At 46.0% G+C, this 69676-nt stretch overlaps 4 protein-coding genes across 5 annotated transcripts in view; 2 read left to right on the forward strand and 2 right to left on the reverse strand.

Moving 5' to 3' along the window:
• The window catches only part of GTSF1 (gametocyte specific factor 1), a 15270-nt gene extending 13676 nt beyond the window's left edge, over nt 1–1594 (reverse strand). Inside the window, exon 1 of the mRNA XM_002923434.4 lies at nt 1508–1594. The gene's annotated coding sequence lies outside the window, so the exon portion shown is untranslated. The remainder of the gene's footprint in view (nt 1–1507) is intronic.
• Nucleotides 1595–9238: 7644 nt separating this feature from the next.
• LOC105239410 (gametocyte-specific factor 1-like) lies at nt 9239–12316 on the reverse strand. Its single transcript, XM_034646254.1, has 5 exons — nt 11926–12316; nt 11548–11668; nt 10219–10285; nt 9575–9645; nt 9239–9280 (listed from the first exon to the last, which is right to left on the reverse strand). Exons 1-5 carry the CDS (start codon nt 12064–12066, stop codon nt 9267–9269), a joined length of 414 nt encoding a protein of 137 aa, XP_034502145.1. The 5' UTR covers nt 12067–12316; the 3' UTR covers nt 9239–9266.
• Nucleotides 12317–16789: 4473 nt separating this feature from the next.
• Nucleotides 16790–55293, forward strand: NCKAP1L (NCK associated protein 1 like). 2 transcript variants are annotated; one of them, XM_002923445.4, is made up of 31 exons: nt 16790–16966; nt 18021–18131; nt 19061–19153; nt 25010–25066; nt 25551–25693; nt 26630–26720; nt 26809–26946; nt 27753–27801; nt 27900–28056; nt 31142–31198; nt 31467–31563; nt 32100–32209; nt 32372–32504; nt 32910–32991; nt 33174–33232; nt 33668–33813; nt 34911–35043; nt 35333–35452; nt 37529–37674; nt 37973–38104; nt 39196–39414; nt 41161–41291; nt 44005–44102; nt 44211–44304; nt 44460–44542; nt 44847–44927; nt 47650–47743; nt 48615–48731; nt 49116–49225; nt 51217–51306; nt 54783–55293. In XM_002923445.4, exons 1-31 carry the CDS (start codon nt 16865–16867, stop codon nt 54912–54914), a joined length of 3405 nt encoding a protein of 1134 aa, XP_002923491.1. In that variant the 5' UTR covers nt 16790–16864; the 3' UTR covers nt 54915–55293. The 2 variants fall into 2 exon arrangements, with proteins under 2 accessions (XP_002923491.1, XP_034502138.1); XM_034646247.1 differs by lacking the exons at nt 48615–48731; nt 49116–49225; nt 51217–51306; nt 54783–55293 and adding an exon at nt 48348–48608.
• A 2060-nt stretch (nt 55294–57353) lies between these two features.
• PDE1B (phosphodiesterase 1B) overlaps nt 57354–69676 on the forward strand; it is a 32120-nt gene continuing 19797 nt past the window's right edge. The window contains exons 1-2 of the mRNA XM_019804012.2: nt 57354–61986; nt 62082–62204. Coding sequence (XP_019659571.2) covers nt 61262–61986; nt 62082–62204 — 848 coding nt within the window. The 5' untranslated portion in view covers nt 57354–61261. The remainder of the gene's footprint in view (nt 61987–62081; nt 62205–69676) is intronic.

Here is a 69676-nt window from a genome sequence, read left to right on the forward strand (position 1 = left end):
TTTATTTATTTATTTGAGAGAGAGTGTGAGCATGAGAGCATGAGCGGGGGGGAGGAGGCAGTGGCAGACGGAGAAGCAGGCCCCCGCTGAGCAGGGAGCCTGACGAGGGGCCCCATCCCAGGACCCTGGGGTCATAACCTGAGCCGAAGGCAGTCACCAACCGCCTGAGCCTCCCAGGCGCCCCTAGCTTCCCATTTCTATGACTTTTTGAAACATGTTCAGGAAGTGTCACACTTACTCCAGGGATGCTTCTCCTCCCCTCTCCTCCACCAATCCCCTACACTAAAATGGATAGACTTGGTTAAGTCTCTCCAGTTAGTACTCACTCCCTCTATGCACTGAGGGCAAACTTCTGATTGTTAGGACTTAAGAACTGTCCATTTTATGGATAACACAGTAATAAAAGAACAAGCCTGTAAAAGAAATGTGGAAGATTAAAAGACAAGAAATGATTCTGTAGTTTGAATCCTCTTCCACCGAAGATCTCCCCTTTATTTAGCACTGTGATTAAATAAACGAATCATCGTGGGAGAAAACTAAATTTATATAAAACCATTCTCATAGGAAACTTCTGAAAATTAGCTAGATTTACAGCTGTTGCCTCTAGAGCAAGCTCTCCTTTGGGCATTCATACAGTTCCACACCCCCTTCCCCCATTCTATGACATAAGCAGCCTTGGAATCTACGGTAGGAAAGAGAAGCCATCAGCTGGAACTCTAGTTTGGTAATTTGCTACGCAGCCCATTTGTTAATGACATTTACTAGGGAAACTGTTGTAAAAAAATATTTTTCATAACTGGATTAAGAAATTCTGACCTTTCTTTTGACAAGTTTTACTTAAACATAGTTACTTTACACTTTTTCATAAAAAATAAGAGGTTTGGAAGGGAGAACCAAGTATTATGTTCCTTGATTTTAAGGTGTTTTGGAGGAACAATGAGCGCCAGACTCAGCAACCTACAGAATGCCACCCTAAACTCTGGGGGCAAAAAGACTAATTACAGTAGATTCAGGGCACTGGAATCCATAGCTTCACCATTCAGCCGCGGCCACTGAAGCATCTTCCGTACCAAACTGTTAACGGGCGATTCTTGACCTCTTCCCTAGTACTAGACCGCGGAGAAACGGACAAATTACGCGAAGCAGTCAAGTTTGGGGGCTGGATGTAGTCGGAAGCAACCGGCTAAACTCTTAACAGAGCTGGGGTCTCAGTAAAACAATCGTCTTTCTTCCTTTAAACAAAACAGAGTAGATGTAAGCAGGGGGGCTAAGCAGGAGACGGTGGGGCAGGTGGTTAACTTAAAACAATACAGACGAAGGAGGCAGGAGGCGTCGAGGGGACAAGCGGTGGCGGACCACCCGCAGCCAAAGCAGCAAGCGGAGAACCCACGAGGCCCCAGGCGGCGGGCTGCCCGGAAGAGGGAAGAAGCCGGACGGTGCCGGCAGCCCAGGCCACGCAAGGTGAGTTGTTGCGGAGGCCCCACGCCACACGGGGACCCTTTCCTACCTCGGTCGAGACACCTTCTCCCCACAGCCGCTTTCTCCCCGCATCCGCGCCCCGGCAACGCTCACTTCCGCCCCTGACGTTAGGGGTGGGGCCCCACTTCCGGTGACGCTGGTCTCGGCGCTGCGGGCGCGTGGGTCCCCTGGGCCGTCGTCTCAGGCCTCCGTGGCGGCCGTCGCTGCGCCTTGGCCACTTCTCTTTAGGCTCCCGGTCCTGGGGCCATTCTTGTCTTTCAGCCCATTCTTGTGGCGTCTCCAGCACGATAGCGGCCTTGCGCGGGTGGAACTCGCACGGCCTTCCGTGCGCTATGTGGCGGCCATCTTAGGAAGGAGAATGAGCGTTTAAGCCGCGGGCACTGGACGGGGAAATGGCTCTTCTTGGGCTGGCTGTGGGCTGGGAGGAAGCCTGGTTTGTGGCAGTTGTCTAGCTAGAAGTGTCATTTGGATTTTGAGGGGACGGAAAAGGAAAATCGTAAAGGAGATAAGTCTGTAGAAGAGCCAAACCAAAACACCAAGGAAGGAAATCTAGTTTTCGTTTAGCAGGCATTGTAGAATCTTAGAATTCAGACGTCAATAGTAGTATCTAAGAATGCTTGGTAGGAAGGATGCCCTAGTTGGATTAAAGGGAGTCTTAGACTTGAGGTGAGAGCTCAATGCTCAGTGAAAAGAGTTGGAGAGGTAAAGAGGGCCAGAAAGTTATAACTTGATAATGGAAACCCAAATATAGATTGTGAGCCTTATTCTGGAAACTGTGACACACACACACNCACACACACACACACACACACACACACACACACACACACACACACACACACACACACACACACACACACNACACACACACAGAGGTTCTTGTCCCTGAGGTGCTTAGGAAAATAGGCCTAAAGTGTATGAAAGGTAAAATGGCACTGTAACAGATGCCAAAAATATGGTCACGACTGGAAATTTACATTAGGAAGAAATCAGTGGGGCCCAGTGTGACCTGGGGAGGATTTATGGAAAAAAGGGACTGCGTCCTTTGAAAGCTAGACAGAAAAAAAGGAAGGTGTTGATATTGCAGGTAGGTCTGGTGATACTGTTTTTCAAAACCAAGAAGTAAAAATATGATATAACAAAAAAGTTTATACTGTCCAAGGTGTAGGAGGTAGTATGGGAGATCAGTCTGAATGCTCAGTTATCGGGACTTTTGGAACATTTCAGTGGTTTATAAAGCCTAAATGTGACTTAGGAGAGCTTATCCTGATAGCAACAACTGAATGTTACTTCAGTGAAAAGGATCATTGAGATGGGACTTTTTATTTTTATGAGACTACTTAATAAACATAGATTGTTACCTTTTTTTATTAAAGATTTTATTTATTTATTTGAGTGTGCATTTGAGGGCATGGGTGGGGGGTTGGTGAGGAGGGGAAGGGATGGAGGAAGAGGGAGAAGCAGACTGTCTGCTGGGCAGAGAGCCAGCCTTGTCCCAGGGCTCTGCCCAGTTTCAGGATCCTGGGATCATGACCTGAGCCAAAGACAGACACTTAACAGACTGAGCCACCCAGGTGTCCCTCCCCAGTTGGTGGCGGTGGCGGTGGCGGTTTAAAGATTATCAGCCCTTGGGCTGAAGAGAGTGTGCATTGTAGTCTTTGTCTCATACTGAGACCCTAAAATGAAAAGTGTTGTTAGACGCCCTGCCCAAGCCATTCTTGTAGGCTAGTGGATTTTAATCTTGTCTGTACATTAGAATCATCCGGGGAGTTTTTAAGACATACTATGCCAAGTTCCCTTTCCAGACCAATTAATCAGAAAGAGCTGGGCACAGTTATTTTTAAAAAGTTACCCAGATGATTCTAATATGCAGTCAGGGCTGAGAACCACTGACCTAGGCACTGTTTTGAATTTAGGAAATCTGTTCTTTCACGTGAGTGGCCTGGATAATTCCTGTGAAGGAGGAGCAAGCTGTTAAAGTGCTTCTTGAAAGATAATAGCTAAGAATGAAAGCTTCACTGCAAGCTTAGCACAAAGCATTTTAGAGAAAGCTGCTGTTTTGGTAAATCAGTTTCAGATTGTTAGGAATATCTTAAAGTAACCTTTCTGAAATCCGAAACCTCTGAATTTATCACAGCATTCATGCAGATTGGTATGGCCAATGTGATTTGAAGTGAAATGTGATTTTTCAGGCTTTAAATTGCAGTAAGCTGGTGAAATTGTTGACACGGTTACTGTGACCCATAAGTACTTTTCAGATACTGACATTTCTGAGGAAGAGCTAGGGCTTGAGAGGATGGAGGGGGCGGGTACTAAACCAGAATCCAAAGTCAGGCTTCACTGCATTCAGTAATGCTTTGTCAGGGTGACAGAATCCTCACCTGAGAAAGCTATTCCATTTAGCATGAGTGAACAAGCCCACCAACTTTTATTTTTTAAAGATTTTATTTATTTGACAGAGAGCATGAGCAGAGGGTCGGGCAGAAGGAGGGGCTGAGGGAGAGGGACAAGCAGACTCTCCGATGAGCAGGGAGTCTGATGCAGGCCTCGGTCCCAGGGTCCTGGGATCATGACCTGAGCCCAAGGCAGATGCTTAACTGACTGAACCACCCAGGTGCCCCAAGCCCACCAACTTTAAAATAAATAAACAAACAAAAACCCCAAACTGTCTTTCAGTGGAGATTTTAAAAATAAAAATGCGCCACACATCTGTTCTTTCTATTCTTAAATGCTTTGTTCATTCATCTCCAACCCGGAAAGTTCCGGCTTTATCTAAGATCCCTGCTGAGCTTTCTTTCAGCCTGGCTTTTCAGCCAGGTTGAATGTATTTGAAAAGGGAAAAAACAATGAAAGACCAAGGCATTTATAAAGAGTCAATCTAGGAGCTAGCCAGGATTAATAACCGAGACTGAATCTGATCCTTGCTGGTTCTGAGGATATGCTAGCATTTGTCCCTAAATTCTAGATTATATTTTTGAATTAATAATTGTAAGTTAAAAACAGAGACTCTGGACTAATGAGGAAAAAGACCAGTGCCCTAGTGATTAAAAAAAAAATCTTAAAAAAATGATTTATTTATTTGAGAGAGAGAGAGGGAGTGTGGGGAGGGGCAGAGGGAGTGAATCTTCAAGCAGACTTGAGTGCGGAGAACAACATGGGGCTTCATCTCATGACCCATGAGATCATGACCTGAGCCAAAACCAAGAGTCTGATGTTTAACCAACAGAGCCCCCAGGAGTCCCCTGCTACCTGCCCCCCAAGATCGTTGTTAGAAAATGAGTTTTCCCAGCTTTTAGGATTGAAGGAATTCCAGTAGTCCTTGAGATTCCTTAGGGATTTTCAGTGTTTTAGATAGCCAATAAAACTTAAACTTAGCTCACCAGAAGACTAAAATATTAAATTTCTTTATTTCTGACTTGAATGTTATCAACAAAGTTCTGATTCTCTCATCTAATCATAAATTCTGATTGGTAGTTAAGTGCATAGTTAAAAATAGGAAAATTATTCAATAAACACAGTTGGAAAATATTTCAAAATGAAAGATCTAGGGGGATCATAATGGATAGTGTTACTAATGAGGATAGATTGGGAAGTATTGTTTTAGAAGAGGGTGAGAAATTGATGCTGGTTACAATTTTTCAGGCAAAGTAGCAGGGAGAGGTGCTGCTACCAGGGAGCCAAAGAAAATAAATTTATGTTTAAAAAAGAGTCCCTAACGGGAGTTTGGAATGAATAGCCAACATTTACCTCTGGAAACACAGGATAATACAGGATGAATGAAGAAACTTAATAGTGATTTTTAAAAATTTATACTTTAAATTATTTGTGTCTCAATATGTAAATTGTTACATACCTGTGTCATCCATATTGCCTGTAACAGTTACCAGTGGGCTTGAGAAATCTGTTCTCTGTGTTTTTCCTTGACTTCTATCTAGTTCCCTTTTCCAGGAGTCAGAAACAAATAGCCCCTCACTCTCTTTCTGGTGCTGGTTTTCAAGTCATTTTTAGTATCACGTTGGCAAGGCTTTATGAACAAATAGGTGAGGAAATGGAACTTCTTCAAAGAAGGTTGTTGAAAAGATGTGAGAATGGCAGAATGATACTAAAGAAATTTCACCTACTAAAAATTATGCAAAGGACTAGTCATGCCCAGAACAGTTCTAAGATTATAAAACTGCCATTCTTCTGTTATTTAAAAAAATGTCAAGGGGTGCCTGGGTGTCTCAGTTGGTTAGGCTTCTGACTCTTGATCTCAGTTCAGGTCTTGATCTCAGGGTCATAAATTCAAGCCCTGCTTTGGGCTCCACCCTGGGTGTGGAGCCTACTTAAAAAAGAGAAAACAACAACAACAAAACAAAAACAAAGAAAAAATGCCAAATGTTTAAACCCAAGAGTCTTTTTTTTTTTCTGTAAAGTTTTCTAATCTCTGTCTAGAATTAAGTTCTTATGTTTTCTTGTAACCTCCTTCCATTCTCCCTCCCTCCTAGCACTTAAACTGTGTTTAGGCCGAGGGTTCTGAAAGGGTGGTCCCAGACCACAGCAAGACTATCACTTGGGAACTTGAGAAAATGCCAATTCCTAGGCCTTACTATAGTTCTACTGATTCAGAAACTCAGGGGTGAGATGTCCTATCATCTGTTTTAGCAAGTCCTTCAAGTGATTTTATTTTATTTTAATTTTTAAAAAAGATTTTATTTATTTGTCAGAGAGAGAGAGAGAGAGAGAGAGCACACAAGCAGAGGGCATAGCCCGCAGAGAGAGAAGCAGGCTCTTCCCTGAGCAAGGAGCCTGATTCGACTTGATCCCAGGATCCTGGGCTCATGACCTGAACGGAAGGCAGGTGCTTAACTGACTAAACCACCCAGGCGTCCCAGCCTTTGTGTGATTATAATACCCACTAAAGGTTGAGAACCATTGCCTTATACTGTAGTTGTCAACATTGCTCCTTTATAATGGACCATGGCCACTATAATTTTTAATGAGACTAAAATATTGGAGGTTTTTTCTTTCCTCATTTTATACCACGGCTGCTTCACAAAAAGACCATGTAGTATGGACCAACAATAGGATAAAGCTGGGGAACCAATGAGTTACGTTTTGGTATGTTATCTATGGTATGAGTAATGGACCCTAGCAATTTTTTCCCCATAGCTCATACTGTGCATGTAAAAGTGGAAATCTTAAACTGGATCATAGGGAAGAAACTTTATAGCTAGAAAGTCTTATTACTATTACAGAAATATAATTTAAATTGCTTTAATAGGACTTTTTGGTGAAGATGAGTGAATTTGGTTACCAAGGTTTTTGAAAGTTTGATTTATTCAGTATAAATATTTAGGCCAGGGTACTGAGTGTCTTTTTACCCCATGTCTATATAGATTCTTCACATTTAGCAACTTTAATTTTTTTTTTGTGGGCATAGGACTATTACATAGTCAAACTCATGCCTCTCCTAAAGCATCCTATAGTTTATTAAAGTAAATCAGAATGAAGGGATGTTAAATAGAGACATAAACCACCTGTTATGGGAGTATGGGAGGAATAGTTAAGACTTTGGAGAATCTAGGAAGGCTTTGAGACAATAACTTTGAAACTCTGCTTTTTTTTTTTTAAACTAAGTATTTTCTGTAGGTTTTTTTTTTTGTTTGTTTTTTTTTTTGTTTTTTTTGGGAAGCTTTGACCAAATGTTATGTCAAAGGCCAAAAAAAAAAGTGATATTTTAGTTTCTATTGTGTCTTCTTCTAAGGGGGCTCAAAACTTTTTTTTTTTTTAATTTGAGAGAGAGAGAGAGGAGGAGGAGGAGAGGGAGAGTTTTAAGCACTGAGTGTGGAGCCTGACTCGGGACTTGATCTCACCACCTTGAGACCGCAACCTGAGTCGAAACTAAGAGTTGGACGTTTAACTGGCTGTGCCACCCAGGTACCCCTCAAAACATCTTTAAGTGAGATATGAGTAGATCTGGAATCCATATTTTGAATGACAACTGCCTAATTTTTGATGTTTTATCCCTTAAGACTAGGAAGGCCAACCTGGTTTTTTGGTTATCTTGGGATAATTATTATTCCCCCTTTCATGCTCAAGAGTACCCTGGTTTGAAGGAAAAATTAGGTAGTCACCCCAGTTAAGGCTACATGGCTTTTTAGGGGCGCCTGGGTGGCACAGCGGTTAAGCGTCTGCCTTCGGCTCAGGGCGTGATCCCGGCGTTATGGGATCGAAGCCCCACGTCAGGCTCTTCCGCTATGAGCCTGCTTCTTCCTCTCCCACTCCCCCTGCTTGTGTTCCCTCTCTCACTGGCTGTCTCTATCTCTGTCGAATAAATAAATNTCAAATAAATAAATAAAAAATCTTAAAAAAAAAAAGACTACATGGCTTTTTAGGGGAAGATTCCATATACTGAAAATATGAGAGAGGAAGACATCTTTATCTTTCTTGGCCATTTTTCCTAGGAAACTTTTCAATTTTCATGTAGTTTGGTATTAATATACCAAAGTGTATTTAAAAAATTCAAAATACGTGTAATGCCTTAGTCAAGAGATAAAAATCTTGTTTATATTATGTAAATCTAAGGGAGCAAGTCAGTAGCCCTCCTTTGCACAAAGTATACTAGAATGCGTTAGATACTGAAAGTATCTAGTTATTCTCCCTTCTGTTTTCTGCTTTAATTGAAGGAAAAAAAAAAGATCATTTGAAAAGGACCTAGGAAATACTTAGGTAGGGATAAGACTTCTAAAGGCAGAAAATATCCATTTGATTATAACTCCAACTTTTAATTATAAGTCTAAATATACCTGAACCAATCAGTAAACTAGCAAAAAACCAAGGTCATTATTTTAAAATTAGCTAGCTGAAAAAAAGATTACAGCTTAAGAGGCACAAATTTTGGCCTGTTATAAATGAGGTCTTAGTTCAGTTTAAGTACCAAGTATGTGGATATCTACTACGTGCATAGCACCAGGCTCGTGGTATATGGTATAGCAAATATACAGTAGCATGTGATTCCGACTTCTCTCAGGAAGCTTTGTGGTATGATTGAGGTTGGATGCCTGGAAGGTTTAAATGTGGTGAAGATTAAAATTTAGATTAAAAAAAAAACTAGAAAGCGATTTCCATGGTTGAAGGGCAAGGGATGACATTTTAAAATGAACAGAGTAAAAAGATTAAGGTGTATTTAAGGTGGGAGTAAATTGACTTCTACAGAGTTAAGGAGGGAAGATTTGGAGGCATGCTCCAAACTCAGCTTGTCATAAAAACTATAGCTTTTGTTCTGTTCTGTTTTTTAAAGTAGGCTCCACACCCAACGTGGGGCTTGAACTGATGACCCTGAGATCAAGAGTCACAGGCTCTACTGACTGTGCCAGCCAGGCGCCCCCAAAACTGTGTCTTTTAAGTGTGGAAGATTTGTACAAAACTGATTGAAGAAGGTTGATCTGATGGCCATATAGTATGTGACTTGGAGTAGGAGAAAAACAATTGGAGGATAAAGAACCTGATTAAGGAATAACATAGCTCACATGATAGCTGTATTCCCTCTACTAATAGGGGAAATAGGCAAATAAGCCCTTTAGCCTTCTGGTTGACAGATGAGGATATGAAAACAAGGAAGAATAAAAAAATCTAATGAAGCTTGTCATAGGAAAAATATTCTTTATTTAAATAAATAAAAACATGTTAAGATGCCAACAATGACTGGAGGTGTTACCTAAAACATGACAGTTAAGATTTCCCAGAAGTTTAAAAAAAGACAATAAATTTTCTGTCTGCTGGTTCTTTAATCCACAGCTTCTCCATCAGTTTTTCTGACCTATGGGTAGAAAAAGAACATTAAAGTAATGTCATTTTGAAAGTGTTTTTGTGGAAGACCTAAGCTTGATGTGTGTTAGTTGCATTTCAGGTAGAGTTCTAGATAGCTTTTTCTCCACAGTCTACTTAAAGCCACTGGGACTTTCCCTGCTTCTGTTGTGGGGGAAGAAGAACTTAGAGTAGAAAATAAATTTATTTTTTTAAAGAATAAAAGATTTAGAATACATTAGTGGTATTAGTTAAAACTATGTTAATATCGTAGAACTGTGATATTAGTTTTAAAAAGTTACTTTACCTTTCCCCCAGGACTTAGAGTTGTTAGGGTGTTTGTCATCTGTAGTCTCTTTTTTTATGTCTCTTGAGTCACTGTAGGAGATAACCAAAAAAGGAAAGCTAGTTGGAGACCAGAACTTGAGTTTTAGTCTAGACAACCAGTTCTAGGAGATTTAAATTACTTTATCAAAAATGGCTGGTATTATTAAAGGTCAGAGTAGGAATTATTGATTTTGTGCAAGTTTCTGTTCCTTTGTACTTCCTGTCCCCCTGTGTGTGTGATGGGTAACTCCATTGGTGGCTTCTCTAACCCTTAGATGTGCCCCTCAACCTTGTTATGTTGGGGATCCTTGTTAGGTTATTTCATGTGGATTGTACAAATTACTTTCCCTTCAAAATTTTAGGAATTGTTATTTTTATTCCTTGAAAATCTTACATAGAATTGAGAACCTTGTGTAATCAAGTCCTTAATGGATTAAAGTCCTAAGTGGAGACTAAGGGAGGGAATGGAAGTACTCAGAGCCCATGAATACAGATCTTTCAAAATTCATAATTGAAGTGTAGGCATTTTCCATGCCTATGACCTAGTGGCCATCTCACTTTGAGTCAAACTTAAAGGTATTTTACTCTCTATTCCAATAACTTCTATAAGATGATTTATCTTACCTTTCACAGACCAGCATTTTTGGAGCAAATGTCTTAAGAACAAATGAAGGAGAATGATGTGTGTTATCTAGAAAGAAGGAGAGAGATTGGAGACGTGATACAAGTACTAGGCATTTTTATATTGTTGCAGAGAAAGCCTTTGGCGGCAGAGATCTGAATCTCCCTTCCATAGTTGTTGCTGGAAATTGGCTGCTTTGCCAGGGACCGCATTACCAACTTGACGGTAGGTGTGGTCATATGACCAGTTTGTGCCAATGGACTATGACTGGAAGTATTTTCTTACGGGCCAAGACGCGTAAGGGGGACCTGTACCTCCATTCTCTTTTTGTGGCAGTTTGGGAAGCCAAGTGTGGAAGGTGACAGTCACAAGATGAAAAGAACCTGTGTTCTCAAGGCACAATTCCCACTGAATACTTGCACTGGGCTTGTATACAGGGAAACACCTGTTGTGTTAAACCATGTTATCAACACAATCGGAACTTTGTTAAAGGAACTTGCATTACTGTACTGCACATGTACGTCTTTATTTAATATTAATCTACCTTATGAGATAGGTATTATTCCTTTTATGGGTGAGGAAGAGGTGTTTGAGAGGTAACTTTCCTTAAGGACAGAACATATAGTTGAACCTAGATCTGACAGAAGAGCTAGGAAACTCTCTATTATAACGTGCTGTATTTTAGAGAAAGGATGAGATAGGATAAATCCAAACCTTTCAGACTATTTTAGAGAAAGGATGAGATAGGATAAATCCAAACCTTTCAGACTACAAGTTTCAATTTATACCAATACTTTTTTCCTGTGGAAAGTGACCAGATATTTGTAAGATAAGATTCTTTAAACTGTTATAAGTGATTTTAGGTTTTACTTAGACTCCTTTTTGTTAGGTTGCCCCTTCAGAGACAGATGAAATTCTCAGATTTATTTGATTGTTTTTGAAGGATTTTTGTGGGAGGAGCGTTAAGACTTTTAATTTATCCAGGGCTACAGTACTTAATTAGCTACGAAGGACTTAGGGTCCAAGCTTTCATTATGACTGTATTCTCACCCTCGCTCACCTATGTTCCAGACATCAGGGTCAAGAATCTGATTGACAGTATTAGAAAGTTTTTCATTTGATTCCAAACTTGGAGAAATAACCTTTGGGAGATTGAATGGCTCTGAAATAAAGCAGACCAGAGGTTATAGAGGCAGAGTGGAAACTTCCTTTGGTTTTTCATTCCTCTCATTTGGCTAAGACTTCCATAATTATGAAATATGGAGGGCAAGGGGAAATAGCACTTGATGCCACTTATCTGCCCCCCAAATTAAAAAAAAAACACAACTTACCATCATCTACAGCAGTTCTGTTGACACAGTTAGCCTCGTGTTCCTTGAGCCTTTTGATTGGGACCACATGGCAAGCATTATATTTGCAGTTAGCCATCTTTTTAGCTATCTTCGGATTTTTCTAAAAGAGAAAAAGCTCTCGTTAAATGGCTATTATACAATGCCTGTATTCCACCCTCCATTCCTTTCTGGAAATGCTTAAGACAAACCATTTCCAACATTAAGAACTGCTAAGTGCTATGTATGATCAGAAGCTTGTTCTTAACAAACAAACAAAACAAACAAACAGAAAACCCAAAACTTCAACTTTTTATATTCTGAGCTTCTTTTTCTCCCTCTAGTGAGTTAACATTTTTTTTTTAAATCAGGAGAACTTACCTTTCTACAGGATGCCAGGTGGTACTGTAACCTGCTGGCTGGCATCCTGTGGTTTGGGTCATAAGGACATATTTCTAATGCTTCTGGCTCCATGAGGCCTAAATAGTAGGAACCATGGGTTAGCAAAGAAAATACTGACATTTAAGATCAGGTAGTTTTGACGTAGGCCTACTTTCTATTCCCAAAAGGAGAGTGAGAGATGTGGGCATCTTGCTGTGGAAGTTTGGGGTGACTAGATAGCTTAGTCAGTTAGATAATAGGAGAACTTCACTGCTTGTATGCCTTGGAAAACCAAAAATTAACATTTGTGCATGTATTTTAGTCTTATAGGTTGTTTTGAATAGAATTCTTTGCCCTCAAATAGAGTATTAAAGGCAGGGCTTCTTGGAAAGCTCACAGCACTGGGGTAAGATGAAGTTTTACACCATCAGCTTGAGTATTGAGAAAGCAAGGCTGGGGCAGCTGGTTCCTTTACTGTTCGGCATTGCTCCCTCCCATCTCTTTGCCAAATCTATCTAAATTAAGCTCTTTGTTAGACAAGGATGTTACATGTCGGATCAGCACAGTCACTTTTGGGGAGAGCGGATCGGAAGAATGAACAGTACATGTTCAAGTTCAGGCTACTTTATAATTATCTGAGAATGCCAGTCTGAAATCTCTAAAGTTGTAGGTATTAACATACGAAGACGCCTAAAGTGAACTAAGAATATACCGTCTCAAATCTGCCACATTTTACTGCCAATAGGAGGCCTACTTTCCCTTATGGCTAGCTGTCTTTAGCTATCCTAGCAGACATTCACTTCAAGGACTCCCAAGTTTCCAGGCAACAGCTACAGCTGAGATTTCTGCAAAGCAGGGCCAGCATAGTCTGATAGGGGGGAGAAAGATCAAGGCAGACTGGCATAAGCAGTAAGGATAGAAAAGTGCCTAGAATAGCCCATTTCCATTCTCCTTTGCCTCATGCCTAGGGCATAGACAAAGGGCACAGAGCTAGACTGTTAAATGTCAGATTTTCCTGAGGGCGTTTAGATGATTAAGTCCAGGGATTTAGACTCAGGTACCTTTTAGGAACGCAAGCCAGGTGGCTCTTTAAAGCTTACCCTGCATATTGATGATAATATTAAAGCCACACATTTACTGTAAAGTGAATTGGCTTTTTGGAAAATAAAGGTTGCAGTATAATCCAATATTGTGTGGTTATCTTTAGATTCTTTTTTTTTTTTTTTAAAGATTTTTTATTTATTTATAAGACAGAGATAGAGACAGCCAGCGAGAGAGGGAACACAAGCAGGGGGAGAGGGAGAGGAAGAAGCAGGCTCATAGCAGAGGAGCCTGACGTGGGGCTCGATCCCATAACGCCGGGATCACGCCCTGAGCCGAAGGCAGACGCTTAACCGCTCTGCCACCCAGGCGCCCCTATCTTTAGATTCTTAAAGATAATGGAAGAAGAGCTTTAATACTGAAATGTCGTCTTCAGAGAACCCCCAACCCTTCTTTTAGCCAGCAGCCTGGGAAAGTGTAAAGTGTGATCGCACTGATCAGGCTGGCCTTAATACACAAAGTGCACTTCACAACAGGCTGCCAGAATTTTCGTCCTTGGATCACTCACCCAATTATTGATAACTGAATACCCCATGTTGGGAGGCCAAGATTATAATGGAAGCCATTTGGTTTAATACACGTTAGACTTGGCAAGAGGATTCCAGCCTCGATGCTACCTTGACAGTTAAACTGAGTCTGAAGGCTCTTGAGGCCTCCCTTATTCGTGAAGCACTGTCTCTCAAGAATCTGAAGGGAAGTGTCTGAAGAGTCAAACAGTCCTTCTGTAGGTCAAAACAAGGCAAATAGCTGGAGTCTGGGGAGAGGGAAGGCGGAGTACCTTTGTCAAGTGATGTGAATCAACTTTCTGTTCAAGCTACTCAATTCCTCTTCTCCCACCATACGGTCTATGGTTTCTCAGAGGTTTGGAAGTTTTTGATGTCATAGTTAAGTCTTGAAGAAGTGGTTTTCAATCTTGGTTGTGCGGGGGAATCACTGAGTAGTTTTAAAGTGACAGATCTTCCAGAACTGCTGGATCAGAATCTTCACAAATGGGGTCTGGCTAACTGTGGCTTTAAAAGAATTCCACAGGGGGTTCTGATTGTAGCCAGGATTACTAGGCCCTGCTCTGGGGTAATTAAGCCGTCCTCAGGAGAGTTCTTCCCATTTCCAGGAGGAGCTGCTGGATGATCTTTCCAGTGAAGTTTCTCTAAAGACTACTGGTTGGAATGATTAGTCCCATCTTTAAACCTGGCCTTTTTCTTTATGGGATGCCACGTAGAATTTCACAGAAAGTGACATAAGCTCACCACATACTAAAAAACCCAAAATTTCACTTTCTTTTTGACATTCTTAATCCAGTGTACCAGGCCTTGAGCCGAATGTTTACAAACACAATATCATATAACCACTTCTACAGGCATATGAGGGATTACCACTGTTTTATAGTTTAGGAAACCAACTCAGTGGTGATAGATACCCTAAAGTTACAAAGCTAGCACATGTTTGGATGACATGTTTGGATGACATTATTATTTGACATAATACATGTAAAGTCCTTAAGGTACCCGGTACATAGTAAATAACTAGGTCATCGTTTCACATGGTAACTTATTTAATACATACAATACCTTCATGGGATAGGAATGATTCTTAATATCCTCTCCATTTTGCAGGCAGGGAGACTGGATCAGAGCTGCTAAGTGATAGAGTTGGGATATGGGCTCAAGCTTTCTGGCTCCAGATCTGGGCTCTTTGCCTCTAAGTCATAAGGCTTAGTCCACTGGACTCAACAATATTCAAGCCCCATATTCTGTTTAATGCCAAAATGTAGGCTTTTCTCATATACCAAGTACAAGGAAACAAGTGTTTCCAGGCTCCAGCAATCTTACAGTTCAGCTGAGGTGGCAGGATAATATGAAACAGGCATATAAAGGTGGGACCTAATTTAGATGTGAAATACGTGGCAGAGACCAAGTACTGTTGGAGTTCAGCACGGGTTCAGCTTAGGACTCCTTGAGCCAGATCCAGAAGATTGACTAGGATTTGGGTCAGCAAGAGGGAAAGGATACATGCATACTTGAGAAAGGCAGAAATGAACATGGCACATGCACAGAAGACTATTAGGTTGGTGCCTGCTCGGTTGGGGAGTATATATTAGGGAACAGGAGAAAAATAGATCAGCTTTTAGGGAGAGTCTTCAACAAAATTTTCAGGAGGATAAGGAATGTGAGTGAAAAAGGTCCAGTGGAACTATAATAACCTGTAAGAAGGCTGCTGCTGTTCTAGGGCTCAGCTTCCTTCACGTTGGTGCCTCACTGCCTGCTCTTAGTCTCCCCCATCAACGTGAAAGACCAATAGAAATCCCGCAAATGCCTCTCGTAGAACCTGGGTTTCTTTGATAACAGCAGGTGATTCAAATCTTTGGGGCCAATAGTACCTTATGCCAGGCCTCTAGCCTTCTAGGGGCTCTATCCAGTAAATAAACTGGGAGGCAGATACCATTTTCCAAAAGTGTAAAGTTTCCATTAGAGAAGTTGTTAATCTCGGTTAATTTGGTTCTTCATGGGGCCTATTTCCCAAGTTAGTCTTAACAGTTCAACAAATAAATCAGCATATTTACTGAGTGGTTACTGGATCCAAGAGACTAGTGTTTCTCAACATGTATGTGATGGAACGTTTGTCTCAAAACCTTCCAGGGTACTTACAAATGCAGATTTCTAGATCCCACTGCAGATCTCCCAATTCAGAATCTCAAGGGATAAGGGTTGATCTCAGTTCAGAATCTCAAGGGATAAGGGTTGATCTCAGTTTCTTAAGCACCTTTAAGAAGGTGTACTAGAGAGACACCTGGGTGGCTCAGTGAAGCGTCTGTCTTCAACTCAGGTCATGATCTCAGGGTCCTGGGATCGAGCCCTGCATGGAGCCCTGCATTAAGCTCCCTGCTCAGTGGGGAGTCTGCTTCTCCCTCTCCCTCTGCCCCTTCCCCACCCCGCTCATGCTCTCTCTCTCTCAAATAAGAAAACATCTTAAAAAAAAAAGAACTATGGTACTAGAGCCGTGGTTCTCAAACTTGAAAATGCATTGAATTACCTGGAAGGCTTGTTGAAACACAGCGCTGGACCCTGCCCCAGAGTTTTGGATTCAGTCGGTCTGGGGTGGGTCCTGAGAATTTGCATGTCTAATGAGTTTCAAGGTGATGCTGATATGACTACACTTGAAGAATCACTGTACTAGAGTATTGTGAAAGATATAAAGAAGTATTAGATACAATTCCTGTCATTAAGGGGCTTTTGCTGTGGTAGGGGGAGATAAGTTATATACCTAAAAATATAGTGAAGAATATGGTTTTCTGTATAATATTTGATACTAGATGAGGTAATGAGGAAGAGTTGGGATTTAACCTGGGCCCTAAAAGATGGATAGGCCTAAGGTTCAGCTGAGAATAGCAGGCATTCTTGACGGGGATGTATAAAAGAGGAAGCAGGATAAAGGTGCATGGGAGTGGGGTAGTCGATACTTTTTTGTCTGGTGTTGAGCTTTTTATAGGACACTAGGGAACGGTTACGGCCAAGAAGGTTGGTACCAGACTGTGGAAGAGCTTGAAAGCCTGTCCCTCTCCCCTGCCTCCACCCGCTTCACAGTCTTAACCAAAAGGGCTGCACCGCTAGAAAGAGGAAATGTCTCCTGCTGAGTGTGCAAGAGGAAGCACAAGACGATTCTGAAGGTCTGTGAGTCGTACTGACTGCTTTCACCCACGAGCCAATTGTAGAGGCAACAGGAAGACCAGCGCACCAACCAGGCTGGGTCCCTCCGCCCAGGGGGTGTCACCACCCAAGCTGAAAGTGTTTGGGGAGATTAGGCACTGCTGTCCGGATACTCCTCTCTCTCGGTGGCCATCATGTCTTTGACCTCCGCCTACCAGCACAAACTAGCCGAGAAGCTCACTATCCTGAATGACCGAGGTCAGGGGGCTCTCATCCGTATGTATAACATCAAGAAGGTAAGTAAGTGTGAGCCGCTGGACCAACACCACTTACTCCAGCAAGAGCAGGGCAGGGGACCCTGAGGCCGGCAGTTCAGGGTTAGACTCCCTCTTCTTTCCCCACTGGTTTAACTGGCTTTCAGTCACTAGCATTACATAGGCCAGCCAGTGGTGGCAGGCTCAAGGCGAAGCTTTTTCTAGGTATGATTCTTGCCCCAGTGAGGGTGTCTGCTTTCTGCTGGGTATACGGGGGTAGGAAATAATTTTATTCTGAGTCACTTGAATAAAGGTCTGGGGTCTAGAATTCTGGGTCTCATTGTTTATTGCTGATCCCCCATACTCTGAAGATATCCAAAGTGGGGTCTATGGCAAAAACTTTTCCATGGAAGTACTTCCCTACAAGGAAAAAATAGATATGATATTTCAATAAGATATGGGTAGGTGCCTTCTGAGGTACTCAGTGTCTGAGAGTTCATGCTGTGGTTGTGTATGTGGGCTTAGGATAGGAATTGTGAAATTGAGAGAGGCTGGGGCCAGGATCAGGCTAAGGGATGAGGGGCTGGGCCTAGGGAAGTAAAGAGATAAAGATGGGAAAGAGTGGGGAGTGTCTGGAAGAGAAAATAAGGAGAGGGAACTTTCGTGTATTTTGTAATAAAACACATCACCAGGAACATGGTTTCTCTAGCCCCATGTCCCCGACAAACACCCTTTGGGATGAGATATTTACATATGGACATTGTGACACACTCACCCATGAAGTTCAACTCCCAAGCAGCTGCTTTTCTCACTCCTTCCGGCTTCAGCTGAGGGGTGGGGAGAGAGCTTCCTCTTTGCACTGGGGCCGAGCAGACGCTGAACTCCTCTTGTTAAGACAAGATACCCAGGTCATTCAGCTCTACTGATAGTTGGCTTCATGCCCTGAAGCTTGTTTCTCATCTACTGCTATGTTTTCATAATGAATCCCCAGATTTCCTTTCCGTAAGAAAGACTTGTGACAATGAATGCAGCAGGAAGAAGCATGTTTGGAGGGACAGGAGAAAGGGTTAAAATATAATGTGCTTTATTGATGCAGACTTGTTCAGACCCCAAATCCAAGCCACCTTTCTTACTGGAAAAGTCCATGGAATCTTCTCTCAAGTACATCAACAAGAAATTTCCCACCATAGATGTCCGAAACAGCACGGTGAGAACATTGTCCTCCCTGCCCCTTTGTCTGCAATAACTCTACCCTTGGTGGCTTAAACTCTCCTCTTTTGACTGCCTTTCTTTGAAGTTGGCAAAGGATGGAGTAGCCTTCTTTTAGTTTCCCTGCGCTCCATCACAGAGCTTCAGGTTCTTGTAGTCTTGAGAATTCTGAGATAAGCTGGGATTCTTGTAGGCTAAGCCAGAGCAAAGCATTGCCCCTTTCTCCATGGCAAGATTCGTGAGAACACTTTGTTGTTGTAGAGGAAGACAGCTTGATCAGCCCAGCAGGGTGCATATATTTTACTGCTCCTCTTGTTTCCCGGTGTTTCCTTGCTAATTATCTTAGAGTTATACATTTCATGGAATATCCCTTACTTCTCCCCTATTAAAGGTTAGCCCTAGATTTCTTACCATTTTACCTGTAGCATCTTCTCACTCCACCTCTTTTGACTTTAATATAAGTGGTAAGCCTCTTTGAATGAAAGGGACCTTGAAATTTCCTCTCATTTAGCACTCTGTATCTAGTCAGGGTCACATGCATCATTCTTTCTAGAGAATCTCCCTTGTTTAAGACTTTCAGAGCGTTGGATATTTTCCAACTTTGTCTGTTGGTGGATTTCAAGCCTCTTCAAGACATTTTAGGGAGGGGCACTGGGGGGCTCAGTTGGTTGAGCATCTGCCTTCTGCTCAGGTCTTGATTCCAGATTCTGGGATTGAGCCCCACATCGGGCTCTCTGCTGAGCAGGGAGCCTGCTTCTCCCTCTCCCTCTGCCATTTCCCCTGCTTGTGCTCTCTCTCTCTGTCAAGTAAATAAAATCTTTAAAAAAAAAAGGACATTTTAGGTATAACTTCTATTCTTCTTGGGTTACTTTGATCAATTGTCTTCTTATTTTGTGTTTTAAAATTTTTGTTTTGTGTTTCTCTCAGCAACATTTAGGACCAGTACATCGGGAAAAAGCTGAGATAATTAGATTCCTCACCAACTACTACCAGTCATTTGTGGATGTCATGGAATTTCGGGTGAGCTCTCTCAGCCCAGGACCCCAATGTAGGCATTATCCTTCAGAGGTTATTCCTTCTTTAGTAGATGTTCAATTTTTAAAAAGGATTCTATTTATTTATTTATTTTTGGATTTATAACATAACATGAGTGGGGGGAGGAGTAGAGGGAGAAGAAGAAAGAGAATCTCAAGCAGGAGCCCAATGTGGGGCTCCATCTCACCACCCTGAGATCATTAGTGGAATGCTTAACCAACTGAGCCACCCAGATGCCCCTAGTAGGTGTTCATGTATGTTGCAAGTTACACAGTAGTGTCTGATATAATTATATTTCATTTAAAAGGAAACGTGGGCTTATACTCATGGTATTAGTATGTACATAACAAAGATTTGGAACATTATACATGAAACTGTTCGAAATAACTACCTTTGGGGTGAATTATAATCAGCTTTAATTTATTAAACTATGCATTTTTAAGTATTATTAAGTATTCACATATTTTAAGCAGGATTCCCCAATATTTTATTATAAATCTACTGAAAATTTCTAGAGTGTTACAGTGAATATTAGTCTACTCTTCTCTTAGAATTCCTAATCATTAGTATTTTGCCGTGTTTGCTTATCTTTATTTTTTTTGTGGATCATGTGAGTTAGTTGCAGATATTATGACATTTCCCTTCCTAAATATTTTAGAATATATCTAAGAACAAGAATATTTCTTACATAATCCTAACGCAATTATCACACTCAGGAAATGTAACATCTTTACAATATTATTTAGTTTTAATGTAGAGCCCATATTCACATTCTGCCGGTTATCTCATGGATAACACATTGAACTTAGTTGTCATGTTTCGGTAGTCTTTAGAACAGNGGGAGAGGAAGAAGCAGGCTCATAGTGGAGGAGCCTGATGTGGGGCTCGATCCCGCAACGCCGGGATCACGCCCTGAGCCAAAGGCAGAAGCCTAACCGCTGTGCCACCCAGGCGCCCCAACAATATTATTAGTTTTAATGTAGAGCCCATATTCACATTCTGCCGGTTATCTCATGGATAACACATTGAACTTAGTTGTCATGTTTCGGTAGTCTTTAGAACAGTCAGAATATCCCTCAATTTGGACCGTCTGATTTGTTAACTGTCTGGTTGTCGTACTTAGCAGGAACACTGTGGACGATATGTTGAGTTTTAAAGATGAGCGGCACTATTTCCGTAAATGTAAACAAAGTAAGAATTATTTGGTATAATGTTTTTGAAGGGCAAATTGAAGATGTGTTTCAAAAGTCTTAAAAACACATACTTTTTCCTGTAGCAATTTTACTTCTAGAAATTATTCTCAAGGAAACAATCAGAAGTGCAAGATATGTAAGAGAATGTACTCTTAAAAAAAAGAATGTATTGTGTTGCAGTAAGATGGTGACGAGTTGAGGGACACCTGGGTTGGGCATCTGACTCTTGGTTTTGGCTCATGTTGTGATCTCATGGGTCCTGGGACTGAGCCCTGCTTTTGTTCCACCCTCAGCGGGCGAGGCTTGGGGATTTTCTCCTCTGCCCCTCCCCCACCTATGCACGTGCATGCACGCACACACACANTCCACCCTCAGCGGGCGAGGCTTGGGGATTCTCTCCTCTGCCCCTCCCCCACCTATGCACGTACATGCACGCGCACACACAGTCTATCTCTTATAAATAAATAAATCTTAAAAGAATAGTGACAAGTTGATAATTGATGTTTCTAATATATAGAGATTTGGTTAAAAGTTCAGAGTATACGTCTATAAATGAACATGAAGCTCTGAAAGATGATAATATATATTTATATTAATTGGCCTAGAAAGATGTTCTTCATGTGTTCTTTAATGTAACAGCAAATTGTAATACAGTAAGACACAAGATGTCCCTAATATGAATATTTACATGCATATAAAGAAAATTTGAACTTCTGATGGGTGGGATTTTGAGAGGTTTTAAAAATTAATTAAAATTATGCCTGTTTGTATTTTCTAATTTTTCTCCCATGACCATGTATTATTTATGAATTTAAGAAATAACACAAACGTCAGCTATCTGAGCAACCCAAGTTTGTGAGGGTATCATAGTATTTCTTCGATGATTCGAAAGTATGGAACCCTGCTTTGGGTGCCCTGTGTCTACCTCAGGGGGCTGATCCAAGCCACTCACACACAATGGAGAGAGAAGTGGAAAACTGTAAAACTGTAAAATCTGAAGGAGGGTCAGGTCAGAGGTTATTAATCTTGCAATTGAGAGTAGCGGTTAGGAAGAAGGTAGGCACGGGGCGGGGGTGGAAAGAACGCCGAATGCATATATAGAACCCTCTCACCAGGAAAGGCTGGAGTCAAGGGGGACTTTAGGACCCTGCTGGTTGCCGCATTAGTCAAGTTCTGAGCCCAGGGTGGGCTCGTTTAGAGCAAGAGGGATAATAGAGACACTGAGGCGCTGTGCATTGTAAAGTAGGTAGGCTCTGAATCAGACAGACCTGGTTTTATTTTTATTTTTATTTATATATTTATTTTTTTAAAGATTTTATTTATTTATTTGACAGAGAGAGAGAGAAAGAGAGAGCAAAGTAGGTAGAGCGGCAGGCAGAGGGAGAGGGAGAAGCAGGCTCTTTGCTGAGCAGGGAACCTGTCATGGGGCTTCATCCCAGGACCCCGAGTTCATGACCTGAGCTGAAGGCAGACACTTAACCCACTGAGGCACCCAGGCGCCCCCAGACCTGGTTTTAATCCTCAGCTTTACTACTTACCAGATGTATGACTGTAGACAAGAAACTCTTTGAATCCCAGTTTCTTTATCTATAACATGGGGAAAGAGGATTTACTATGTGAGGTATTTGTGAGAATTAAATGAGATAATGCATGGAAAAAATCTAGCTCAGTGTTTAGCATGTAGTAAGGTTAGAGGCCGACAAACGTTAATTCCGTTCTTTTCTGGTTCTTACCTTTAAGAGAATAAGACTTGTGTAGTGACATTGTGTGAGTGGCTGAAAGCAAACTTGAGCTAAAACCTGTGGGAACTGGGTTGCAGGAAGGAGTTGTAGAAAGGTCCTCCTGGTAAACGAGGCCACATAGAGCTAAACAGGTGAGAAGTCATGTCTGTATAGAGGGGAACATCATAGGCTCCATGTTCTAATTCTGGTACTATCACTTACTAGGTGCTGATCATAGGCAAGTATCTTAACTGCTCTTAGCCTTGGTTTCCCCATGTGTTAATTTAGACAGGGCCTTTTGGGGAGGCTAATATGGAAACATCTTTTTCCCATTTTAAAAAATTTGACAAATGGATGCCCCTGTGTTAACCACAGCCGCAGTGAAAGTACAGGACATTTCCATCACCCCAAATGTTCCCTGAGCTTTTTTTTCCCCGCAGTCAATCTCTTTCTCCCCAACCGCTGGCCCCAGGCAACCATTAATGTGCTTTCTAGATTAGAATTTTCTTCTCTTTCCTAGAGGTTCATACAATTAGAATTTATACAGTATGCATTCCTTTATGTCTGGCTTCTTTCATACAGTATAATGTTTTTGAGATTTATCTATGCTGTTTCATGTAACTACAATCCATTTCCTATTTTTGGGGAGTATTATTCCATTGTATGGATACAATTCATCCATTTACCTGTTGATGGACATTTGGGTTGTGTCCATTAGCCATATTTTTAGCCATTATGCACAAGATGCTATGCACATTTGAGTACAAATCATTGTGGGAACGTATTTTTCATTTCACTTGGGTAAATAATTTAGAAGTTGAATTGCTAAATCAAATGGTATGTGTATGTTTAATTTTATAAGAAACTGCCAAACTTTTTTCCAAAGTCATTGTTCCATTTTCTCCTCTTGTCGGCAGTAGTGTTCCAGTTGTTCCCCATTCTCATCAGCACTTAGTATTATCAGACTCAAATCTTTGCCATTCTCATGGGTATATAGTGGTATCTTACTGTTGTTAAACAATTTGCATTTCCCTGATGACTAATCTCGTCGAACATCTTTTCATTTGCATATTGGCCATTTGTATATTTGTTATTGTAAAGTCTCTGCTCAAGTCTTTGGCAACGTATTTTTAAAATAAAAATATATATACTTTTTGATCTAGCAGTTCCACCTTTGTAGAAATAGAAGTACCAATATGGCAGGAATAGGGAACAAAGGATAGGCCAGGAATTGGGTACAAAGCAAATGTCCATCAGTGAGAAAAAGGCTGATTAAATTGGCCATATCATGAGCTGTTATGTGGCCATTAAAAAGAAGTGCATGAGTGTTCTACCAGATGACTTGGAGGACTTTCAGCAGGTAAGGTTGAATGAGAAAAGCAAATGGCAAGAAGAGTACGATATTATCTCAATTTTGTAACACAAATGATGATAAAAAAAACCTATCTCCCTAGATCCCTCTTTTTCCCCCCTCTCTTTCTGAATAGGACTATATAAATAGGGAGAAAATTAAGAAAGGCCATAGTGGGTTGTTAAACAGGTTTACCTGGGGGTTGGTACAAGATGGGGGGGGGAGGGAGGTGTCCACAATAAAACTGCGTATTTATTTAGGTAAAATTTTGCATGAAAAGAAAAAGAACCCCTATCACACTGGAATGAGGGCTAAATGAACTATATACAAATTACCTAGTAAGTACTTAGCACATAGTAGGTGGTTAGTAAATAGAAACACATAGAGAGTTGGGTAGTATCCCATTTGCTAATGATTAATTTCTGAGAGTAGAAGATGGAATCCAAGAACAAACTTGAGATTCATCAATAAAAATAGGTCTGATTTCTGGTATCTTAGAAAAAGCCTATCAGAGGATGCAGGGGAGGGGGAACCCTCTTACACTGTTGGTGGGAATGCAAGCTGCTGCAGCCACTCTGGAAAACAGTGTGGAGGTTCCTCAAAAAGTTAAAAATAGAGCTACCCTATGACCCAGCAATTGCAGTACTAGGTATTTACTCCAAAGATACAAATGTAGTGATCCGAAGGGGCACCTGTACCCCAATGTATATAGCAGCAATGTCCACAATAGCCAAACTGTGGAAAGAGCCCAGATGTCCATCGACAGATGAATGGATAAAGAAGATGTGGTCTATATACACAGTGGAACATCACTCAGCCATTAAAAAAAAAAAAAGAAAAAAGAAAATGCAAGAAATCTTGCCATTGGCAATGATGTGGATGGACCTAGAGGGTATTATGTTAAGTGACATAAGTCAATCAGAGAAAGACAATTATCACAGGATTTTACTCATATGTGGAATTTAAGAAACAAAACAGAGGAGCATAGAGGGAGGGAGGGGAAAATTAAACAAGATGAAATCAGAGAGGGAGAAACCATAAGAGGCTCTTAGCCATAGGAAACAAACTGAGGGTTGCGGGAGGGGAGGAAGGTGGAGGGATGGGGTAACTGGGTGATGGGCATTACGGAGGGCACGTGATGTAATGAGCACTGGGTGTTACATACAACTGACGAATCACTGAACTCTACCTTTGAAACTAATAATACACTATATGTTAATTAATTGAACTTATATAAAATAAAATTTAAAAAAGAGAAAGCCTATCAGATGATCTTCATTTTATAATCTTTTTTTTTGTGGAGGAAGGGGACACTGGGATGATAAAATCAGGGAGAGTATGCATAATATAATAGTGACTTGCACCTGTGGAAACATGAGCATTTGGTAGGGTAAGCTTGATGGGGGTCCACTGCCAGCTTTCTGAGAAGGAACTCCCTCTATTCAACACTGCTTCCCTTATGTTATTTGGGGGCTATCTAGGACCTATAAGGGAGGGCATTTCCCTTAAAATTCTGGTAGTACACATCATCTTCTGTTTATTCTTTATTCATCCTCATTTCCAATTCTACCCCCAGGATCATGTATATGAACTTCTCAACACCATTGATGCCTGCCAGTGCCATTTTGATATTGTAAGATTCTTTGTAATTCTCTTCTATCCGCAGAGCCATAGAAAAGGTCTTGGTTGGGACAGTGTGGGCTGGGAAGGGACTGGAGGAACGGCTATTCCTTCAGGATTATGATATAATATACTATATTATACTGTATTATTCATTCTAGGACTGTAATTCTTTCATTTCAAGTGCCGAAGTTAAAGTGTATGTATATGTGTTAAGTAAATCAGCAGTATGATTTAAGATAAAAATTACACAAAAATGTTTTTACCGCACCTCTCCTAACCTCCAGATGCTACCATGTCTCTTGGCCTTTTTGTATCTTGAACTCACCTTTAACCCCCGACTGTTGTTCCGATTTTCTTCTTCTGAATTTTCCATCCTGCCAGTCCTCCTTCTAAAGAGACCCTTTCAGAGTCTATCTGGCACTATCTGGAATGGTTGGTGAAATAGGGATGAATTGGCCTTGCTGTTCTTGGGTTCCTATGTATTTTCCTTATAGAATCTCAACTTTGACTTCACTCGGAGTTACCTGGACTTGATTGTGACGTACACCTCAGTTATTTTACTTCTGTCACGGATTGAGGACCGTCGAGTCCTAATCGGCATGTACAACTGTGCCCACGAGATGCTGCATGGGCACAGGTGAGTGAAGGGGATCTTGGGGAGGAAGATTCTCACACATGGTGATATGAGGTACACGGCAGACGCAAAGGGAATAGAAGCCACGTTTTCTCATTTGAGAACCTATAATCTACATGACGACCCAGGCAAAATAAAAACACCGAAAATACTTATAATGGCATACATCAACAAGTGCACTGCACTTTTACATATAGTTAACTCTTGATTGTCTGCTAGTGGATGATCCAATTTGCATGGTCTCTGATCAGTTTTTAATCCTGGGCTGGCTTCCACTGTGCTCTTCAGGTTATTGCAAAAGGAAACAATTTATTTTTTTTTTTTAGTATTGGTAGGAATAATAGTAAGGTAAAGCCATTAGAGGTAAGTAATGTATGATAATACATTTGAAGCCAAATATAAGTGGATTTTGGTTTATCTGAAATTCTGTGCCCCTCCATTAGTACAAATAAAAGTATTTGAGGCCTGAGAAAATGAAGACCAGAGGGATCAGAGGAGGCTGTGACACACTGTTCTACGTATGATGCTTATTCCCATGTGTCTACGTGAATACCTAGCCACAAGCCTTACCCATTAGATTTGAATGTATATATATCTTTTTGGGTTGTATACAAATTTGGGTCTAGGCATATCACTTGAAATATGACAAAGCAACATGAATTTATAGAGTACCTTTCATGTGTTCAACACCATTTTGGGTGCTTACAAGGAAAAAGCTTTCATGGACCTGTCCCAAATTATATAGTTCCATCTAATAGCTTAATGCGCCTGGGCCTGGAATGGGTTATCTATATATGTAATTTACAGTTGGGTATATATATCTTTGGAGGTGGAGGGGAATGCCAGCCAATGCACACCTCTTTATCCTACATGTAAACACGAGAGTTTACATCGTGGGTAAGGGAGACCTGTAACTCTTCTTGCTATGCTTTCTTCCAGTGACCCCAGTTTTGCCCGTCTGGGGCAGATGGTCTTAGAGTATGACCACCCCCTGAAGAAGCTGACAGAGGAGTTTGGGCCTCACACAAAGGCAAGTTCCCTGAGAGAGTGGGGACTCCTCCAGCAGAAGTATATCGGTCTCATCACTGACACTAAGGATTCATTTGTTTTCCCCACAGGCTGTGAGTGAAGCCCTCCTCTCTTTGCATTTCCTTTTCGTCCGGAGGAACCAGGGGGCTGAGCAATGGCGCAGTGCCCAGCTTCTGAGTCTCATCAGCACCCCGCCTGCCATGATCAACCCTGCTAATTCAGACACAGTACGTTCCCTTCTCCTCTTGTCAGGGATGGCATTCTCTTTGCCAAGGCCATCTCCGTAGAGGGTTCTTTCAGGAAATATCATCTCTAAGAGTGCTTTAAGCCTCTTCTAGGATATGCGTCTAAGTTGATCACCTCTTGTAGCTAAAAAATCATGGTTGGGTTGGAGCTTTTGTTTGGATCAGGATTAGAGTGTGCCTGCCCGTAGAAAGAGTTTAATAACTAATCATAGAATGAATGGGTAGAAGAAAGTGAGTCATTAGACACTATTCAGCCTAGCAGGAACTTGAACATAGGCGTCAATTAACACATATATTTGTTCAATTACTATGGGCTCAACATCCATGCTTAAAAAACTTATAGTCTTGTAAGGGAATATATGCCATAGAGTCATAAAAATACACGGGATGGTACAAGATGAGTGAGAAATGCCAAATGAGTGATTTCTACTTTAAGTGGTAAAAGAATCCAAAGGAGGGAGAAATCATGAGAATGTTTTGAGTATTGCTCTTCTGAACTATTTGAAGACACGTTATGTTAAACCTTTTATTTGTCCTGACTTTTAACCTCCTCTTCCTTTTCTCAACTGTATTTGGTTTTCCTTATCCTACTTCTGGTTGCCTAACCTCCATTATCGGCAGGTTCCCCAGCTACTGGCTTACCAAAGTGCCCTGATCCAGTCTGGTAAAATAAAAGTTGGTTTTGGTACTTAAATTCTAGCTTGACTGCCCTTGTCTTGATGGCTTTAGTCTTGAGGGGAAGACCAAGCTCAATAACAGCTTGACCATCTCTACCCCTCTTCTCACAGATGGCCTGTGAGTACCTTTCTGTGGAAGTGATGGAGCGCTGGATTATCAGTAAGTTTTATGGGATGAGGTGGGAATAGACGTAGCAGCATGTTACATGGATAGAAAATTCTAAAAGTCTTCCTCTGCCCTGTTTTACCCACCCGCAGTTGGGTTTCTTCTTTGTAATGGCTGCCTCAACTCCAACAACCAGTGCCAGAAGCTGTGGAAGCTGTGTCTGCAGGGCTCCCTGTACATCACCCTTATCCGGGAGGACGTGCTCCAGGTGCACAAAGTCACCGAGGACTTGTTTAGCAGTTGGAAAGGGTGAGACATGAGAGCCAACTCATCTTATTTTGAGATTTTTTAGGGGTCTTGAGAAGAGGGAAGACAGAAATTAAGGGAAGAAAGAATTCTCAGGAGGAAAGATCAGTTATTTACGTTCCATGACATTGACAGGTCAAAGAAAATGAGGACTGAAAAGTGTGCGTTGGATTTGGCTCTACCAATGGTCTTAGTGTCCTTCCTGAGGACAACTTCGGTTGAGTGCTGCGGTTGGAAGCTGGGTTGTGGGGGGTTTAGAAGCAAATGGGAGATAACAAATTTAATAAGTAACTCTTTTTTTTTAAAGATTTTATTTATTTATTCGACAGAGATAGAGACAGCCAGCGAGAGAGGGAACACAAGCAGGGGGAGTGGGAGAGGAAGAAGCAGGCTCATAGCGGTGGAGCCTGATGTGGGGCTCGATCCCATAACGCCGGGATCACGGCCTGAGCCAAAGGCAGATGCTTAACCGCTGTGCCACCCAGGCGCCCCCCCGATAAGTAACTCTTTTAAGAAGTTTGTGAAGGGAAGAATAGAGAACTATAAAAAGAGGGAGCTGCTGGATTGAGGAAGGGGTCAAATACCTTTATTATTTTTTATAGTTGTAAACTAAAATCCAAACATGTACAAAATACAAAGAGGAAGTCGACTACAGTCTCATCCCCCAGAATAGTTTGGTGTGTGTCCTCTGGATGCTTGTATGTATATGTAAACGTGTAAAGGTGTGCATGTATTTTCAACCTTATATAAGCAATTTTTAAAGAGCGGTGGATCCACACTCTACATTATGTCCTGCAGTTTGCTTTTTTTCACTCTCTCTATTTTGGATATCCGTGCTTATCAGTCTGCGGAGACCCGTCTTATTCTTTGTGACTGTTGAATAGTATTCTGTTATGTGGCTGAAACCCATTTATTTACCTAATGTACTATGATGGACATTTGAACTGGTTTTGCTTTTCTTTCTTTGTTTTTAATTGAGGCACAGTTGAGACTGTTTCTTTTTTAAAAATATCATTATGATCAATTCCGTAATGAATGTTCTTAGACATAGATCTTTGTGAATGTTTCTATAAGGTAGATTCTCAGAAGTTTATTTTATTTTAATTTTTAAAAGATTCTATTTATTTGAGAGAGAAAAAGAGAGAGAGAGCAAGTTCCTAAGCAGGAGGAAGGGCAGAGGGACAAGCAGCCTTCCTGCTGAACAGGGAGCCACAATGCAGCACTCAACCCCAGGACCCTGGGATCATGACCTGAGCCCAAGTCAGATGTTTAACCGACTGAGCCTCCCAGGTGCCCTGCATGTTTCAAATTCTATTTTTAAAGATTTTATTTATTTATTTATTTGAGAGAGTGAGTGTGAGAGGAGAGAGAGAGAGCAGAGCACACAGGGTGGGAGGGAGGGAGAGGGAGAAGCAGACTCCCCGCTGAGCAGGGAGCCCGACACAGGGCTGGATCCCAAGACCCTGAGAACACGACTTGAGCCGAGCCGAAGGCAGACACGTAACTGGCTGAGCCACCCAGGTGCCCCCGCATATTTCAAATTCTAATAGCTCCTACCAAATTGCCTTCCAAACAGATGTATTATCTACAGTCTATGAGAATACTTATTCCTTATACTCTCAACAACTTGGTATTATAAAAAAAATCATTGTAAGGGTTGAGAAAGAGTAAATCTAAGATTAATAATTAGAAGTTACAGGGGTGGATTTGGGTCTGTGTCTATAGCCATATCTACATACCTATAAAACTTTCTAGTGATTATTGCTTTTAAGGAATGGAAGGCGTCTTTGAAGAGGCTCAGTTCCCCATCAGTAAGAACAGCAAGTAACATGTAAGATTTATAGTGTAGGGAGTTGTTTGGCATAAATGATCTAATTTGATCTTCATGTTACTTATACTCAGGTTTATAAGTATTAATATTTTTTTTATAGATGAGAAAATGGAGCTCAATCTCAATGTCACTCAGTTAATATGGAATTAGGAAATAACTCCAGATTTTTTGACTCTTAATCCTGTCTCTTTCCATCATACCATGTGGAGGTTGAAATAATTATCCCCCAGGAATGCCTCGGAGTTGAATCCTGATTTAATTAAGATCCTTTCCAACCTCAAATTTGTTTGATTGTGTGCCAAGGTCAATAAGGGAGTGGTTTGGAGAAGGGAAAAGACAGGTTATGAAGTTTGACAAACGCAGTGGCAACAGCGATGCTGGACAAGAGGGGACAGATAGGGAGCACACGGAGCCTAAGGTACTGCGGGAGTTTTGAGTGTGGAAGGCAATAGAAAAAAGAGACACATAGTCAGGAGAGTCAAATATTTCAGACAAACAGAGGACAATGACAAGGCCATTGGTGATTCAGCTGTTCACATTGACTTTAGAGAGAGAGGTTTTTAGTGTCAAAGGCCTTGTGGGATTCAGGGGTCAGTGAAAGGTGAGATAGTAAAAAGCATTTAGGTATCTCTGGAGGAGTTTGGCAGTGTGGCAGAAGGGGAAAGTTCAGTAGATTGTCAGGGTCAAGTGAGGGTCTTTCAGGATAAGGGAAGCTTTGAACTCATGTGTTGGAAGAAGAGGATAAACCAGCAGAGAAGGAGAGATTAAAGTGGCAAAGAGATAACTGATAAAGAAAAATTCAAAGAGGGGATGGGTGGGATCCAAGGTAGCGCTGGAGTAAGTGCTCTTACCGAAGAGCGGGGCCTCTGTCATGTTTACGCTCTGCCTCTTCTATTTCCCTCAAACCTGGAAGAGTACTTCGGCCTGACAGTGTCAGGGCAGGAGCACAGGACGAGAAGTCCAGTCCCAGGTTTGCCCCTAAAACTCTATGTAACCCCTGGCAAGTCATTTCTCTTCCCTAGAGATTATTTTCCTCATCTGCAAAACAGTGAAGAGAACTGGATAAGCTCTAAGCTCTGTGAGTCTCTTATTAATAGGCCGGAGGGGAAGGTTGGGTTTGCAGAGATCCTGAGAGTGAGGGCTGCCTGTGCTTCCCGTACATAGGCTGTAGTTTGGAATCTCTCGGGACTGGGACGATGGGACAAGGCCCCTAATCGGTGGTGTGGCCAACGCGGCTGTGCTTGTGTCCATCCTCAGGTATGGCAAGAGAGTGGCAGACATAAAGGAAAGCAAGGAACATGTAATCGCCAACAGGTAAAGATGGGGAATGGGCTCTCCAAGAGGGGATGGAATAGGACTCTCTCCTGACCTTTGTCCTTACCTCAGCCACCCCCCGTTTCTGTACAGCCTTATTGCTTCAGCCCAAGACCTTGCTGCTGCCCCACAGGTTCTCATGTTTTCTTACCGAGTCTAACTGTAACATCGAGCGTTCTTCCTACCCGACACCGCTGCCTAAGTGCCTTAGGGGGATTTGTAATGATGGGAGAGGCATTATTCTCTGGTTTCCACTTTCTTTCCTTAGTGGCCAGTTTCACTGTCAACGGCGCCAGTTTCTGCGGATGGCGGTGAAGGAGCTGGAGACGGTGCTAAGTGATGAGCCGGGACTGTTGGGTCCCAAGGCAAGAGAAAGAAATGGTGGCGGGGGGACGATGGCCAATGACAAAAGCTCTATGTGGGGGGAGTGCCTTGCCATTCCTGAGTTTTTGCATTTCTGAGTCTCCCGTGATCTGTTTGTATATGTGTGTGCTGCTTTGCTCGAATCTTCTTGGGGAACCCTGAAACTGTCTGGAGTCCTTCTTTGGGCGCCATCGGGGGAGTATATCATAGCTACGTGTGTACTTGTCTTATCCTCTATTTGAGTGTGAACTAGTTCAAGACAGAGCTTGCTTTTTTTTTTTCAAACCACATGAATGCCTAGTAAATATTTCTAAGATTTAATAGGGATGAAAAAGTTTTGGCTGTGAGCCGTGTCAACATATGTACATGTCTGATTCTGTTTCACATGGTTTTCTGTGGGTCTCTGTGTTTATTGTCGGACACTATCGCTGATGTGGCTACACAATCGTATCCGTATGCGGATTATCACGATAGTTCTCCGGGCTCTGAAATCTGTTTTTCAAGTTGAAAATTCTCATAGTCCCTGTCCTCTCCTTAGGCGCTTTATGTTTTCATGGCCCTGTCCTTCATTCGTGATGAGGTCACCTGGCTGGTTCGCCACACCGAAAACGTCACCAAGACAAAGACCCCTGAGGACTATGCTGACTCGTTAGTACTCGACATGGTTAAGAGTCTTGACCTTTGACGGACTGGGGGGAAGGGACAGGGAAACCTCAAATGGCCGCAGGAGGCCTCAGTGTCTGCACTGCCTTTGTCTCAGTTGAGATTTCTAGTCTCATAATCTCCCTGTTCTCACCCTCTACTTTGCAGGAGCATTGCAGAACTGCTTTTCTTGTTGGAGGAGATTAGGGCTCTGGTCCGAAGACACATCAAAGTGATACAGCAATACCACCTTCAGTACCTGGCTAGATTTGATGCTCTTGTGCTCAGCGACATCATTCAAGTAAGTTCAATCGCCTCTACTCTGGAAATGTCAGGGAGATCCCGTCATTTCCTCTTGGGGCCACCCTGGCTGAATCTCATGCTCTGTAGATTGTGTGTCAAAAAGCCCGCGCTATTCCTCTGTATGTTTGTTAAAAGGGGGCAGGAAGACTAATAATCTCTGTAGTCTTTTTTTCCCCCTCCTGCATGAAGCTACATAGGAATAGAAGAGAAAAATAAAGAGAAATTGGGTGTCAGCATAGCAGGGAAGCCAAGGAGTTCCCTCCATCTCTTGCTTAGCTCTTTCTCTCTGTTGGCGGTGCTTGGCAGTTCTTGTACGTTCACGCACCGAGTGAGCCTTGTGGTCCTTGTTTCCATCCTGGTGGAACATCTACCCGCTTGATGGCAACTCCAACTTCTCTTTCAGAACCTGTCTGTGTGTCCTGAGGAGGAGTCCATTATCATGTCCTCATTCGTCAGTACTCTCTCCTCCCTGAATCTCAAGCAAGGTAACTGAAGGCACCTGGTGGAGGAAAGGTCTCTATAAGGCTGAACATCTTTTGTTCTAGAAAGATTGATCTCGAGCCAAGGAATAGGACAAGATGACTTTGAAAAGGACCTACCCTTCTGTGGAGTTGGATATAGGGTGCTGTTTTTTTTGTTTTCTTTTAAACTTCTGTTTTTCTTGCAGTTGAGAGTGGAGAGAAATTTGAATTCTCTGGATTGAGGCTGGACTGGTTCCGTCTACAGGTTGGTCTGTTCCTTTTAACGGTTCCCCAGTCTGCGCGTTCTTCCTCCTCAACAATCCCTTCTCTTTTTCTTTCCTAAACTCTCCTGTATAGAGTGATTCAGCATTGAAAACTGCTGATTGAGTGGCGCCCAGGTGACTCAGTCAGTTAAGCATCTGCCTTTGGCTCAGGTCATGATCTTAGAGTCCTGAGACTGAGTCCTACATGGGGCTTTCTGCTCAGTAGGAAGCCTGCTTCTCCCTCTGCCTGCTGCTCTCCCTGTTTGTGCTCTCACTCATTCTCTCTCCCTCAAATAAATAAAAAAAATCTTAAAAAGAAAAGAAAAGAAAAGAAAACTGATTGGCAGGACAAACCCTAGCTGAACTGTAGCTCCAAGGCAAGCCGTCCTTTTCATTTATCTTGTTCCTCTCCACCCTTTTCCTAACTCCAACCATAGGCCTATACCAGCGTGGCTAAGGCTCCCCTGCACCTGCACGAGAACCCTGACTTGGCCAAGGTGATGAATCTCATTGTCTTTCACTCCCGAATGCTGGACTCAGTAGAGAATATACTGGTGGAAACTTCTGACCTGTCTACTTTCTGGTATGTCCTTACGCAGAGCTCTTTACCGTCTGACCCAATCTCTTTCCTGGCCTCTGTGGAGAACAGCTAGGGAACCCTTGTTTTCTTTGAGATCTCCTTAGAGGCAGATGCTCCAACTCACTCATTCCAGCTTCTTCCAAGTGATAGGAATTTGAGGATGGTTTCCTTTTGTGTTGGCTTTCTTTAGGATAATTATCTGGGATAATTCATCAATATGGCTTTTCCCACATTGTTATCTTTGGAAACTTCTCCAGCGTCTTTTTATTCTTGGGACATTGTGATTTAAAAGAGACATGGAAAATGTGGAATTTTAGTAGAGAGAGCTGAAAATAATTGAGAGAGCTGGAGAATAGGGCCTTTGGAGAATGAAACTTAGTTTGTCTTCCTTAGATGTCATTCAGCATTTATCAAGTGACCAGTGTTGTACGTAACTCTATCCTTTGGTAGATCAAACAAACAACACAATATGTTGACTCTGCTCTCTGCATTCAGTAGAGGTGGGGAGATACAACACCCACATGTGAAAAGGACATCAACATAGTAACTGCGAACATAAGCAAGTGTATAAAGAGTGCATGATATTGAGAGGATATAGGGTTGAGGAAAGATTAGTATCATGGAATTAACCTGAGAAAGTTTTCTGGAGCCTGAGTGGTCAAATTTTGGGAGGAATGTGGATTAATATTACTGAAGGACTTCTAAATTAGGAAGAATGGCCCACATCATGCAGAGGTTCTGCAGGAAGAATAGCAAATTTTGTACAAGGGAAGGGAAGAAGATTAGAACTAAACTGCCATGGGGTCCAGTATAAAAGTCTAAAAGTGTTAAGTTTCTTGGTTTCTTGCCTACCTTAACAGTAGGGAAATGTGGGGCACTTGGCTGGCTCAGTCGGTAGAGCATATGACTCTTGATCTCAGGTTCATGAGTTCAAGTCCCATGTTGGGTGGAGAGCTTACTTAAAAAAAAAAAGAGTAGGGAAATGAAGGAAGGCAGGGTGAAGATAAATAAATATTTGTTGAAAGAATGAATATTCTTTCCATCTCAAAGGGTCCAGCTCCACAATCCTGGTTTTAAGTTTCCTTCACCTTTTCCTGCAGCTTCCATCTCCGCACCTTTGAGAAGATGTTTGCCATGACCTTGGAGGAACCAACCATGTTGCGTTATGCCATTGCTTTCCCCCTGATTTGTGCTCATTTTGTCCACTCCACTCATGAGATGTGCCCAGAGGAGGTGGGTTCCCTGAATGCCAAGCCCTGCCATCTCTCTAACCACATTTCATCCTTATTCCCCAAAACACAATTCCAAGGGCTGATTTTGGTCATAAGAAGGGTACACAGATATGTGACACGTGTCGCTAAATATCTCAGCTTGGTGTAGAACGTGTCCTCTCTCTGGGTCTCAGTTTCTTCTTCTGTAGAAGGAGTGGTGGCTCAGGCCACCATCTGCTCAGAGCAGATTATGAGGAAAAAGTGGTTGTCTTGGTGATGACAATTTCTTCCTTGCTTCCTCTTTCCCAAAGTACCCCCACCTGAAGAACCATGGCCTGCATCACTGCAACTCCTTCCTGGAAGAGTTGGCCAAGCAGACCAGCAACTGCGTCCTGGAGATCTGTGCTGAACAACGAAACCTGAGCGAGCAGGTAGGCTCAGACTTCTGTCTCTGTTTCAGTTTCTCTCTGTTTACCTCATCTTCCTCTCAAATGCCGGGTTTCTAACCTTTTCTCCCAAGTAGGGCTAGGGCTTTTGTGTACTTGAGTTTATGGCAGGTTTCTTTTCTTGGTGTAATCCTTCAGTCTTCACTCCCTCAGGACTAGATGGAGGTGTCTAAAAATACTCTTATTTGAACAGCTGCACACCAGCAAAATCTGTGCTCTCATTTGAAGAGTTCTGAGAGATGAGTTAACTTTCTGATTTCTTCCCCTCCTCTCTCTGCCCTGTGTACACGTAGTTAGGACAGTGGCCCCCTACATCACCCATCTTGTCTCACCTTTCTGTCCATCTGTACTCTAATCTGGGGCTCTGTGAACATTTCCAGGCACCTCCTCTGTGTTTATCCTCAAGGTTGCTTTCTTGTCCTTGTCTGCTTGTTCCCCCCTCTCTCCCTTCCCGTGACTGACTCACAGCACCTGGCCATGATGAGCTCAGTCTAAATCTCAGAAAATTTGAAAATAAGGAGCTTCTTTTGCTGTTGCCCTGGAGTCTTTTAGGTTTCCTAGACTACCCACCCTTCCTGGGTTTGACTCAGGCTCTTAACAACTTTGGTAGAAGGATGAGCCAGGATGTGTCTGTGTGTGTGTGTTGTGTAAACATATGGACAGTTAATATTATTGCTTACATAACCTTTCCATCTTCTCATATGTACAATGTGGATGAAAATAGTTCCTTCACAGAGGTATTATAGAGATGAAATGAAGTCAAGCATGTTAGATATTTAGTACACGACTCTCAGTAGAAGCTACCCACTCTATTATTTGGTACTTACTGGGCACTAAGCTCTGTGCTGGGTTTTGGGATGGGCCCAGAAGGAAGTTACGTAATCCCTGCCCTTGGGGAATATCCTGATTTAAGGGAAAAAGGAATACAAATACATGTCAGAAAGAAATTTAAATAAAGATGCAAAGAAGATAAACAAATGTGGTTATGAGTATATTCGTCACTCAATTTGAAGACCTACTACACGCAAGGGACACAGTTAAGGAGATTTGCTCAGTGCTCTATCAAGGATGATGAAAACGTGAGAGGAGGAATTGTTTTCACACACACCAGAACTCTTGCAACCAAGTGAGTATTGCCCCCTCCAAAGTTATCATTTCTGATAAATAATTGGTGATGTTGCCATTACGAATCGAGTTACGTCTTTTTGGAACTAGTTTCAGAATCGACCACAGACATTTTGGCACCATTTCAGGGTCGACATATCTTTAGTGTCGCATCTTTTAGTGCGACTGTGAAGTAACAAAACCAGTTTTCTCACAGCTCTTAGCGCTGTTCTGAGAGTAATTCCGAATGGGGAGTTTCCAGACGTGCTCTGCCCATGCTCAACAGCGTTGGGTTAAATGGAGAGAATTCTAAGATGATTACCTTGAAGGAGATACCAGAATATATATAATTCTATCTCACATTTTCTGTGCAGCTGACTGGGTATCTCGGTGATGAGAAGGGATGCAGAATTGGTGTTTAACTAGCAAGAAATATGCTGTCTTATAAAAAAAAAAAAAGAAGTGGAAAGAGAGTGCTGGTCATGTTGTGAGCTCTGAGTCCGTGGAGAGCTGTGGTAGTTTGGGTAGCTGACTCCATGGGACAGAATATGTGCAAATGTAGATGGTTGTTCCATGCAAGCAAAAAACAACTGTCTTCCCAGGTTGGAAGATGCGAGAAACTGCAGTTGAACGGAGCTCTTAGATCCTATCCTTTTACTTGAATTTTTCCATCAGGAAAGTCTCTCTCTCAGGATGTGGGTGGGGACTTGATGATCTGACCCATAAGACACACTGCCATTTTGGAACTTTGAGCCCTAACCATGAGGGCATTTAGTGAAAACTGAAAGAAGTGAGTGCAGTTCAAGTGGGCCCCCATTAGAGAAAGAGATGCTGGAAGGAAAGAGACAGAAAGGTGGAAGAATGAAAGAAGGGACTAACGAGGACCTGTTAGATGGGCTTCTTGTCAGCTCTAGGAGGGAGTCGCATTTGTCTCCTCACTTGGGTTTGTTCCTACAGCTTTTACCCAAGCACTGTGCCACCACCATCAGCAAGGCCAAGAATAAGAAAGCCACAAAGCAGAAGCAGACCCCCAGAAAAGGAGAGCCCGAGAGGGACAAGCCGGGAGCCGAGAGTCACCGGAAGAACCGCAGCATTGTCACCAAGTGAGGACCTGGGCCCTTGAGGGCCAGGTGGGCACTCCTCGAAGAAGGCAGAGCAGGGCAGAGGGAAGGTGATACAGCACGAGAGCCTGGAGGTGGTGGCGGGGAACGACAGAGAGGGAAAAGCACTCACATGTGCATTTTCTCCTTTGCCTTTGAGGGCAGCTTCCGTGCGTACTGGTCTAGGAGTCCTAGAAGATGAAAGGGTCTGAGTGTCATGGGCCGGACAAATCCTTCCCAGATACCAGCAGGTAGTGCCAGACCCGTAATCAAGGCTCATTTTACTTTCTCAATTTCCCAGCATGGACAAGCTGCACTTAAACTTGACAGAACTGGCACTGACAATGAATCATGTACACAGCTTCTCCGTGTTTGAACACACCATCTTCCCTTCTGAGTATCTCAGCAGCCATCTGGAGGCCAGACTCAACAGGTACCACTCTTTCCGTGTCTTCTATGTGGGCCTCCTATGATCGTTCCGAAAATTGGGTTCTGTGAGATTCACCTTGGTGGTCATTCTGATGCAGTCCATCTGGCATAGGCCTCGAGTATCTTAGTAAAATCTAACTAACAAAAAGGGTCCGAAACTTCTACGGGTGGTTTTGGGAGACAAGCAGAGTTGATCACTGCTGCCTTAGTAGAGTGAGCAGGGCTTTTGCAGTCAGCAGACCTGTATTGACATCCTGGCGCTTGGCCAAGACCCTGGGGCAGGGATTCTGACTTGTTTGAACCTTAGTTTCCGACCCTGTAAATAAGGATAATGATATTTACCTCATAATGAGAATTACCTGTAATTGAGAATTGGTATAAAATTAAAGGTAATAAATAACGAGTACAAAGTTCCTGACATATATAGGCTTCAATAAAATAGATTCCCTTCCTTCCACCGTGCCTCTCTTTCCATTGCCTCCTGAAGTAGGAGGAACATTCCTGATATTGGAATTGAGCACTCTAGTTAGCAATTAGGGAAATGAGCAGAAGAATGATTTTGAATAATCCCCTAGTCTTCTGTGTTTTGTTTTGTAATATGTTGCCTCACTCGAGTTGCCAAGGAAGGCCTGCTTGAGAAAGTGACATTTGAGTAAACTCCTGAAGGAATTGAGGAAGCCAAGTGTGTGACTATCTGGGGCAAGAGCATTCTAGGTAGAGGAACTAGCCAGTGCAAAGGCTCTGGGGTAGGAGCCTGCCTGGAATGTTCAGGGGCCACACGGGAGGTCAGCAGGGCTGGAGCAGAGGAACCAGGGACAGACGGGTCATATGTGAGGTTAGAGAGATGGGGGGACTGGCAGATTATGTAGGTGTTTCTGTGTCATCGTAAGCACTTTGACTTTTATTCTGAGTGAGATGGGAGGCCTTGGCAGGGTTCGAGCAGAGCAGGAATGATAAACGTACCTGCTGGGTTGCTGTGAGATTTAAAGGAGATACTGTGTGTAGTTAAATCATAGCCCAGCTCCTGGAACACAGTATAAATGTGCTGTTACTGTGTTCAGTATTATGACTGTGATTATGATTTTTGTCTCCCAGAGCCATTGTGTGGCTGGCTGGCTACAATGCCACGACCCAGGAGATTGCAAGGCCTTCTGAGCTGTTGGCAGGAGTCAAAGCCTATGTCAGTTTCATACAGTCACTGGCCCAGTTTGTGGGTGCAGATGTTTCTCGAGTCATCCGCAATGCCCTCCTCCAGCAGACACAGCCACTGGATTCGTGTGGGGAACAGACCATCACCACTCTCTACACAAACTGGTCGGTGTTGCTTATCCTCTTCCACTGCCTTACCTCTTCGTTAACACTTTTTTCTTTACAGGGTCAGAACTCGGGTCCAGGCGTTTTAGCTCCCAGGGTCATAGACCCTCCAGCAGAGGCTTGTTTGTGCTTTGGGACTAGAGCAGTAAGCGGGGCAAACCCAGATCCCCTTCTGTCCATGGGGGACCTTCCGTGTAACATCCATTCATCTACTCTGTAGCAATTGAACCTTTTTCCTCCCCCCCCACCGCCGTATTTTTAAAGATTTATTTATTTATTTCAGAAACAGCACCCTCGTGTGCTTTTGTGCAGGTGGGGGGAGGGGCAGAAGGAGAAGGGGAGAGTCCCAGGCCGACTCCCCGCTGAGCGCAGAGCCCAATACAGTGTTTGATCCCATGACCCTCAGATCATGACCTGAGCCGAAATCAAGAGCTGGACGCTTAACTGACTCAGCCACCCAGGTGCCCCTGACCTTTTTCTTCTTAATCTCCAGTTCCTAATCTTCCTTTTCCGGATTCTCACTGTTTTAATTTCAAATGCTGTCTCTTCCTCTTTCTGCAGTTCTTTTATTTCTCTTTTTGTTCAGCTTCTCTCCCTGAAGACCATTCTGTCTAACACTGTACCTCCAGGATACTATTGCTTCACCTCTGACATGACCATGTCAAGTCTAGCAGATTGTTAATAAGAAAGGGGCCTCCTCTCCAAAAAAAACGAGAGGAGGTAGGAATTAGTAATTCCTTTGAGATTTTAGGGATGGAAAGGAGCTGGATTCCTACCTCCCCAAGCCACTGGGTGGCGCTCTTATTCCAATATCAGCTCAGCAGGAGCCAGGTTCAAAGAATCCCGAGTTGGGGAAAGACCGAGACAAGGTTTGCAAGTAAAAATACCAACAAGGGCCTGTCAGGAAAGGTGAATGGATATTGTGGGTTAGGGGAAGACGGAGCCGGTAAAGAGGGGTGCTCCTCTGATGGCGGCTGCCACCTGTTACCTCCCGCTGAAACCTTAGTTTTAATGTAAAATCTCCAAGGTTCAAAATTTTGACAACAAATTCAAATCAAAAGAAAAATAAACTCGATTTTGATGGCTGGGTTTGGCCCACCTGTGGTTAGCTTGTGACCTCCGTCGGACCTAGGCCCAGAACTAGTGGCTGGGTGAGTGGCACGGGTTGGCCATGCCCTCCTTCGCTGACAGTGGCTAAAGCCCTTTTCAGCTTCCCAGGAGGTCAGGGGGAGTATCCGGAGACCGGGGGACCAGTGTTCACGAGGCTTCTGTCTGTCCAGGAGGTCTGACTTAGGGTCCACTTCCAGAATCCTAAGTTCTCAGTCCAACGTTCTCACTGGAGAGGTTGAGGCCAAGTATGTTTCAAAGGACCCCAATTAGCAGGAATTTTTTTTTTCTCGTCAGTTTAGGCTTGTCTTACCTGACAGAGAAAGGCCAAAGGGTGAGGGAGAGAATAGTTGGAAAAAGAACAGGGGCTGAGGGAGGGGAATGCACACTGTTACATTTGACAGCCCAGTGAAATACCCTGCAGACTGCAGGAGAAGTGGAATCACATTACTGCCAGTTGTTTTTGGGCCAATAGCTTGGGGTGTTAATTAGAGTGTTTTACTGTCTTCTTTGAAGTCTCTTCTCCCCACCCCAGCCTTTGGCAGAGTTTCTCTTCCTGAGCCCCGTGGTGGTAGGGAGTGATGGTAGGGAGAAAAGACTGAATGCTAATCTTGGGTGCTTTCTTGGCGGATCCTGTAGGTACCTAGAAAGTCTGCTTAGACAGGCGAGCGGCGGGACCATCATCCTCTCCCCAGCCATGCAGGCCTTCATCAGCCTTCCCAGGGAGGGGGAGCAGAACTTCAGCGCAGAGGAGTTCTCTGACATCTCTGGTGAGCCCAGGGCCTGGTCTCCTTGTCAAGGAGCTGAGCCTTTCCCCTCAGTACGGATCTCAGCCTACAGAACTCATCTAAATTCCCCTACCTTCCCAGAGGCTCATTCTGTACGCTCCTCAGCGTCTCTGTGAGATTACATGTTAGGGACAGTGAAGGGATCCTAAGTGGGACCCAGAATTGAGGAGTGGTCTGGGGGGGGCAGGTAGAGAGGGAAAATGAGGGAAGGTAGGAGCTAGGCAAGGGCACTCGAGTCACCGAAAGCGTTTATTTTTAGAAGGGTGGTGAATAGTTATTTTCCATTTCCACACAGAATAAAGAGTGGGATATACAATGAAGGCTAAAGGATAAATATAAGGAGGACATTCTGATACTTGGAATTACTAAATAGTGGTCTGATGTCATGGCATCTTCTTTCTTAGGGATAAATTTTAGGGCCTCACTTAGCCAGAGCTTGGGTTGCTAATGTATAACAATGATGATAAAATAATAGATGACATTCACTGTGGGCTAAGTTCTGAATGATCACATATATTAACGCCTTTAATCCTCACAATGGCTTTGAGATAGGTACTCTCATCACCCCCATCTTACAGATGAGGACGTAGAGACACAGAGAGGTTAAGGAGCTTGCCCAAGGTCACCCATTCATAAATGGTAGAACTGGGATTTCAACTCAAGGCAGTCAGATTCTAGAACCTGGGTGCTTAATCATATGCAGTGGTGCCCCCAGTCGGTAGAAGTGCTTTGGTGTCTCAAGGCCAGTGGGTAAGGGCTGTGGAGTAAATGAGTTGGGGAGTTGTTCTCTTTTTTAAAGAGGGCTGGCAGCCATACAGATCCTTTTTAATGGATTTGTTTTACTGACGTATTGGTGAACTATCATTGTGCTTCTTCCTTCCTCTCACCTCCATATAAGTCATGGATCCTGCGTGGTGTTGGGGGCAGGTGGAGGATGTTTCCACGACCCTGCCTTCTCCATTCTTCCCTTTCCTTGGTCGGGGGAGGGGGGTGTGATGAGAGAGTGCACAGTTCTCTTGTCCAGCTCTGTCTCCTTACCCTCATTCGGACTCCATCAGTAAGCCGACCCTACTCTTTGCTTGCTGGAGGTTTCAGATGTCCCCTGTCATCAACTGCACCCACAAACTGTAGGCAGCATCCAAAATCGGCTTTAGGTCTTGCTGACAACTGATGAGCAGCGGGAGGTAAGGCTGGTTCCCCCTTCTACCACCCCCACCCCAATTTCCCTGAGTTACCATGGTGATGGGGCCATGCTACTATAAAAATAGATAGATGGAAAGAGAAGGATGGCCCAGGGTTACTAGCCTGGAGTTGAGAAAACTAGAGCGGAGGATTGGCGGATCCAAACTGGTGGGTCGGTGTCTTCTCTCTAGGGCAGGCCGTTCGGCTCCTCTTCCTCTCTGTCAGCCATTTTAGCATTAGCGAGTTGACCAGGTGGGAGGTCTTTTTTCTAGTTCTCAGTTCAGTTCTTCCTACTGTAAATAGGAGAGGCCAAAAATGAGTAGTATTTCATCCAGACAGGGCTCTGACCAGTTCCACTTCCTCTGTCCTTGGTAGAGCCCGAGATCTACCTTCCAGGGAGAACCCGAGTCCTGCCTTCAAGGACTAGAGGGTGACTCTTGATTTCTTTCCCTGCTGACCTTTTATTAACTATGTTAAACTCACTTTTCTGCTACGGGTCTCTTGTGTTACTTTTGGTCTTTTATGGTTTTTCTCTGCTGGGATGGCCTATGGCCGAAGATCATTGCTGGAGCTCCTTCCTATTTAGATTTGTCTCTAGCGTTTCTAACAGGGGATTTCCCCAGGCAGGTTTCATTTAGTTCACAGAGGGCCAGAAGCAGGATGGGTAGGGACCCGTAAGGCATCCGGGCAGACTAGAGGAAGAAGGAGTCAGAGGAAAAAACAACCGGGATTCTGGGGATGTGTGTTGATTAGGAAAAAGAAAAGGTAGGTCAAGGAGAGGAAAATTTGGACAGTGAGGGAAGTGGAGGGATTCGGAACATAGAAAACCCCAGACCTTAGATAAGGAACCAGTTGTGATACCTACAGTAAGGGGCAGTCGGATGTTGTACTAGGTTTCAGGTACCAGCCCTTGACTTGGCTAAGTGACCTTGGACAAGCACTTAACTCCCCTGTGTCTGTTAAACCAGACTGATGTGCCATATACTTCAGAGGGCTGTCAGTAACGATCAGAACAATAATCCTTTAATCATAAATATCTTTATGAGTTTCCAAGGCTTTTATAATGGTATCTTATTTACTCTCATATCAACTCTGTGAAGTATTCAGGGCAGATACTAATGTCTTCATTTTACAGAGAAGAAAATTGAGGCTCAGAAAGGGTCAGTGACTTGTTAAGCTCTTATATCTAATAAGGTTAGTACAGCTAGCCCAGCAAGAACAACCCAGGTACCACATGAAGGGACTTGGAAAAGTATAGATTCCTGCAAGACTGTAAAGTGAATATCACTTGTGTTAAATCTTCGTGTGAGTACCAGAGGGGAGAAGGTGATTTGTCTCACAGGCAGGCCAGACCTGTCCGCTGAATGTGGGATTTCAGGCCCCTTTTGCTCCCCAACTTCCCACTTCCTTTCCTGGATGAAAGACATTGTAAATGTTCAGATTACTCTCTACTTGTGGTGTAAACTCCCCAGTGCCCCCCGAGCCCCCCGGGACGTCTGTAACTCTATTGCAGAGATGCGGGCCTTGGCTGAACTCTTGGGCCCCTACGGCATGAAGTTCCTGAGTGAAAACCTGATGTGGCATGTGACCTCTCAAATTGTGGAGCTGAAGGTACTGTGGAAGCCAGGCTTGGGGGAAGGGGTAGGAGTAGGAGACCGGGGGAAAGAGGTACCACGGTTTCGTCTTTTCCTGCCGAATGTCTCTGTGTCCTGGCTGCAGAAGCTGGTGGTGGAAAACATGGATGTACTTGTTCAGATCCGCTCCAACTTCAGCAAGGCAGACCTGATGGCTTCTCTGCTGCCCCAGCTGACAGGTGAGCACCTCCCTCACGGGAGGAGGAACTACGGGAACCGCATTGCGGATGACAGGGCTTTTGGGGAAGATTGGGGGGGTCGGCTGGGTCTGCAGAAGCGAAACCATCACTATTCTCCTGAGTTCTACTTTTCTGATGCCCTTCATTCTCCTCAGGGGCTGATAACGTGCTGAAACGCATGACCATCATTGGAGTTATCCTCACTTTTCGGGCCATGGCCCAAGAGGGACTTCGGGAGGTGAGCTGGGGGGAAAGGGCTGCCTCAGAATCACCGAGGCTCTGAGGGCGGGGTTTGTATGAGAAGTCGTAGGAACATGTGGTGAGCATTGAGGAGAAAGGAGGAACTTAATTTGGTAGAGGTCCTGGGAGATCTCTGGGGATAGACGAGTGGAGGACACCTAGGGGCAGGATGACAGGGATGGTGTGGGAGGCCGGCTGGGTCCTTATCTAAGACGAGGCCCTTTTGTTTGTTAGTTTCCAGCTATCTCTGAAGGTACCAGCGGCTCTGTCCTGGGGACTCATTTATCTTCTCTCCCTTCCAGGTGTTCTCCTCCCACTGCCCATTTCTTATGGGTCCCATTGAGTGCCTGAAGGAGTATGTCACTCCAGACACAGACATCAAGGTATGCGACAGTGCAAAGTAGAATCCACTTAGGAAGTTTTTGTTGTTGAGAAGGACGTAGCCGGGATCTTGTAAGGGAGGGGAGCTCTGAGGATGAGCCAGCATTTGAATAGGAAAGTACTGGGGGAGATTTTGTGGAGAGAGGAGCACTGGTCAGACAATATTTTTGAAGAGAGAGGGCAGAGCTGGGGAGACACGAGGGGAGGCAGAGATGTGGAAGCCTGGCTGACCTGTGGGAGTTGGGGAAACGTTACTGGAAACAGCTAAGATCTAGGATAGTATCTGTAGGTTTTCACCTAAAGTGTGCAAATTAGATACAGAACCACGTGCAAAGAGGTCCCCTCATCAGTCAAGAGCTTAGGTGCTTCTTTGTAAAAAGATTTATTGCTTCCATCCCCTCCCACCCTGCCTACCCTCAAAGTTGCCTTTTTCTGGCCTTTCCTTTCTCCTAGTTCTGGAACCTTCTGGTTCCTTTATGTCTATGTCACGAGGCTCGGGCCCCCATTTACTAGAGAGATGTAAGGAGGAGGGGCTTCTGCAGGCACCCCGAGTAAACAGCTGGTTCTCTGCCCCTCCCACACCTCTGCAGTATCTCCTTGTCTTTTGAAAAACCTGAAACACACAAGTCTTTACTTGGGGTATATAGCCAAAGGCTGGGGACGAGGGCTTTCAAACGCACAGAGCAGGCCACTTCTCTTACAACTGATTCCTTCCACAGAGGGCCCTGTGATTAAGAGGGAACCCGTCAGCAGGAAGAATTAAAATTAGATGTCGAGGAAAAACTTCCTTACCTTGAGATCAAAAGAGTTGTGAAATCTCCCCTTCCCTCTGCCCAAACTTAAGGATGAAGCAGCCGTGGGAGCTGTGTGGGTTTGATGTTTTGCCGGGATGGCTGCCCCTTCTGACTGTTCTTTCATGGACAGCCCGGGTTTCTGGCAGCTGCCGAGAGTTGGGGACGGAGGCTGTAGACTGTCACGAGCTTGTCTACCTGTGTCTCCCGGGCAGCACGGGGTTTTAGGCTCTGCCTGCTTGTAAAAATAAGCAGGTTGGAGCAGAGAAAGGGGCACGGTGGCCTGTCCATCACAGATTCTGTTATGCCTCAGAGGAGTGCGAAGATTAAGGAAAGAGAAAATAAGACCCCTTCGGTCCACCCTTTCTTCCTCCGGAGCACCGCAGGTTGTGGGCCAGGTCCCTGACCTCCCCAGCCGTGGTCACCGTGAGCACGCTCGTTTAGCTATAGGGAATTTAAAGAAAGGGCAGAGCAGAATGTGGCAAAGGTTTGCCTTCTATGTGTACATCGGTATGTCTGCAGGGCTCTTTGCATGAGATACCCCACTCAGTTTTCTACTCTGGAAACACAGTCCTTGTTCTCTCAGAACACCTTTTTAAAGAAGATTTATTTATTTATTTTAGGCGGGGAGGAGCAGAAGGAGAGAGAATGTCAAGCAGACTCCATGCTGAGCTCGGAGCCCAACACAGGGCTCGATCTCACACCCTGAGATCACGACCTGAGCCAAAACCAAGAGTCAGACGCTCAGCTGACTGCACAACCCAGACCCCCAATCTCTCAGAACATTTTAAAATAATTTTTTTAAATCTCAAACAAGGGGGCGCCTGGGTGGCTTCAGTTGATTAAGTGTCTGCCTTTGGCTCAGGTCGTGATCCCAGGGTCCTGGGATCGAGTCCCCACATCGGGCTCCCTGCTCAGTAGGAGTCTGCTTCTCCCTCTCTCTCTGCCCCTCCCCACCTGCTCATGCTCTCTCCTGCTATCTCTCTCTCAAATAAATAAAGAAAATCTTCAAACAAACAAACAAACAAAAAACCAAAAACCAAAAAGGAGAAATGGAAGTGAAAAGTTCCTGGCTTTGAGATAAAGGAAGAGAAGGAAAGGAATAACGTTTATTGGTCTTTTAGTGACTCTGAGTGTGTAGGGTAGAGGTTTTACACATGTGGTCTAATTTAATCTCCACAACAACGCTGTGAGGTATTATTATCCCAGCTTTACAGATGAGAAAACTGAGGCTCAAAGAGGTAAAGTAACCTTTAGCTGAGGTCACACATTTAGACAGTGGTGGTCCTGGGATTTGAGCCCAGATCTTCTCACTCCAAGGCCTTTGTCTCTCCTCAGAGGCCATGAGGTTTTAAAGGATTATTTTCTAGGTGGGCGAGACAAGCCGTAGGTCTCACCTCCTCTCTGAAAAGGTAACTGCTCATCCCAGGCTGGTGTGTGACCCATGCTAAGTCAGTGGTGCCACTTTAAGGAGGGAGAGAAGGGTTTGGGCTGAGATATTCAAGGAGGGCTTCAGAGATAATATGAGATTTGAGCCAAGGCTCGAGGCATGGGTGTCACTTAGCTGTAAGTAGAGAGCAGGAAAGGACGCTGAAGGAGAGGGAAACACATGCACCAAGGTATGGAAGTCAGGAAGCGAGGTTTGGAGTTTGGAGACAGTGAATCAATGACCCTGACCGCATTGACTGTAGGAAGCACCTGCAGAAAAAAGATTGAGAAAGTCAATTGTACTATGGAGTGTCTGAATACCGAGCAAAAGCATTTGTGCTTTCCCCCCGTAGGTTAGGGAGAGCCGTGAAAGGAATACCTAGACAAGGTGAGAGTACACCGAAAGTTTAAGAACTGTGATCCAGGAATCCCAACTACCTGTAGCTTCTGCCAAGCGCTTCTCTCCTGGGAATCCTGTCCAAGATGTTGTTTTCTTCTCTGCCAGGTGACCCTGAGTATCTTTGAGCTGGCCTCTGCTGCAGGAGTGGGCTGTGACATTGACCCAGCCCTGGTGGCTGCCATTGCCAATCTGAAAGCTGGTAAAATTGGGGAAAGTGGGCAAGGGAGGGCTCCAATCATATTTTCAGGTGGGAAAATGTCAATGTCAAAGAAGCCTTTATTTGGGATTGTGAATTCCAAGGATATAAGCTGGGAGCTAAAGAAAGACTTTCGGTGTAGTCCCTAACCCCCAGAAAATACTTAAGAGAGGCAATTTAGACTCTTAGCCAGGTTCCAACCAGTTGACCTGTCAGTCTGCTAAAAAATACTAAATGAGGGTCTCTTTAATGCTCAGCAAGGACTCGAAGGAACTTACAATCTAGTAGGGGAAATCAGGTCAATGCAAATGAAACAATGAGAGAGAGAGCTGCAGTCACGTATGATTTCGTGCTGGGTTGTGTGGTCTAGCTCTAAGCTCCCCAGAGTGATGTGGTGCTCTCCCCTCCCACAGAATCACCTTGACACTATTCACTTCTTCCCCTGGTCTCCCATTGTCTCTGACATTTCCCATTTCTTACACACACTCAGAATGGGATGAAACCCCGGCGCTGGTATTAAGCCCTTTCAAAACTACAAGACTGGCCCTTCTTCTCTCTTGGTTTGGTGAGACTCTTTCCTCTCCTTCTTGCATTTCCACCCCATCAGGCAGCTGATCGTGTCCTCGGACAGCGCGTCAGCAGAGCCCTTCACTAAGAGCTCTGCTCCAGTCACCAGAGGAGGCCTCCAGGATCCGGCCCCTTGTGATAAGTGGAGGCTAGTCCTGTCCCCCTCAGCAATAATGACTCGCCTCGGTGCTTCAGGAAGTGTTTCCGTATGTAAGCCTCACAGTGCTTCTGTGAGGTCGGCCTCCGTAGAAGATAAGTCCTGTTTGCTGACAGTACTCCTCCTCTTTTCTTTTTTCCGTCTCACCAGATGCCTCATCCCCTGAGGAAGAGTATAAGGTGGCCTGCCTGCTCTCGATCTTTCTTGCAGTTTCCCTCCCACTCCTTGCCGCTGACCCCTCTTCCTTCTATAGTATTGAGAAGGACGGTAAGTAAGGACTACTTTGAGTAGCGTGAGGGACCGATGCTCTTTAGGTCAGTCTCCTAGGGTAGGGAGATGACACGGAGACGTTTACCTGGAGAACCCAGACTTCTGACTCAGGTGTAAAGTTCTGTTTCAAAAAACACTTGAGAATGGACTATCCGTAAAATTCAATTCCAGCGGAATTTTTAAGGAATGTCTTTCTCCTAATATCCTAAATATCTCCTCATATTTCTTAGGAGTATCATTCCCCACATGCCTCCTAGTCCTTTTGGTGTCAAACAGGGGTGGCCTAGCCTGAAACACCGAGAGACCACCAGCTGGGGTCAGCCTGGGGTGGCTCACTGTATTCCCCTCCGTTTCTCTCCCGCTCTATCAATCATAACCTAGGTTACAACAACAATATTCACTGCTTGACCAAAGCCATCATCCAGGTGTGCGCCGCCCTCTTCACGCTGTACAACAAGAACATTGAAACTCACCTCAAGGAGTTTCTGGTGGTGAGTAGCCCTAGGCTGTCCGGCACGACAGACCCTACAGTCTTTGGGGTGAAATGGAAGATTGCAGAGTCTGGCGGGAATTGGTGTGGCTTAAATCCATAGACAGCTGTTACTGAGCGGGTCTTGGAGTCTAAGCTCCCGCTAATCCTTCAGTGAGTGAGTGGCCACTCTTTGAAAGGCAGGAGTTTCTTCTAAGTTCCCTAAGAGCTGGTGTTTCGGCCTCTGCTGGACTACTTGGAAGGGGCATTGGACTGAGTCAGCGAATCTGAGTCCTAGTTCGGGATCTGCCACTAAGAAGTCGTGTAACCTCTGAAGAGCCGAAATTTTGGGGCCTCATTTGGCCCATTTATTAAACAGGGAGGTTAAACTGGATCTATGATTCACTACCTTGGGGTGCCTTAGAATATTCCAGGGAGCTTGTTGAAATACCGATTTCTGATCCTGATGCCTGATGTACTGAATTAGAATATCCTGGGGTGAGTCCAGGCCTCTGTTTTTAAAAAATCAATCGATTAATTTTTAAATAAACATAAAGTATTATTTATTTTTATTAATAAACTCATTCCCCAAACTCATGACCCCGACATCGAGACCTGAGCTGAGATCAAGAGTCAGGTGTTTCACCGACTGAGCCACCTGAGGGGCCCTAGGCGTCTGTTTTTAATAAAGTCTCCAGGACATCTGCTGCAGAATCAAGCTGGAGACCCCCAGTTTTAGAACCTATAAGGCCCCTTCTAACTCTAATCTTGGCAAAAAAATTTGAACTTTTTTCATATTCTCAAACTTTAGCATAAATCAGAATCACCTGGAGAATTTCTGAGTCAGTAGAGTTGAGGTGGGGCTGGAAAATATGCGTCTCCAAGTTCCCAGGTGATGAAGATCGTGTTCATCCTGGGGCTTCGCTTGGAGGGCCCCTGGTCTCCATTGCCGGGACCGGAGCTTTTTAGCCAGGCAGCTGATTCAACAACAGGTTACGTCCAGTTTATTTGAGAAAAAATTGTTTCGAAAAATATTTTTAGCCAAAGTTTGACTCCCGGTAACTATCACCATTGATCTTAGTTTTGCCTCTGGAAAAACACAGAATAAGTAATCTCTTTCCATTGTTGAAAGAGGCCCTGGAGTTTTCCATTCTAGTCCTCCATGGAGGAACTCCGTCCGTACGCTTTTGATACATGGTCCATTACCCACTGCCAGCTTGAGCATTCTCAGCAATGGGGAGCGTATTCCTTTGCGAGGCATGGGCCTGACTTAAGAACTCTGGCCTCATTTGTCTCCTTTTGGGAGCAAACAGTCGATCATATTCTCTCAGGAATCATACCATTGTCCTGGAAGCTGAGTTAGAGGGTCTCCATTTAAACGGGGCCAGCCAGCCAATCCGAATGCGTTCTGAGCACCTTAGATATGAGGAATTTTCACAGCAGATTTCCAAGATGGGGTGAGAAGGGACCCCCTCCCCCTTTTCCCATTTGCCCTGTTTGTTTGCAAAATGAGAGTAACCTGGGCCTGGGATACGATACAGTTAATCGTGTCTCTTCCTCCCTCTTTGATCTGGTGGGGGCCTGGAGGTGAATGAAGAGGACAGCCACTTGGGAGTTGACAGGAGGAGAATAGGAAGAACACTGCGTCTGAATCAGAGGCCCAGCCCTGCCTCTAGTCCTGTGGGGAGTCAGCTGTAAACAGCCTGGTGACAGTACTGTCTGAAGGCTGCCTAGGAAAACAGATGAATCTCCTGCCTTTGTTCTAGGTTCTGTCCTCAGCCCTTGCGACCTGTCCCCCAGCACCCCTGGCACCTACTGTTTGTACTGCCTGCTTTACGGGCGAGCTGTGTCTCTGAAGCCTAAGGGACTTGCTGCTTTTCCACCTAGAGTCTCTGGGGCATCCCAGCACTTCTTAACTCTCCTCCTTGATCTTTTCTTAACTTCCTGTAGCCTGAGGCTGTCCTACTTTGACCTCCATAAAAATCTGCTTTCCTACAAATTCTTCCCCTACAGGTGGCCTCCGTCAGCCTCTTGCAGCTGGGCCAGGAGACTGACAAGCTTAAAACCAGAAATCGGGAATCCATTTCTCTGCTCATGCGCTTGGTATGTATCTGGTTTAAGTTGGTCTGGGAACAGAGAGAGCAAAGGCCCCAGGGACCCTTCTTGAGGGTCTCTGGGTCCCTGCCATTGCCATCACTCAAAAGCATGAACTCAGAACTGAATTTTGCCTGACCCCCCTCTGGGTCTGGGCCTCACCTTCTGGTTACCATTCCAGACTTGTCCTGTAATCCCAAGGTAGAGTCTTCAATGCCTTCTGTACAGTACAGGGCCTTGGCCGCTGGCTGACTGGGTCTTTTTACCTGCAACGTTCTCAAGTCTGACCTGGCGGGACAGCTGTGTCCCTCATCCATGAATGCCTGTCCAGTTCATGTTTGATTTTGCTTGACCACTTCCTACTGCTCCATGTCTTGTCCTTAAGAAGTACTGTGGAGAGGGTGGGGATAACACAGAGCTGAACCGGGAGAGGGGAGACGGGGCTCAGAGGAGGGCAGAAATTTTCACTGAAGAGCTTAAGTCAGAGAGCCAGGTGGGCCATGAATCAGGCAGCTCCTGCTATCTTTCTTTCCAAGCTGTGGGCTTTTCGCTACTTTGGCAGAAAGTTCTGGGAACTCTGACTCAGTTAACTTAAAAAAAATCTTTTCCTCATGACCCTGTTTTCCTCTTCAACACGCTTACTCGCTCTTGCGCTCTGAAAGTCTGATTCTCCAGGTTAGTGCCGCCCTGAGATATGGTCAGGAGGGACTCCCGGCCCGGGCCCCTGTGTTTCAGAGGCCCTCCTCTGGCCGGTGGGGAGAGAGGATGTGCCCATCTGGAGCCGGTGCTCCACTCGGAAGTCCACACTAAAGATTCCTGGGACCTCAGATTTCTCCGCTAAGTGGCTCCAGCCACTCGTAGGGCTTGTGCGGAGCTTGCGCAGGGCTTCTTCCCCACGTCCCTCCTCCAGCGGCCTGCGCTGCTGGATCTCTAGTGCCGAGGGGTCTATGGCTGGAGCGGAGATGTGCAGAGAGGAATTCCGTGTGTGTCTACAAAATCCCACCAGCTGGCCTGGTCCGCTCCACCCTGTTCTGGCACAGAACTCGGAGGAGACTAAGAATTCTGAATTCAAACCTTAAATTATACAGAGAGATTGTGAAGGTCGAAAAGATAGAACAAACTAGTTTGATTTATTTAGTCACATGCTATGTAGGCTTCCATTTGTACTGTCGGCCAGACCCACAGATGTTAGGCGCAGGCATGCCTGGGACTCCCTCTGGGTCTCCTGTAAATACACAGGCGTTGAGTGGGATCTGTGTCTCAGCTAGACACCGCTAGAGAGAGGGCTCGATTGGGCTGACTAGGGACTATGATGGAGACAAGAAGAGAATGGACGTGCGGGTGGGTGTGGGTGGGGGCGTGCGGTGAGGGGTGAGAGGGCAGAGGAGGCAGATGAGGGCAGATGCCAGGAGTATGCTAGATGGGGCACGATCTTTGGAGGAGCACGACCTTGGGCAAGTTAATTAACCTTTCTGAGACTCCAATTCTTTATCCATGAAAGTGGGCAATAATCCTTGTGACAGAGTGGTTAGGAGTCATGAGAAAATATATGTGAAAGTACCTAGAACGTAACAGATGCTCAACGAATGTTAGTCCCCTCTCTCTGCTGCTCATTCTAGTTTCTGGATGATGTAGTCATGCTCCTTCATTTCCTTGGGCAGTTTTCACCTCTGGAAGGTTGGCGGTGACTCCGCGTGGCCCCTCAGCCCTGCCTCCTTCTGCTTTGCTGCTGTCCTCCTGCCTCAAGTGCGGGAGGGTGTCTGCCCGTCCCTGGTGGCATCACAGTGAGGCCGCAGAGCAGCTGGGGCAGAGCTGGGACCAGGCACTTTTTGTTAGAGGAAGAGACCCAGGGACTAGCCGCTGCAGAGCAATTTAAATGCAAATGTTTCCCCACAGACACACAGGGAAGGAACTGTATTCTGAGTTAAGAGGTTACTCATGTAACCCCAACTCCTGGCCCCGCACTTCTCTGCCTGGGGTCTGTCTGTCTGTCTTGGCTGTCAAGCCTGGGCAGTGCCCACGCCCAGGACTGCCAGCTGCTTCCTGGCATGGGTTTCTCACTGCGGGAGGATTCTCTCAGAGAATCATGGAATTCTAGACGTCAGCATCAGACCAGATCCTGGCTGTTAGTCCCGTCCTTACAATTAATAGGTGAAGGAACTGAGGAGAGGGAGGGAAAGACGACATTCAAAGTCTCCCCCAAAATATATGGGCAGATTTGGGATGAGAACTCAAGTTTCTGTGCCTTCGCTCAAGGGCTGTTTCCACTGCCATGAATTTCCTCCAGTTAGGAGCCTTGTGATTTTCTGCGCTGAATGGAGCAAACAATAGGAAGTTTGGGGCCAGTGGATCCTTCTTGAAGCCATCACTGATTTCCCTGTACCTGAGGGTCATATCCTAGGAAAGAGAGCTTATCTCTCTCCTGGCTTAAGGTTTGAAAGTCTTGCCTAGCAAGAAATTCCTTCTGTCATCCAGCCTAAGATCCGGGCTACCGTTAGACTTCTTTTCCTTCAGCCTGCGGTGTCTGTTCCTCTGAGGCCGTCGTGTGTATTGTATGCCCGTGTTTGAGAAGAGCAGAATCTCTCACATTTTAAAACTTGAAAGGACTTCAGAGAGAGAACCATGTTAGAGTCGATATGGTAAATTCTCTTCCCGGAGTGAATCTTCAGGATTTGAAACACCAGCCATATTGGGGAGGGCCCATCTGTGTGAACTGCCTGAGGGCATGGGACAATTCTCTCCTGTGTGTTTTTTAGTCCCACAGCCTCATGGATGAGGAGGGCACTGAAGGAAACACACCCTGTTCCTTCCTCAGGGGTGGGGACCCTCCAGCCCAACGTGAGGTTGTGGGGCTCTTTGCTAGTATGCCCCTGTCTCCTGCCCTCCACTGCTACCCTCAGTCGCATCCAGGCATCTTGAGCTCTCTTTCTGCTTGGCTGTGGGGGCTGCTGGGATTACCACAGCACGCAGGCTTCTAATTAAACTAATTAATCATGCCTGCTCCTTTATGCAGCATCCTCACCGCTCCCCAAGCACCGTACTGAGGGAGGGAGGATACTGAGACCCGGCACAAGAGGACCCACGTGGATTCCAGGCCCTTCTTTCTTGGCCTGCCGTGGTGATTGTTTCCTTCTCTGTAAAGCTTTGTCATCAGCACTTTTATCCAACCTTACCTGCTTCTGCGCTGCCCACCCACATTAGGTTTGGCATCCAGAATGGGAGAGAAGTGATTCTTTCCTGCCTTCTGCTTCTGAGTCCTTCATATCACCCTGATAAGGGGCCCAGGGGCCATTAAAATGGAGCCGAAGAGGCCACATTGCTTTCTTAAAGCTAAACCAAGTGTGGAAAGAAGGGGGGGTATGATTTGAAACGTTGTTCACTCGTAACTGTCAGGGCCTCACGGGGCCCAGGGAGCTGAATGAAGGAACAGGGTATCACAGAGGTATACCTCTGAGGTTCTCATCTCTTGACCTATTCTCTTCCAGGTGGTGGAGGAGTCCTCCTTCCTGACCCTGGACATGTTGGAGTCCTGTTTCCCTTACGTCCTGCTTCGAAATGCCTACCGGGAGGTATCCCGGGCCTTCCACCTGAACCGAGTGGCGGCCAGTACCCACTAAGGGCCCTTTGGACCCACCTAAACCCATGAAGCAAGCTGTAGCCGTTTCCTCAAGGGATGGGCTCAGGAGCCAGAGCTGATGAGCAGACATACGGAGGAACAGTCCAGGGCTGAGAAATACAGAGGAATGGGGCAGGCTGGCTGGGGGTGGGGGTGGGGGTGGAGGACAGTTGATGGGAAAAGTGCAGAAGCTGGGACCATGTGTGTGAATTTTTACACGAGTGACATACAAGTATGTTTTCTCTCTTGTGGCGGTTAGTGCTTGAGCTCTGACTGGCATGGGTCTCTCGCCCTTCATCACTATTCTAGGGTAATGCTGGCGGGCAGAGGTGATCAATCATCATATTAAACCGTAATGAGCTTATAATCCTCCCGCTGGAGCTGCTATTGTCTCCTGCACATTCATTAGGACGATTATCTCCTCTCTTCCTTTTCCAAATGTGTTCGGCAAACATTCAGCTCGCTCCTACTGCAAAGCAGTAGCAAACGAACTCCCTTTTCCCATCGTGGGGGCTCTCTCAGGGGTCAAGGGTCTCTTCCTCTGCCCCCAGCTCTCCTGCCCGTGTGGGCAATGAGGGCGTGCTCTTGAGAGATTTTTCACCGGCCCCAGCCCCCCTCACCGGCTCCACACCTTGCGGGGAACCCGTTCTCCCGTCTGTTTAGCTGAAACTCCTCCTGCTTTTTCTTTGACATCACTACAACCCAGAGCAGAGGGTCAGTCTAGCTAATTCTAGGTCACATGACAACCAATTGGATCAGAGTCATGGGTCTCCCTCCCAGATCATTTGGGGGTTCTCGCCCTCCTATCTGGAGCCACTAATTGAACCCCAATCCCCTTGTCATCCCGGGTACAGCTGTTGCTCCAGGCATGGATTTCTCTTCTAGACCTTAAATTTCATAGACCTCATTAGATTATAGGGCCCTGAGAGTGGGTATACTTGAGGGAGTACAAGCTGTTTCAACTTAGCCCTTTTCTGTACTAATTAGAATTTCAAGTGTCGCAATGCCTGGGGCGTTCAAGATAGCACTGAACTAGATTTGGTTAACTCCACGGCAGGCAACAGTGGCTCCATCCATCACTTCTGCGCACCCATGGCCAGGGAGGACTGGAGCACAGACCATGTGTGGCGGGTCGAGAGTGGTTCAAGTGGGCAAATATAATTAACTAGTTGATTAATTAGGGTCATGTCCATATTTCCATGATAAAAAGGAAGCAATTGTCGGTTTTCAGCAAAACCATCCGGGGTCCACGAAAAGCTGTTTGGTAGCTGTTTTGGAACTTTGTATGCATGGTTGATCTTTATCAACCATGGCTTAGTCAATACTTTTTAAATTTTGTACTCAGAATCGGTACACAAGTTTTTCTTAGCAACGATGGTGCGCTCTTCAGGGTAAAGCAGCCGAGCATCCAGCTTCATGCATGGGCCGGTTGCCCTTCCTTGTATGAAAAGGACGTTATGTTCTAAAGGAGGGATTCGGGGTCAGAGGGCAAAGTCGACGAGGAAGAGAAGGCTCAGAAGCATCTGAACAACTACTCCCGGACCCTCATCTCTGCTGGGGTCTTGTTTTTGAGGAGACAGAGACCTCTTTTCCACGCCCACGTGGAACTGCTTGAGAGGAGCCTGCCAGAGGATAGCAAGATAAGTTGCTGCAGGGGAATAGAGGGTAGACATGATACTTTTTTTTAATTAAAATTTTTACTGAGAGAGGGGCGCCTGGCTGGCTCAGTCAGTAGAGCATGTGACTCTTGAGCTCAAGGTCGTGAGTTCAAGCCCTACGTTGGGCATAAAGCTTACTTAAAAAAANGCTCCCAGCCGAGGAGCCTGATGTGGGGCTCGATCCCATAATGCCGGGATCACGCCCTGAGCCGAAGGCAGACGCTTAACGACTGTGCCACCCAGGCGCCCCGACATGATACTTTTTTTAATTAAAATTTTTACTGAGAGAGGAGCGCCTGGCTGGCTCAGTCAGTAGAGCATGTGGCTCTTGAGCTCAAGGTCGTGAGTTCAAGCCCTACGTTGGGCATAAAGCTTACTTAAAAAAATTTTTTTTAATTGAGATAGTTAATCCACATGCACTTATAAGAAATAACACAGAGACATTGTGTGTCAACCATACTTCAACTAAAAAAAAAAAAAAAGAAAAGAACACAGAGAGATCTTATCTACATTTCAGTTTCTCCCATAGTTAACATCTTGCATAACTACAGCATACTATCATAACCAGGATATCGACTTTGATACAATTCATGATCTAATCTAGATTTTCCCAGTTTTACTTATACTCATCCCTCTGTGTGTGTTTAGTTCTATACAGCTTTCTCTCTCTCTATCTCTTTTTAAAGATTTTATTTATTTATTTGAGAGAGAATGAGTGAGAGAGAGAGAGCATGAGTGGACTGGACGGAGGGGCAGAGGGAGAGGGAGAAGAGACTCCCTGTTGAGCAGGGACCCTGATGAGGGGCTTGATTGCGGGGCTCGATTATGGGACTCAATCCCAGGACCCTGAGAGCATGACCTGAGCCGAAGGCAGACGCTTAACCGACCGAGCCACCCAGGCGCCCCGTACAGCTTTTTCAGGTGTAGGTTTGTGCGTCGGCCACCACCATGGTCAAGACCGATGAGGATCCCTCATGTTGCTTTTTTTACAACCACATCCCGTTCCCCTTCCAGTTCCCTAACCCTTGGCAATAGAAATCTGTTCTCCTTTTCTAAAATGTTGTCATTGGACATAATATCTTTTTACACACATGTAATTACACACTTCTCTATTATGTATACTTTTTCAAAGTGCTCTCGCATCCTTTATGACAATTCGGCAAGGTAGCCAGGGAAGGCTTCCCTGTTTTAGGGCAGTAAACAGGTTCAGAGAGGTTCAATGATTTAGTGAAGGTCACATGTTCAGCAGTACGTCTAGAACTGGCACCCAAGTCTGATATCAATCCTAGACATTTTCTACCTGACCAGACTGCCTCTTCATCTGGGAAGACGCGGTCGTTAGAATCCAGACACTCTAGAACGAGCAAATGGGAGAAGGTGAGGGCATGGCGGCCTTACTGAGTAAGGGACAGGTGGGGCCAGGTAGGGAGAGATAGGGATCAGGCTTACAAAAATCCCCAAAATGTGGAGGTGTAAAGAAGCCAGAGATAAGGGAACAAACCAGACCACCCTGTCCTATGTGTCAGAGGTGGGGTCTTGTTATAACAACTACTGTGACCAACAAAGAATTACCAGACCCTAAAAAGGAAGTAAGCCATTGAAGGTGTTATCACTAGTCTTTACTCAATGGTGCTATCAGTAGAGATGTTAAAAGGATTTAAGTTCCCTGGTTAGCCTTCAATTAAAGACCAACCCTAAAAGCCCTCAGTGGCAACCCTGTCAGGACCCCTCTCCTGAGAGCTTTTTCTGTATCCTCACGCAATAGAACTCCATCACTTTACTCACTCTCCTCGGTCGGGGGGAGATTCATTCTTTGATTCTGGGAGACAAGATGAGACAAGAACCTCGCTCTCCCACTTCATTGCACCTGAAGCAAAAGGTGAATGTCTAGAGGTGAGGGGACAGATGCGGTGACAGGACCCATCAGCATTTTCGGCAGTATGCTTCCTTGACCAGGAGGGTCTCTGACCCCTGACAGTGGGGGACACAGTCAGTGATAAAGGGCTCTCAGATCCCCCAGCTTGTTTTATTCAGGCCTTAAAAGAAAGTGAGGAATGACTATCAGGGAGAAATTCTGGCTCCAGTTGTTTTGTCTTGCAGGCAGAGAGTAGGTTCTAGCCTCAGCATTTTCATTAGTGTAGTGTTTTCATTAAAATCTCCATTAACTCGTTTGCGGCAACGAGATGGAATCATCCCTCCCACCAGGCCTGGGCTGAGACGCTTGCAGAAGGGCTCCCTTTCCTTCGGGCAGTACAAACGCTGCTTCCCCGTGAGGATGTTCAGTTCAGTGGGCAGGTGGGGCTGGGGCCTGGCCCAGGGGATCTTACCTGGTGGCCCTTTACCTGGGAGGACTAGAACGGCTTCGATTTGAGCCCTGGGGCCCGGGAGGGAAGGAGGTCCTAGCTAGGGCTAAGACTTCCCTCATGTAGGTCCTTGTGCCTCTCAGTTCTTCCCCAACAAAGTTTGACGGAGAAGAAGCTGGCACATGGCTGAAACGCACTCACGAGGTTGGGGGAGGGTGTTCTTCCAGCCCCCCCCCAGGGCCTCCTGCCCCTCCTGAGTACCTGTCATCAAAAGAGTCGATGACGAAGCCCCCTCAGCCCCCACACCTCAGGGAGTTGTCAAGTACTCTCCCTCCCACCTGAGTAGGAAGCAGGCGCACAGGCCAGGTTGCGGTTGAGGAAGGCAGAAGTTAACTCGAGCTGAGTTTGCAGCTCTGGAGAGATGGAGCAGCAGGCTTTTCTCTTGTCACTTTGGAAGGAGAGGATTGTGAGGCCGCCCCTTGAAATAGCATTCCCGTAGGAGGCACATCACAGCCATCCGTCACCGCTGCCAAAGCATCACTTTTGGTCTCTATCAAACTCAAAGCTTGTTGGGAGGAATTGTGGGGTTAGGGGAGGGAAGAGGCAGGGTCTCCAAGGGGCAGGGGCAGTTTGGAAGGCCAAAAGGAGAGGAATGAGGCTGGCAGAAGCAGCCTGGAAAAGGGGGGGTTGGGGCAAGGGGACAGGGAGAGAAAAATCGTGGTCTTTTGAGCCTATGGATGGAGCAGACATATCTGGTTTTTATCCGTGTGGGGCAGGATAAGGCAGATGTGGGATTAAATTGCCGCAAGGATGAGGTTGAGGTTAAACACCAGGACTGGTGACTAAAGAAGGAGAAAGGAAGCCGCAGGATGGAAAAAGCACAAGAAAAAGGTTAGGAGGCTTGGCCCTGGCTTTGTTGCTTGCTCTCTGTGGGGACCACGTCATTTTTCTGGGCTTAGTTCTCCCACTCGTTAAATGGAGGGGGTCAGACTAGATGGACTATAAAGTATCTTTCATGAATAACTTTTTGTTTTGTTTTGTTTCGGTGAATTTTCCTTTTCTTAAAATGGGTTAGGAATTGGGGGCCTGGGAAATCAGGGTGGGATATGCCACTGTGTTGACAAGACCTGTCGAGATCCCTCTGGAAGTACGTCTCCCGCCTCTTTTCCACCTCTTTTGTTTAATACCTACCTAATTTGGGCAGCTCCTTAGCTCTGATCCTAATTTGCAATTCTTTTGTAGTTTCCAGCCCATTCTTTTTCAGTTGTTAGGAAGGTGATTGCTCTCAAGTTTGAGATCTGGATTGTGTAGGAGTCTGACTGGGGTCTTGGCTGCCGCTTTGCCTTGGCTGGGACTCTTCCGCAGACGAGGAGGGGGAAAGGGAGATGGACACAGAAGCTAGATGGACAGAGACGGGGAGTCCCACACTCTTTCTGCTTTTTCTCCTTCTCTGACTGCCATCTCCTTCTGCCTGGGTACTTGCTAGGAGCTGGTTCTGCTGATACCTCTCTGTCCTGCCAGGTCTGAAGGTCTGACCTAACCTAATTACCTACAAGGCAATTCTTTTATGCTGGAAGTCTTCACCCAGCCACTTCACTTCTACTCTTTTCTCCTCCATTGCCTGCGGGGGGGAGGGAGCCTCACCCCGATATTTAGAATGGAGTAAATACCTTGTCCTGACCATCCCTCCTTCCAACCTCCGGAGTCCTTGAAATTAAAACTCACATTCAGCGATTCTGGATTAGTGGCCTGTTTGGGATCCAGCAGTTAGTGAATATATCTCTACTTTCTGTTTACATGGGATTTTCCCACAGCGCTAAGGTAGGCGGTCATTAAGGAGGAGAACAATTCGAAGGGATCCTGAGGTGCTTCCTGCCAGAATCCTAGGTAGGATTCAGCCGGATGGAAGAGGCTTGCCCTGTTACAAAGTCTTGAATTTCAGTTCATTAATTCTACAAAATTTTTTTTAAAAAGATTTTATGTATTTATTTGAGAGAGAAAACACAAGCAGGGGGAGGGGCAGAAGGAGAGGGAGAGGGAAAAGCAGACTCCCTGCCCAGCCCGGAGCCTGACGAGGCTGGGCTAGATCCCAGGACCGGGGGGCTCCATCCCAGGCTGGAGGGATCATAACCTGAGCCGAAGGCAGGTGCCCAACCTACTAGGCGCCTCTCGTTCTACAAACGTTTTAAGCAGCTACGCTGTATTGTGCTGGGTCCTTAGCCATCAGATTTCTTTTAGAGGAAAGAAGGACCCGCTGCAGGAGGGGCTGAGGTGAGACGCCAGGAACGGTTTCCTGGTTCTAACGGAGTTCTGTACAGAGATGATGCGGTCCCGCCTGCTCTGGTGGATTCTGTCCGGAAAGCTTTAAACTCCCACTGGCCAGGCGGATGGATAGAGGCACGGGGTGCGGGGGGGGAGGCCGCAGCTACAGAGACCTATCAGGACCATCGAGTCACGGCAACTCGGAGCAGCCCTCGAACTTTGCCCCTCGAAGGCAGGAGCGCAAGGCGGGGGTTCGGTCCGGGACTGGGTTCCGACGGCGGCCGGTTTCCCGCCGCCACAGTGCCCAGCTCCCCCAGGCAGGCTCACCCCGACCCCTCCCTCCCCACACGCGGCGCACAGGCGGCTCGGCACGCGTGGGCGCACGAAGCCCCACGCGCACACACGGAAACTCCGAACGCAGCCCAGGGACGGCCCCGCCGCCCACACGGAGCGCTGCGGCCGCCCGCGCCGGGCACCGTGTAAACACGCGCTCGCAGCCCCCGCGCGGGCCACACGCCGCCGCTCGTCCCGCGCGCCCCGCTGCGTGCGCTCCGGCCTCGGCGCGGCCGTCTGCGTGCGCCCCCGGCAGGCGAGGAGGGGCCGCGAGGAGTGAGAGACGAGCCGGCAGGCCGAGAGGGGAGGGCGCGCAGGGAGGGGGCCGGCCGGGGGAGGAGGAGAGAGCAGGGGAGGCGGCCCCGGCAGCGCGCGGCGGCGGCGGCGGCGCGGAGAGCCCGGACTGGGAGCCAGAGCTCGGCTGGACAGCGCGAGAGCAGGAGCCGCAGCAACTGCAGCGCTGCCAGCTTGGGCCGAGCCCAGAGACACCGGCCTGGCTGGACCGCGCCAGCCGCAGGTGGGAAGGGGCCGGGGCGGGCGGCGAGGGGCTGCGGGCTCCGGGCTGCGGGCTGAGGCTGAGCCGCGGTGCCGTCTCCTCCCTCCGTTCCACAGACAGAGGCTGAGCATGGAGCTGTCCCCCCGCAGCCCTCCCGAGATGCTGGAGTCGGATTGCCCGTCACCCCTGGAGCTGAAGTCAGCCCCCAGCAAGAAGATGTGGATTAAGCTTCGGTCTCTGTGAGTCCCCGGCCGGGAGCGGGGGGAAGGGATCTCAGGGAGCCTGGGGCGGCGGCGGGGGGGTAGCCGGAGCCTGGCTGGTGGATTCTCTCCGGCACACACGTTGGCAGGTGCGAGGAAATAAGCTGCCCTGACACGCGTGGCCAGGCCACATGTGCAAGGCATGTGCGGAGCAAGCCGGCTGGTTGGAGCGGGTTTAGGAGTTGCAAAGCTAAGGATGTGCCGGTGCGTGTGGACCCCCCCTCCCCGCCCCGTGACACACGCAGCTTGGAGAGGCGGCACGTTATGTGCGGTGTGGCAGGGCTGCAGACCGGCAGCGTTCAGGAGGTGCCAGGCTGACTCACACGTATCCGTGTGCAGGGTTGTGCAGATGTGAGACGCACATCACATGTGTGTGCATGAGTGTCCGTGGGACACACAGATGTGTGTGGAGTGATTGCACACAGCTGCAGGTCTAGTGCACGAGGATACTTGTACCAACCTGTGGGTCATATGTATCTCTGTTGGGATTGGTGGTTTCTGCCTCCTGCATCTTTCAGGGGGTGGGGAGGGGGGGCGCCCCATACCTTAGCTGCTCATCACTCTTGGGGCCGGGAAACCCGCTGTGCCCAGTAATGTTGGGAGACAAAGCTGCGATCTGGAAGAGTTGGGGTGGAGCCCCTACCTGGGAGCTGGGGTGGTGGTGGTGCTGAAGAAAGATTGATTGACAGGGGCAAGGCAACTGTCAAAACCTTTTTGTTGCTGTAGGGTCTGGTCTCCCAAGGATCTCCAAGCACATATAGGCATCTTTTCTTGTTGTTGCAAGAGAAGGTCATGGGGAGGGGTGCTGGATGAATAGGGAAATGAAGGACTCACGTGTCCCATACTCCAGTCCCAGAGGAGGGAAGCAACTTTTCTTTTTCTTCCTCAGAGCAGGAGAGGAGTGGGTCAAAGACAAACCATGCAGCACATTCATCTAGCAGTCAGCCACCATCCGGTAACCTCCGCAGTCTGTTGATTCTTAATCAGAACGAGGGAGGGTGCCCCTCTCCCTGATATGACTCCCAGTGGTCCCAGGAAAGAGGCTGTAGGTGTTCAGTGAGGCAATGCAGGAACCATGGACTGAAACCCAGCTCCTCCCTGTTACCCTCAATGGTGAGCACTGAAGCTTTCCATTTCTGGCTTCCGGTGGAGGGAGACCTAGTGTAGGAGATGGATAGAGCTAGTGATTGTTTTGTTTTTAAAATACTTCACCTGTGGTAATAAGAAAACGCCTTGATAGTGGGTGGGTGGGTCTGATTTATACTCTAGCTGCTTAGCGAGGCCTTAGGGAGAACTGAGGCCCAGTGGGCAACAAGGCTTGGCATCCAAATGTGCTTCTCAGTTCCTGTCCTCTGCTGCCTCTAGCCAATGCAATTTGCCGGGCTCTCTGAAGCGCAGCCTTGGAATGAGTTCTGGGATGAAGAAATGGAAAACCGGATTGAATTGATTTTTGCTGGGAGGAGCACTGAGTGATTCTTGATAGAAAACGATGCTCTGTTAATGGTAACTAAGCTGGGGGAGGGGGTGGCAGGTAAGGAAATGGTGGAAAGGCAAAGAAGGGGGCTCAGGGTCTATAAATGAGAGAATTCAAGGTGTCCCAGGATGGCTTCCCCCCCCATCATATACTTTCCTTGCTTCCATTCCAGGTAATGAGTGGGCCCTGCGAGAAAGCAGGTTTCACCTGTTTCAATGTCTCCCATACCTTTCTAACCAAAAGTCTTTCCTGGAAGCAAATTGCTGTTTCTTCCTTTAGTATGAGAAGTGCTCAGTGGCGAGAGAGGAGGATTCCCAGAGGAGCCGCTGAAACCCAGGGAGAGAAGGGAGCAGAGGCAGCTGCCCCCGCACAGTGCATTAGCTGAGCTGTCCTTGCAGGAGATCGTGGTGGACAAGGGTCACTAATCTTATCGATGAAATTATTCCGGTCTTCCCTTACTTCAGCAGTCTGGTCCTTAAGAGTGCTAGCTGCGTGTGATAACTTACCCAGAAAAGGCCTGTTTCCCTATTCTTAATCACCAGGAATAGATTCTCAATCTCAATGGCTTACTGGGTCTGGGCCTGTTTGAATATCGGGGAGGCTCTAGTGTGGGAACAGAGGGATGGACACGATTATCTCATGGCTGTGTACTGAATAGAAATGAAGATAGATAGACAGATATGCCTTGATCCCCACACACCGTATCCTATCCCCCCCACACCATATCCTATCCCCCTGCCCCCCCCCACACCATACCCTACCCGCCTGCCCCCCGCTACCCTTTTAATTTCTCATCTAGGTCGTCTAGATTGTCTTCAGGGAGCCCGGTCTGGTGTTCTTGCCTCTGGCTAAAAAGCCCATACTAATATAATGTTGCAGGGCAATCTCTTCTTGGGAAGGTCACCCAGGAATCCTGTTTCCCACAGTAGAACTCTGCCAAAGATTAATTCCCAATCCGGAGCATATGAGCTGAAGAGTCTCTAGCTATGGGATTTCGCCTCTACCTAGCAGGACGATTTTCCTAACTGAGCATGAGAGACGCCGGAATAGGGAGTCTGGAGATGATGGGTTGGGCAGGATGAGGATTTCTGACCCTAAGATGAAGGATTTGACCGGACTGCCTACCCTTCTCGGAGACCCGAGGGCCTTGAGGAGTATAGGGGAGGTTCAGGAGCAAGGGGAGATTTTCTGTGTCTTTCGTGAGTCAAGAAAATCGGTGAGTGGAGATTGGTGTGCCGTCCTTAGCTTATTCATCCATTCAACAACGCTTCGTTGAGTGCCTCCTGAGGGTCAGGTGATGTGCTGGAGGCTGGGGTATGGTCGTGGACAAAGTAGACACAGGCCCTGCTTCTATGGGGTTGATAATCTGGTTCAAATCCATCAAGTGGAGTAGAGAGTTCCTGTGCCTCATTTTGCTACAGCCATCCAAGTGACAAAACTCTGCCACTTTGGTTTCTGTCTAATCTTTTCTTTTGGTGGGGGCGGGCCTACACACACCCAAGAAAAGCATAGAAGCAAATTCTTTGTCTTTGTCCCAGGATAGTACAAACATCACTTTCTTCCCTCTGCCCCAGTTTCTCCTGGAGCTTCCCTTTTCCTTTGGGATAGTATAAACACAATCCCTTTCTCTTCTCCTTTCTTCACCTGGGCCTCAGGTCTCCCAAGGTCTAGGCTCTATGTCCTAAGCTGTGGTTCAAGGTCATTACAGCTGAGCCGCAGCAAGGACCCAGCTGGGGTTTCTTTTCGCTCATTTGTTTCATCCGAGTCTAGTGTGGTACCTGAAACATAACAGGCACTCAAGAAATGCTGTTAAATAAAGGAATGAACAAATGAATTAACGAGTATCTGTGTATATGTCATGGAGCCCCGTTCTGTCTCTGATTCTGTGGTGTGTGTGCTCCTGTGCGTGGGCGGAGGGGGGGTAGCAGGAAATGGGGGTGGAAGAAAGGGAGGTGGTGTTGTTTTTTGAGAGGGCGATTTTTAAAACGTGTGGGGTTTGAGGGCCTCAGGACAGAGCCTGGAACTGAAGGAGTTACAGAGAGGCTATGGAAACGTTATTTGGACATGTGAATGAGATGTATCAGGAGGAAATCGTGAATGCCTGACGTGTATACATATGTGTCTGGGTGAGGGTTGGGTTGCGGGCGGGGGACAGCTTGTGGAGTCAGAGCTCCGTGATGATGTCTCTTTGTTTTCAGGTTTATAAATGGCATGTGTGACAATAAATATGTTGGGAAGGTTTGCAGTTACCTGAATGCCTGAGGTTGGCCTCTGTATGAATGAGGTGATGTATGTGAGAGTGTGTGTGTGTGTGTGTGTGTGTGTGTGTGTGTGTAGGTAATGGGATAATATGTGTGTGTGTGTGTGTGTGTGTAGGTAATGGGATAATATGTATGTATGATCCTGTGTATGTGTTTGTGCCACACCAACATTTTTTTTTATAATCCTGGGGAGATCAAATGGGCAGGAGGAAGAAGCTGAGGGACTGGACTGGGTGCCTCCCTGGTTGGTTTATCCCACCTTTTGTCCTCGTTTTGTGTATGCCCCAGGACTGATCTTCTGTGGCTCTCACTGGTTTTGAAAGTTGTGCAGCGGTTCCCCTTTTTCTGCATATGGCTGTGGAGCTGCTGTGAAGATGGCAAGATAAACTGTGGCTCCCTGGATCTCTGGAGAAAAAGGAGCACCATTTCTCCCAGGCCTTGGCAGGGATAAGTTTTTGTGCCTTCCTCCACGGAACAGCACTTCCTCTTTAATTTCCAAACATGGCCGAGGGAATCTCTCCTCCCTGGGTTTTGTATCCCCTCTCCCATCCGTGCTTTCCGTCTGTCTTTACATTTCCTTCATCAGCTGTGTCTTGAATGGGGCATCTCTGAATAGTTGAGGGTAAAAAATGCTTGCAGTAGGGTGAAGGGAGAGGGGACATCAATTTAGATCAAAGGAAGAATTTCACAAGCCTCTGGTCAGAAGAGGTGGTTGGGGGGGATGAGGGTGGCAGGGTGGTGGGAGGGGAAGAGCTGAGGGAATGATGGAGACTTGAGTTTGTGTTCATGTTCCCTTTGCTGACAATTACTAGCTGCATGATCTTGAAGTCACAGAGTCTCTCTGAATCTCAGCTCCTCGTTTGATATCAGTCATATGAAAGTGGTTTTGAAATGATAAGGTCTGGAGTTCTTTCAGGATTGGAGAGCTTGCTGTGTGAAGAGGTGGGAGGAATGGGAATGAATGGGAGACCATCGGCTTGGATGGGGAGAACGGTAAAGATTCAAGAGGCAGGAATATGAGTTACTTAATAGGTTTCAGTCCTGGTGTCTGGGGCATGATTCCGAAGAGTCTTGTTGATGACTGGTTGTCTGGAGGGGGTGCGACAGGTGTCTGAGCTTAGAGACTAGAAGGCTGAGTGGGGCTGTCTTACAAAGGATGTGGGTCACTGAGGTCAAAAGAAAAGAGAAGGACTTACTCCTATTATCTCTTTTCCCAGTGGTTAGAGCAATTGTAGTTCTAAGACCTGGTGGGTGTGGGCAGCCCCAGGGACTGCCATTGGTGAGTTCTGTGAGCAATGGAGAAATTCTCCTCTGGCGTTCGTCTTACATTTCTAGGCCTTGGGGGTGATGTGATCACATATGCCACATCTGATTTTAGAGAATCTCTAAAGTCCCTTAGAACCCAAATACCACTTTGTTTGCCTAGAAGCCCCAGGAGGCCAGTTAGAAAGACCCGACACAGGAAGTTCTAAAGCGGAAGGTTGCATTTGTCACTTTGGCCAGGAGGGGGGTGAGGTAGGTTGGGGCGCACTGGTCCTGGAAGGCCAGGTGAGAGACCCAGGAGGGGAGGGGCCTGGACTTGTCTAGACCCCTTTGCACCTGCCTGCTGTCTAGGGAGCTTCTGAAGGCAATGACATGAGCGGTTGTTTCCTATTTTGCCCTCTTTTTGGCCACTCCCATTTGACTGGGATGGGGGAGCCGGGAACCTTGAAACACATCCTTCCTCTCTTTTGAGTCTTTAAAGGAATCATCGAGGATTTGTTTCCAACTTCTCTGCTCCCTCTGCTTTCCTCTTGTTTGATTCCTCTTGGTCCTTTCCTTCTGTCCCTTTCCTCATTTGTTCCCATCTCTCTCTGCTGGGCTGCATTTTGCTCTTCTCTCTTGTCCCACTTCCTCTCTCCCTATTCCTTTCGACTGGGCTTCCCTGGCCTTCAATGCCCCTACCCCTTTCTCACCTTGGCCGGGAGCCAGGACATTCCTGGGGCCTCCTTCCCCTACCCCCAGGTGTTGGGGTGGTGGTGGTGCAGGGTGAGTCTGCTGCAGGCACCCTTTGGGACCGCCTTAGGAGTCCAGCCTCAACTGCTGTATTCTGCAAGGCCTTTCTTTTGCCTTCTCAGTGACCTCATCCTCCCAGCTCCCCCGGGGAGGAAGCCAAGTAATTGCCTTTGGCTCTCAGGGGCTGATTTTCTCAGGTGCGGAAGTTGAGTAGCTATTTTCCAACTCTCTTCAGGACAGCAGCAGAGAAAAAGGGACAAAATCAGGGCAGCAGGTGGGGTGCAGGTGAGCCCCCGTCCCCCCCCCCAGAGACTGGAAGTTGTTAGATAATGAGATTGTCCCCTAAGGGAGGAAGACTTAATGGTCCTCGGGAATTGGGAGAGCATCCTGGGGTTACTGAGTGGGACAAAGATGGGAGCAGAGGGGGAAGGGGGGCTCCTGAGAAGGGAAAAGGAGGAAGCGAGTTGTCGTCCATTCGGTGGTGCGGGGAGGTCCCTAATGCCGGTGCTCTTGCCCTTTGTCCCGAATGCCCCCCACCCCCACCCTGCAGCTGCCCCTCCCCCTCAGCTCCTGCGGCGTCCGTGCGGATGGGGAAAGGAAGCGTCAGGTTAGGGTAGTACCTCAGCATCCCAGACCTGGCGGGGGCCGCTGAGGGAGCTGTGATGGGGCTGTGGTGGAGAAGCAGGCTTGGTGGGGGAGGGGCAGGGCGGATCCAAGGAGAGGCCTGGGGGCGTGGGGCTGGGAGAAGAACTAGAAAGGGGGGGGGGTCTCAGGTGGTGCCGTTGGATACAGCCAGGTTCCCCGGGCGAGTGGATTCTGCAGCTGCAAAGAGAAGTCAGATTTGCAAATAATTATTGTGGCTGCAGCGGCGTGATTAGGCTGCCAGCTGGTGTTGGCACCATTTAGTTTTGGGAAGGGAGCTTGGCTTCCAGGGGGCTTCGTGATTTTTTGGCAGGCAGGACCTGGGGGCTAGAGAAGCTTCTCCTTTCCTTGCTATTCCTTGGCTTCCCCGCTCTCCTGTTCGTCAGCCCTGGCATATCTAATGTGGCCCCATCCCCCTGGTTCTCGATGTCCACCGTGTTTGGAAACTTCCCGGGGCCTGGGCTGAGTGAGCACACTTGCCAACAGTGTTGCCGAGCTCCCTAAACCCCGACTGTATGTCTACTAAGCAGGAGCTTTAGAAATTCCAGCCTTAAGGAAATATCATAGATCAGACCATACCAGATTCACCCGAAGACTTCTTTGTCCTGCTTGTCCTCCTCCTTTCTGTTGTTTTTTGAAATGCCAAGAAAATTTGCTATTGTTTTGATTACAGCAAGATGGAATAAAGATGGATACGAGAGAGAACTTCCTGGAAAGTTCACGGAGGTTAGAATGTGACCTTCCTATGATAAAGAAGAAAGCCACCCTCCTCCTTTAAGCATCAGGTTAGGGATGAGTTGGGGGAGCAGTGAGCTAGTCAGAAAGGATGAACTTGAACCAGGGAATTGAGACCCAGGCGTCCTATTTCCCTGGTGCCTCCAACCCAGGCACTGAATCTGAGAACCATAAAATGTAGCAGAGGAGGAAAGTGATGCCCAGAGGTGGTTGGTAAGGTTTGGGGGCAGGGCTGGGACCAGACCCCAGTCGCACTGTTCCACACGCTTGTACTGCCCCCATCACACCTGCAGTCAGTCCCTTGCTAAGCTTCCAGCTCCCTTTCCCATCCCAGGCCGCCTTCA

This window comes from Ailuropoda melanoleuca, chromosome 16 (assembly GCF_002007445.2).
Source record: "Ailuropoda melanoleuca isolate Jingjing chromosome 16, ASM200744v2, whole genome shotgun sequence".
Classification (NCBI taxonomy): Eukaryota; Metazoa; Chordata; class Mammalia; order Carnivora; family Ursidae; genus Ailuropoda; species Ailuropoda melanoleuca.

Excerpts from the sequence above, each read along its gene's own strand:
- LOC105239410 (XM_034646254.1), bottom strand. The coding sequence starts at position 12,066 with ATGTCAGTATTTTCTTTGCTAACCCATGGTTCCTACTATTTAGGCCTC. Across the intron at positions 10,286-11,547 it reads CAGAACTGCTGTAGATGATG|ATAACACACATCATTCTCCT; the intron begins GTAAGTTGTGTT and ends CCTTCTTTCTAG. Across the intron at positions 9,646-10,218 it reads AAAATGCTGGTCTGTGAAAG|TGACTCAAGAGACATAAAAA; the intron begins GTAAGATAAATC and ends TATCTCCTACAG.
- NCKAP1L (XM_002923445.4), top strand. The coding sequence starts at position 16,865 with ATGTCTTTGACCTCCGCCTACCAGCACAAACTAGCCGAGAAGCTCACT. Across the intron at positions 31,564-32,099 it reads CGGGACTGTTGGGTCCCAAG|GCGCTTTATGTTTTCATGGC; the intron begins GCAAGAGAAAGA and ends TCCTCTCCTTAG. Across the intron at positions 51,307-54,782 it reads TTTCTCTGCTCATGCGCTTG|GTGGTGGAGGAGTCCTCCTT; the intron begins GTATGTATCTGG and ends ATTCTCTTCCAG.